Source organism: Mauremys reevesii, linkage group 14 (genome assembly GCF_016161935.1).
Source record: "Mauremys reevesii isolate NIE-2019 linkage group 14, ASM1616193v1, whole genome shotgun sequence".
NCBI classification, from domain to species: Eukaryota; Metazoa; Chordata; order Testudines; family Geoemydidae; genus Mauremys; species Mauremys reevesii.
The window spans coordinates 11,669,280-11,740,663 of record NC_052636.1 but is presented as its reverse complement, the minus strand read 5'-3'; the positions used below and the strand labels follow the sequence as shown (position 1 = coordinate 11,740,663).

Sequence of the window (71,384 nt, the reverse complement as noted above, 5' to 3'; positions counted from 1 at the left end):
CCTGCCCCCGGTCAGCGCCGGCACCCCGCACACAACCTCCCATTAGCCTGCAACCCTCCCGCCCCCCCACTCCCTCCCAGAGCCCGCGTGTCCGCACCCCCTGCACCCAAATCCCCTGCCCCAGGTCAGAGCCTGCACCCCTCACTCAACCTCCCCATAGCCTGCAACCCTTCCGCCCCCCCAACTCCATCCCAGAGCCTGCACCCCAAACAGGGCTAGATTAACCTTTTGTGGGCCCGGTGCTAAACATATTTGTGGGCCCCCATGGGGGAAATGGGGACATGGGGCAGGGGGGCAGAGTCCTCAGAGCGAGGGGCTGGCCGGGGGCAACAGCAGATGGGTCATGGCACGGCAGGGACAGCCCCACTCCACCCAGCCCAGTACAAGGGCCGTTTACAAACCGGGAGCTGCCAGACCCACGCTGTCCAGCCCAGCCCTGCACTGCCATCGTGCTTCTTCCCCTTGGGGGCGGGCTCATGCTGCACCATGCTACCCCCTGCCCAGCACCCCTCCGGCTCCCTACACCCAGTGCCACACCACCCAGAGACCCCCACAAACCCCCTGCCCGGCCCCCCTCCGACTCTCTACGCCCAGTGCCGCACCACCCAGAGACCCCCACCAACCCCCTGCCCAGCGCCCCTCCGACTCCCTATGCCCAGAAAAAGAGAATCTGGCACATCAGAAAAAGGCAGGCTAATAAACAGGGACAAGTTTTTAAAGTGCTTGTACACAAATGCCAGAAGTCTAAATAATAAGATGAGTGAACTAGAGTGCCTTGTGATAATGGAGGATATAGATATAATAGGCATCACGGAAACCTGGTGGACTGAGAGCAATCAATGGACACAATCATTCCGGGGTATAAAATATATCGGAAAGACAGAACAGGTCGTGCAGGGGGAGGAGTGGCACTATATGTGAAAGAAAGTGTAGATTCAAATGAAGTAAAAATCTTAAGCGAATCCACATGTTCCATAGAATCTCTATGGATAGAAATTTCATGCTCTAGTAAAAATATAACATTAGGGATCTATTATCGACCACCTGACCAGGACAGTAATAGTGATGATGAAATGCTAAGGGAAATTAGAGAGGCTATCAAAATTAAGAACCCAATAATAGTGGGGGATTTCAATTATCCCCATATTGACTGGGAACATTTCACTTCAGGACGAAATGCCGAGATAAAATTTCTCGATACTTTAAATGACTGCTTCATGGAGCAGCTGGTACGGGAACCCACAAGGGGAGAGGCAACTCTAGATTTAATCCTGAGTGGAGCGCAGGAGCTGGTCCAAGAGGTAACTATAGCAGGACCGCTTGGAAATAGGGACCATAATACAATAGCATTCAACATCCCTGTGGTGGGAAGAACATCTCAACTGCCCAACACTGTGGCATTTAATTTCAAAAGGGGGAATTATACAAAAATGAGGGGGTTAAAAGGTACAGTGACTAAAGTGAAATCCCTGAAAGTTGCATGGGCCCTTTCTAAAGACACCATAATAGAGGCCCAACTTCAATGTATAACCTAAATTAAGAAACACAGTAAAAGAACTAAAAAAGAGCCACCGTGGCTTAACAACTATGTAAAAGAAGCAGTGAGAGATAAAAACACTTCCTTTAAAAAGTGGAAGTCAAATCCTAGTGAGGCAAATAGAAAGGAGCACAAACACTGCCAACTTAAGTGCAAGAGTGTAATAAGAAAAGCCAAAGAGGAGTTTGAAGAACGGCTAGCCCAAAACTCCAAAGGTAATAACAAAATGTTTTTTTTAAATACATCAGAAGCAGGAAGCCTGCTAAATAACCAGTGGGACCCCTTGACGATCGAAATACAAAAGGAGCGTTTAAAGATGATATAGTCATTGCGGAGAAACTAAATGGATTCTTTGCTTCAGTCTTCATGGCTGAGGATGTTAGGGAGATTCCCAAACCTGAGCTGGCTTTTGTAGGTGACAAATCTGAGGAACTGTCACAGATTGAAGTATCACTACAGGAGGTTTTGGAATTAATTGATAAACTCAACATTAACAAGTCACTGGGACCAGATGGCATTCACCCAAGAGTTCTGAAAGAACTCAAATGTGAAGTTGCGGAACTATTAACTAAGGTTTGTAACCTGTCCTTTCAATCTGCTTCGGTACCCAGTGACTGGAAGTTAGCTAATGTAACGCCAATATTTAAAAAGGGCTCTAGGGGTGACCCCGGCAATTACAGACTGGTAAGTCTAACGTTGGTACCGGGCAAATTAGTCGAAACAATAGTTAAGAATAAAATTGTCAGACACATAGAAAAACAAACTGTTGAGCAATAGTCAACATGGTTTCTGTAAAGGAAAATCGTGTCTTACTAATCTATTAGAGTTCTTTGAAAGGGATCCGGTAGACATAGGGTACTTAGATTTCCAGAAAGCCTTTGACAAGGTCCCTCACCAAAGGCTCTTACGTAAATTAAGCTGTCATGGGATAAAAGGGAAGATCCTTTCATGGATTGAAAACTGGTTAAAGGACAGGGAACAAAGGGTAGGAATTAATGGTAAATTCTCAGAATGGAGAGGGGAAACTAGTGGTGTTCCCCAAGGGTCAGTCCTAGGACCAATCCTATTCAATTTATTCATAAATGATCTGGAGAAAGGGGTTAACAGTGAGGTGGCAAAGTTTGCAGATGATACTAAACTACTCAAGATAGTTAAGACCAAAGCAGATTGTGAAGAACTTCAACAAGATCTCACAAAACTAAGTGATTGGGCAACTAAATGGCAAATGAAATGTAATGTGGATAAATGTAAAGTAATGCACATTGGAAAAAATAACCCCAACTATACATACAATATGATGGGGGCTAATTTAGCTACGAGTCAGGAAAAAGATCTCGGAGTCATCGTGGATAGTTCTCTGAAGATGTCCATGCAGTGTGCAGAGGCGGTCAAAAAAGCAAACAGGATGTTAGGAATCATTAAAAAGGGGATAGAGAATAAGACTGAGAATATATTATGCCCTTAAATCCATGGTACGCCCACATCTCGAATACTGTGTACAGATGTGGTCTCCTCACCTCAAAAAAGATATTCTAACACTAGAAAAGGTTCAGAAAAGGGCAACTAAAATGATTAGGTGTTTGGAGAGGGTCTCATACGAGGAAAGATTAAAGAGGCTGGGACTCTTCAGCTTGGAAAAGAGAAGACTAAGGGGGGATATGATAGAGGTCTATACAATCATGAGTGATGTTGAGAAAGTGGATAAGGAAAAGTTATTTACTTGTTCCCATAATACAAGAACTAGGGGTCACCAAATGAAATTAATAGGCAGCAGGTTTAAAACAAATAAAAGGAAGTTCTTCTTCATGCAGTGCACGGTCAACTTGTGCAACTCCTTACCTGAGGAGGTTGTGAAGGCTAGGACTATAACAATGTTTAAAAGGGAACTGGATAAATTCATGGTGGTTAAGTCCATAAATGGCTATTAGCTAGGATGGGTAAGAATGGTGTCCCTAGCCTCTGTTCGTCAGAGGATGGAGATGGATGGCAGGAGAGAGATCACTTGATCATTGCCTGTTAGGTTCACTTCCTCTGGGGCACCTGGCATTGGCCACTGTCGGTAGGCAGATACTGGTCTAGATGGACCTTTGGTCTGACCTGCACGGCCGTTCTTATGTTCTGTTCATGAACCACTCCAGTGGTCCCTGCAAACTGCTCTGCTGGGGCAGCAAAGAGCCACCAAATGTTCTGAGGGCTGGAGAAAAATGCCTTCTAGGGAGCTATTGAAAGAGCTCAACCTGTTTAGCTGATCAAAAGAAGATTGAAAGGTGACTTCACTGAAGTGTTGAAGCGCCTTCAGGGAGAGAAAAGATTGGGTATTAAAGGGGTCTTTAATCGAGCAGAGAAAGGCATAACAAGACCCAATGGCTGGAAGGTGAAAAGAGACAAATTCATATTACAAATAAGGCACAAATGTTCAACAGCAAGGATGATTCACCACAGGAACAAGCTACCAAGGAAAGTGGTGGATTCTCCATCTCCTGATGTTATTTAATGAAGACTAGATGCCTTTCTGGAATGTGTTAGCTTCAAAAAGTAGCTATTGTGTCATACAGGAGGACTGTGATATGCAGAGGGTCAGATTAGATGCTCTAATGGTCTCTTCTGGCCATAAAGTCGACTCATTTCTGAAAAACTGAGTGCAGCATTGGGAGCAGCGTCTGATGTTTCCCTGTCTAGCCGGCTTGCTGCCTAGAACGAACGCTCCTTGAGTGGGGTGATCCACAGGGAGTAGCTCAAACCTGCAAAGTGCCTGGCCAGGGGCAGGACATTGGCACAGCAAGGGAGGGGTGTGGCAGTGACATCACAAAGGCCTTTTGCAGGACCTCAGCCTATTGGTCCAAGTGGTGGGGAGGTGGTGACCTCACAGAGAGATGCTGACATCAGCCAGGCAGGACGGGGCGAGGGGCCAGGGAAACCTCAGAGACCCCTGTGGCTTTGCTGCAGCAAGTCTCCTTCTCCAGGTCTCTCTTTGAGGACTGAGAGAGTATTCGGGTTCACGGACATGAGCGCCAGGAGGAACCTCTTTCGAGTTTTCTCCTTCCCTTTTAGTGATTTTACTAGAAAACAGCCGTCCCTGTTTAGAAGGTAAGAGCCTCCTCGAGGACTGAAACCTGTTCAGTCTGATCCATCTGGTGACAATTGAATTCTAGGCATGGAAAACATGAGGTTAAGGAGGCAGAATTTTATTCCGCACCTGGGATTTTGTCCCTTAGAATCATTGGGGACATTAGGGTTTGTCCTTTTTGTTTCACCTTTTCCTTCATCCCTCCCTCCTTTCTCTTTGTCTCTTGCTTCTTTTGTCCTTTCTCCTGTTCCCCTCCCAACATCAGGTTTTTTTCTCTTGCTGATAACAGCTCACGTTAACTGATCGCTCTCGTTATAGTGTGTATGGCAGCACCATTTTTTTCATGTTCTCTGTGTGTATATATATCTTCCTACTGTATTTTTAACTGCATGCATCCGATAAGAACATAAGAACAGCCGTACCGGGTCAGACCAAAGGTCCATCTAGCCCAGTATCTGTCTACCGACAGTGGCCAATGCCAGGTGACCCAGAGGGAGTGAACCTAACAGGCAATGATCAAGTGATCTCTCTCCTGCCATCTATCTCCATCCTCTGACGAACAGAGGCAAGGGACACCATTCTTACTCATCCTGGCTAATAGCCATTTATGGACTTAGCCACCATGAATTTATCCAGTTCCCTTTTAAACATTCTTATAGTCCTAGCCTTCACAACCTTCTCAGGCAAGGAGTTCCACAAGCTGACTGTGCGCTGCGTGGAGAAGAACTTCCTTTTAAACAAATAAGTGGGTTTTAGCCCACAAAAGCTTATGCTCAAATAAATTTGTTAGTCTCTAAGGTGCTACAAGGACTCATTCTTTTTGCAGATAAATTAATGATCACACTGGTCCCTTCTGACCTTAAAGGCTCTGAGTCTAAGAGGGAGAGGGAAGTAAAGGAAAAAAACATCAACCAAACATTGTAATACCAGGATGACTCCACCTGATCACTCTATAGTCCCGCCCCTTTCTTCCTCCACTGGGTGTTTAATGACCTGCAGGACATTGATTCTCTCCTTCCATTGATAAACTGATACAATGTGACTGAAATTAAACCAATTCCCACCTCAGAAAATGTCACCTCACAGCATTGGCTGGGAATCGAACGCAAGTCAACTGCTTAGAAGGCAGCTATGCTCACCACTCTACCACCAACGCAGCTGGCAAAAGTACCGCTTATGCTTGCCCAATGAGGCTAGACCAGAATTGAGGCGTTTTCCTACCTGTTAAAATGCACTTGATTCTCATCACTAAACAAACACCTCCATCTTCACCTGGGTTTGAACCATCAGCCTTTCCATTAGCCACCAATGCTATTAATCACAGACACAGGTAACTGCCTACTTCCCACCTACAGGGTACAACTGGCTACTGAGGGAGGCGCACTGCTGGGGTTATGAGTTCAGGCCTGACCCAGAGCATCGGTTTTCATTAGCCATGGAGCTTCCCCGACTTGCTTTGTCTCAGTCACATGGAAAGTGCCATACGAGGGGGATGAGAGTAAATTCTAAACTCTGAAATGTGGAGGTTGGCCCAGAGATTGGGATAAGGGGTTTGAAGAGAAAAAGCTCTAAGAATATAAAACCAGACAGTCTCCAGGGGCAGGTTTGGTACCTAGGTACAGGGAGCCATTGGGGTGGGGGTTCACTTCCTCTGTTCAATGTCCTGAGAGGTATTTGAAGGTGAAGATAACGCCATGGCTAACAGGTGACTGGCACGTCCTGGGTTAAAGAAAGGAAGGGACTTGGGTTAATAGTCTGAAGATTGGCGTTACCGTCACTGTCTGACCCCCCTTCAGTGTGGAGCAGGTGTGTACATTGCTGAGTGGAGCGCACAGACTCCTGGAGAGCAGGGGCAGCTGTTTCCATGGCAGAGAGCCTGGCACTTAGGAGACTTTCTACACTTGCTGTTTTGAAGCAATTCAATAAAATAACGGTGGAGCTACAATGTCCGGTCCAAAATTTCAGCTCCCCGCTGCAAAAACACTATTTTAGGATCGAAACAGGAGGCTTCCAGCGCTAGGACACCTGAACAGAGAGCTGGGGGGGGGGGGGTAACAGCTGCTGACTCTGAGGGTCCTGGGCTAAATCCACTTGCAGGTGGAAGTGTTTTGATTTATTTGATTTATAATGAGCACCAGCTACCAGGGGAGAAGCCCTGCAAGCTGCTGCCACTGGGAAAGGGCAGGGGAGAGGGAGCAAGAGGAGAAAGGTAGACATATTGGAGATGAGGAATTGCGGGGAGAAGAAGGAGAGAACAGAGAGACAATAAATGATTGAAGCAGAACAGGTGTCCCAACTCAGTCTTGATCATCACAGGTGTTCACAGAGACAGGTAGTTCTGGGTTTTCCAGGCTGTGGCAGTGCATAGGATTCTTCCGTCCTAAGTGCAGGACTCTGCACTTCTCCTTGTTGAACCTCCTCAGAATTCTTTGGGCCCAATCCTCCAATTTGTCTAGGTCGCTCTGCACCCAAACCCTGTCCTCCAGCGCTTGGATTCTTTACATGCTTTCACAGAGCAAAGAGCACATGTTCCATGATTTCATAGGGCAGAGTTTTGTGCTATCGGGAGCTTACCCTGTGTGAATTTGACAGGTGGATCAACATAGAGACACAGTGTGACCCTTCTCAGGGTGCTGAGGGCTGTGAGTCTCCTTGTTGCCACCTGCCACAAGGAAGAGGGACTTTTGCATTTGGCAGCTGGATGTTAGTGACCAAATTCACCAGCCTGCTGGAACTCAAGGACCCTCCTCTGAGCTACAGCAGCCATCTTAACCCTTGAGTTCCTTCAATGTGTCCCCCTCTGGGGTCCAGCCCGGATCACCAGATACTCGGTGAAATCCCAGATCCTCTCTTCCCCAAGTATCCCAGGTTACTAGTTTTACTGTGGACCATTGCTACTGTATCTCACACAGCACCTGAGTACAGTTATTGAACAAGCAAAAAATTTATTTCACAACGGATAGAGATTTAAACAAACGTGAGTGATGGAAACCAACTGTTACCACTAAACAAAGGCAGAAAGTAATAGAATAGAAAGGCCAGCACAAAAAACAGAGAGAGGAACAATAAGATAGTAAAAGGACAATGGTTGGAACTCTCCATTTCTCTCAGTCTTTGGACTGATGGGTACTAGAGCTGTAGCAACAGTTGAGGAACCAGGGTAAATTAAATCAAATTAACTTTTCAAGATTAGCCATCATTTCCTGTATGACTAACAAAACACAAAAACAAGATGACTTTCAGTTTTCCAAAATAATTCACATTATCACACAGTCTCTTACTCTTTATCCAATAACTTCACCTATAATTTCATGTTAACTGGTAACAATAACATATTCAAAGATCACAAATTCTTGTCATATATGTTAGTTTTCTTTTAATCCCCATTGCCAACAACTGAACCTTGGCTCAAGTTGTGGTTTCTTCCAACGTGAGTCCCAACACTTCTGTGAGTTCATATATCTCGGGTTCTTCTGCCATGTGTGTTGGTAGAAGGGGTCTTCTATGTCGCAATGTTTGCATCATGGAGAAAAATACCTCTTTTTTCACACTTTTTAATCTTTCAAAGTAGGAGGAGGTAGAGAAGTAAGGTAAATGCATAAAACACAAGAGAAAACTAAGGCCTGGTCTACACTAAAGACATTTATCGGGATAACTATATTGCTTAGGGGTGTGAAAAATCCACACAGATGAGCAACGTAGTTACTGCTCATGTAGATAGTGCTACATGAGCGGGAGAGCTTCTCCTGCCAACATAGCCACCGCCGCTTGCGGGGGCTGGACTAATCAAGTCTGATGAGAGAAATCTCTCTCATTGGCTTAGAGCATCTGTTATAGCAGTGCTATAGCAGCGCAGCTACATTGGTGCAGCTGTGCCAACATCAGCTTAATTGTGTAGCCACAGCGTCAGACACAAAACCATAGAATCAGGACTCAACATGCGTGTATCTGGAAGTCTGAAATTGGAGGCTGACACATTCATTGCCTTATTGGTTACCATCATTTCTACAGCCTGAAAGTCCTTGTTACCCAATCAGGCAGCCAGTTTGGGATCCACAGGGAAGGACTGTCCTATGAAGCACTCTCTCTTTGCATCCAAAAAGTGAAGGATGACTGTTCTCAATCTAACAATGGCATACTTTGGAAGTGTAATCAGTGACACTGAACTAGGAAGTGGAGTTGTACAAACCATTTTCCTTGGGTCACCATAGCTTCCTTTACTGGGGTGGAAACCAAGAACTGGGTGTGGACTCTTTCAACCTCAGCTCTTTCCAAATCCTTGGTTTTGGATAGGGTAAATTTACACTTCTCTGAAGAATACTTTACAAAACCACTTAAAATCTCAGCAATGTTAATGAGGAGTGGCTTCCTGAAACATGCCCAGCTTTTCTTTAATTTGGTGGCACAGGTCCAGGGAAGGGACTGGATACAGGCCTGGGATCAGAATCTTCGTTAGTTACCAGAGCTGGAGATTCTATTCAAACATGGCTATTTTTCTGAAGCTATTACATTTTCAACACTGGTTTCATTTTATACACATCTTTAGCGCCTACAAAGGATAAATTCAACCAAACACTCCACTTCTATTTCCTCAACATCTGTGTTATGAAAGGCTGCATTTCCCATAGCATAGGATTTACTAGGAGAGATCTTCTGTAGGGCCTGGGTTACAAATGCTCTGGGAAACAAACACATGGGCATTTTGCCTAGTTCAAAACCACTTACCATGGAATTCTCTTCCTAGATCATTGGAGACAATATTGCCTTAAACAACTGAAATACACTGATCAGATGCACTTCCTTCAGTTAGTTGGGGTTCTGCTGTTGTTCACCATTTCTGAGTGGAGATTTTAAATCACTGCTATTTCTTTGTTAGCCTGTCCAGTAAATTAGAGAGTTCTCTCCTGTTGATAGAACTGCACTTCAACTTTCTCCATATCATCATGGAGGGATGGGGAAAAAGCAAAGCTGAAATCATAAATGAGGACTTTAGCAAAGGGTCATTGTCTTACATTCTTCAATAAATCTGAGCTACATCCTATCAAACTGAACTAATATCCAATTGGGTGACCAAACAGCCTTCAGGAAAGATAGAAACCCACATCACAGAGAGACAATACATGACAAAGAAAGTGTCAAGTGAAATTCCAGAGCAGGTTACATCTGATTATTCAGAGTCGGGACAAGAGATTTTCCCACCACATTGTCCTCTGATCCATTCAAACCTGCTTCCCTCATCCCTGTCTCAATAGTCAGTTATGTTATTTACAATTTTTTTAGTATCCCAGCATGCCCATAATGAGGGAAAAACAGCCCTCTTGCCAGAAGTGGCTTTACAATAGCTGGAACCTGAAATTTAAACTCTAAATGATCACACTGTATTTGGGATCCATTTGAATTCCCCTCCCAGGACTTTGACACTTTCATCTCCAGTCATAGCGACTCTGATATAGGATTAAAGAAGTCAAAACATCATCTGCAAGCACAGACAACGGAGAATGCTTCATCACATGACACTTTGAGAAGTGGATGGATAGAATGTGACGAAGATAAACTCTACCTGGCTCAGGCAAAAGGTAACAGTTCTGCAGTGAAGGGGAAGGAGGGAATCACTGAGTCACCCCATCTCCTTCCAGTGTCACAGAAGCTGAAATTATACTTTTTTCCTGCCCCTGCTCCTCTTCATTTACATATAATTTGAAAAATTCTCAACATAACTGCTCTTCAGCACAACCCAGAGCAACGTGAGAACAACTGGCAAGGATACAATCTGTATCACTGGTGACTCTAACAATAACTTTGCAGTAGGAGGAATGGTATAAACGTGACGCTCCCTGGTTCCTCATAGGAAGGGCACACTCCAGTTACTTGTGGGACAATAGAAAGGACAAATAGGTCCATCTCAAAAGAGGGCGAACTGCGAAAGGCAAAAATGGGCCACTCATCTGGACAAGCTGAGGGATAACGGTGCTGCAAACAGTTCAAAGAGCTTGAAAAGTTACTATGTGGGAATCAGGAAAAGTATTAAAAAAACAAAGTATTGATAGCCCTAGAGATTTTTACAATGTTGATCTCTCTTGCAGATTCTCTGATGGCTAACATGGGCTGAGTGCCAAGAGAAGGTTTTCCCACACTCATGGCATACATAGGGCCTCTCCCCTGTGTGGATTCTCTGATGGTGAGAAAGGGCTGAACTCTTCGTGAAGCATTTTCCACACTCACAGCATTTATAGGGCCTCTCCCCTGTGTGGAGTCTCTGATGGGTAATAAGGTGTGAGCGGTGATTGAAGGTTTTCCCACACTCTCTGCATTCATAGGGCCTCTCCCCTGTGTGGATTCTCTGATGAAGAGAAAGGGCTGAACTTTGAGTGAACGTTTTCCCACACTCACTGCATACATAGGGCCTTTCCCCTCTGTGGATCCTCTGATGAACAGAAAGGGTTGATCTGTGAGTGAAGGTTTTCCTACACTCTCTGCATTCATAGGGCCTCTCATCTGTGTGGCTTCTCTGATGAACAGAAAGGGCTGAACTTTGAGTGAACGTTTTCCCACACTCACTGCATACATAGGGCCTGTCCCCTGTGTGGATTGTTTGATGACTAATAAGGTGCGAGCTGCGACTGAAGGTTTTACAACACTCACGGCATTCGTAGGGTCTTTCCCCTGTGTGGATTCTCCGATGTCTAGAAAGGCCTGATTTGTAAGTGAAGGTTTTCCCACACTCACGGCATTCAAAGGGCCTCTCCCCTGTGTGGATTCTCTGATGTTGAGAAAAGGCTGATATTTGAGTGAAGGTTTTCCCACACTCTCTGCATTCATAGGGCCTGTCCCCTGTGTGGATTCTCTGATGTCTAGAAAGGCCTGATCTGCGATTGAAGGTTTTCCCACACTCACTGCATTCATAGGGCCTGTCCCCTGTGTGGATTCTCTGATGTCTAGAAAGGCCTGATTTGTAAGTGAAGGTTTTCCCACACTCACGGCATTCGTAGGGCCTCTCCCCTGTGTGGATTCTCTGATGTTGAGAAAGGTTTGAGCTGCTAGTGAAGCATTTTCCACATCCACTGCATTCGTAGGGCCTGTCCCCTGTGTGGATTGTTTGATGCCTAATAAGGTCCGAACTGCGATTGAAGGTTTTCCCACACTCACTGCATTTGTAGGGCCTCTCCCCTGTGTGGATTCTCTGATGTACAGAAAGATCTGAACTCTCAGTGAAGCATTTTCCACACTCACAGCATTTATAGGGCCTATCCCCTGTGTGGATTTTCTGATGGGCAATAAGGTGTGAGCTGCGATTGAAGGTTTTCCCACACTCACTGCATTTGTAGGGTCTCTCCCCTGTGTGGATTCTCAGATGAACAGAAAGGTTTGATCCGTGAATGAAGTTTTTCCCACACTCAGGGCATGTATTTTTTCTCTTTCGCCTAAGGATTTCCTGTTGTGTTGTGGTTTCCATGAGGACCTTCTGAGTTCCCCAAGAGAAAATAAATTTATCCAATTTCTCTCCTGGCTGGTTTCCTTGCTCTGTTTCTGGTCTGTGCTGAATCTCCCAGGAGTTTCCCTGCTCATGACTCCTGGACACATTCCTTTTCGATCTTTGCGATAATGCTCTGTTTTTACCCACTGGCTCGACATCTTCAGGCTGAAAATTCTGCTCCTCTTTCTCACATGCCATTGCATCACCTGCTGTGACAGAGACAGAAACCTCAAACAGGGATGGAAAGGGGAAGACCAAACCAAAACAAGTGCTGAAAACAGGTCAAATAAAAATCAGGAGCTGAACTCCCCCAAACTCTTCCCCCAAATAGGAGAGAGGAGGGGGATGAATTCAGCCTTCACATCCCATCCAAATACGCAGGGGGAAGGGAGGAAGCTACTGCCTAGTGTCTGCTAGGAAATATAGGAAGCCATGAGCTATAGTTACCCTGTGGATACGACTCCTGCTAGGGATAATAATGAACTGAGAGACCTCCCCAAGGGCTTTGTTGAGCATCCCAGATGTTTCCTTCAGGCACTTACAGATTCTGGGTGGTTTAATGTTTCCTCACCTATGCAGGGAGCTCTCAGGATCTCTCTTTCCTCTGAACCCTGGAGGTCTGGGACCCATGGCTCTTCCCCTTGTTCCAGCTGGGAGATCACATCAGGCTGGGTAACAGGAAACCCTGCTCAGATGAAAGAAAACAAAGGAGTTCACTTGATTTCATAAGACTTTGTCATAAAAAACATTCTATTAATTTAACTTCAGTGCTTAGTATGACCTGGTGGGCCAGAGGCAGGTCTCACTGAAAATGCCAAGATCAGGGCAGGCTGAAAAAGGGATCACCCACTCGGGTTATCGAGAAGCTGAAAAAAGAAATCACACGGCCCCCTTTATTGCATCCCAGTTCTCTGACTCCTAATCAGCACTTAGGCCCAGTACAGTGAGAGGTTATTTCAAAACTCTGCTCACATAAACAAAATGATCTTCTGACCCCAAAGGTCAGCCACATCACCAGGCCAGTATAGGTTTGGATCTTACCCAAAATACCACACTGCCAGCCAATCCTTAGCATCTAAACTAAAGGTTTAAACGAAAGAAAAGCAGAAAGAAGTTAAATGGGAAAGCAGTCAGATACATTCCAAAATGGATATATTAGGTTCTTAGCAGTATTGGTGAGTTGCTGGCTTGGAAGTCCGTCTGGAACACATCCATAGCTTGGATGGGTCATTCAGTCCTTTGTTCCAGGGTTCAGTTTGTAGAGAAGTTGCTCCAGAGGCACACAAGGGGATTGAAGACAAAATGGAGATGATGCAGCTGCCCTTTATATTCCTTTTGCTATGTGGCTTGTACTTCCTGTGTCCCAAACACAAGCTTCACAGCATGTGGCATGGAAAAGCCTTGGAGTTCTCATTACACAGGCATACCCTGGCATGTCTTGCTGACGCAATAGGTGTATCCCCTTGGTCCTTTCCATGGGCTCATTGTACAGCTGATGACCCTCAATGGGCCATCAAACAGGCTAGGCAGTGTTGATGCCAATATGTCTGGGGGTGTCACCCAGAAACACTGCACAAGTCTGGAAATACAGATATACCCTACATATCTATAACTCACAATACAAAGGTGATACAGACATAGAAACAAAATGATCATACTTGGAAAATCATAACATTTCCCCTGACACCTTAAATGGCATATCTAGCATGATTCATTGCAATTTGATAAGATTATATTATTTTATTATTAATACCAAAGTGTCTCACAATTCCATACACTGTCACACTTGGTAAACCAGTGAATTCGCAGGACCAGTTCCCCAGGTCCATGAAGATGCCAAACACTGTGCTTATGAGGGATTGAAATACCCACATATCTGCTGGGAACACACACACAGACACTGTGTCAGTCTACACCCTGTGATGGAGCAAGGCCGGATGGCTACAGGAAAGTATTGAGGAGCAGGTATGTTAGCTCCAGGCTAAGCAAATCCCTAGGACCATAGGATCCAAAATGGCAGTTGCTCCAGGCTAATCAAGGCACCTGGGGCCAATTAAGAACTTTCTAGAAGGCACCGGAGAGAGCTAAATTGATTGGAGCACCTGCAGCCAATCAGGACTGGCTAATCAAGGCACCTGGTATAAAAAGGGGAGCTCACTCCAGTCTGGGGAGGAGGAGCCAGAGGAAAGAAGTGTGCATGAGGAGCTGGGAGCAAGAGACACAAGGAACTAAGAACTGAGAGGGGGTACTACTGGAGGATTGAGGAAAACACCATACAATCAAGCAGCATCAGACACCAAGAGGATCCTGTGGTGAGGATAAAGAAGGTGTTTGAAGGAGGCTATGGGGAAGTAGTCCAGGGAGCTGTAGCAGTCAAGCAGCGGTTACAAGTAGCACTATAGAGACTGCTGCAATTCACAGGGCCCTGGGCTGGAACCCGGAGTAGAGGGCGGGCCTGGGTTCCCCCCTAGCCCCGCTACTTCTAATCAGACATAGGAGTAGTTGATCCAGACTATGGGTTTCACCCAAGGGGAAAACCACTGAGGGGAAGAAATCCGCCAATAAGCGCAGGACCTACTAGAGGAGAGGAGGAACTTTGCCACAACCCCTATGTTCACTCTTCTAGAAAATTATCAATTTTGTACACAGTATGGCTTGTGAGATATCATTTGAAAATGCATAATCTACTGAATATTATCCTCCTGTTAAAATGTGTAGTAACACTATCTGTAAAGTTATGAGATTTTACAGTATGAGATTATGGAAAAAGTTACAATTCTGGGGAACACCCACAGAGCAGTTCCTCAGAGACAGCAAGGCAAACAGCTGGTCAAACAGCCATTCTCCTGCAGGGGGAAGGTGTGAAGAAGACATTTACATTCCATCATAGGGACCACTTGAAGTTGTTGCGGAAAACAACCACACGATTGATTTTGAATCAGCTCTGCCTGAGGCTCTTTTCTTGGTTAAAAGTGCGTAGGGGGCGACAGCTATTGGAATATTGTCCCCCTGAGCTAAAAATCACACACACCTTTTAAAGCTTAAAACCACAATCAATGGCACATACGTTGCACGTTAATTTCCTTATTTGGAATATATTGCCAAATATGATGCAGGTCAAAAGCAAACTGAACAATCAGTTTTCCATATTCGGCCTTTCCTGTTGTTGTTATTCCTAGTCTAGTTTGTGGTTTGACTTTTCTAACACTTCCATTGTGGTTATGTTTCAAAAGTTCGGTTACTGCAAATCAGTGTGTTTGGGGACTTTCCACTTCACCTACTAGGGCCCTTATGCACACAAAGCCATTGTTCCCCAATTTGGGGGATTTAAATTAAAATAAATAATTGGAGATATACCAATCTCCTAGAACTGGAAGGGACCTTGAAAGATCATCGAGTCCAGCCCCCTGGCTTCACTTGTTCCCCAATCTGGGGGATTTTCCATTCCACTCTGCTTTTCTATGCCCTTTACACAGAGAAGCAAGATCAGCTAATACTTCAGGCCTACTAGCTTGACCAAAGCTCCAAAGCTTTTTCTGTAGACTTTCCCTCCCAATTCTCATATCTCCGACAGAAAGCCTGGCACCATGACTCAGCTGAGAACTGAAGTTGTTTCTAGTACAAAGGACAGAATTATAAAAAGAGGTGAGGAAAATGCTTCAGACTCTCTCTCTCTCTCTCTCCCCTTTCCCTCTGCTCATGACAACTCCTGAAGAGCTGAACGTGGGAGGAAGGGGTGGGTTAGGCCGAGTCCTGGCTGAAAGGAAAACCAGCATGTCTCAGCACATGGAGAGAAACATTTGCTTTGAATCCATTTTAGCTTGTTAACTTAGACGTTAATTTGTGTTTTATCTTTGCATTTCTTTTGTAAACAATTCTGAGCTTTATGCCTCATTATCTGTATCTTAAAATATTTTTTTTGATTGTTAACTATCTTGTTTTATTCTTTATCTAACCAGTGTGTTTGTAATAAAGTGTGTTGGAAACTCCATCTGGGATAACAAGGTTGGCGCATGTCATTTTCCACTGATGAAATGACAGACTTCATATGAGCTTGCGTTGTTCAGGAGTGTGCTGGACAGGGAAAGATGCACATTTCTGGGAGAAGTCTGGGAGCAGAGAATTTTCTGGGGTTCTCCTGTGCTGCACTGTAACTTATAAGTCACTAACTAGCAGCACTCAATACTGTGTAGCTGGGAGTGAGTTACATGCTGGAGACTGTGCGTTACCTGCCCAGGAGTGGCTGCTCTCACAGTAGAGCAGTGTAAAAGGCACCCCAGCTTGGGAACTGAGGGGACACAGCTGTTCAACAGTCCAGGTTGCACTGTGGTTAATATCACAGACACTCAATTTCAAAGAGTCCCTAAAACACAGAGAAAGTAAATCCATGTCCCAGAAATCAAAGACTCCAGAGAGAGGGCAAGTCTCCCTGGCACTGCTTCTTGCTGACAGAGAGGTTCAGGGACAGTGAGAGAGTCCTGGGGAAGCTGGGAACAGGAAGCATGGGCTGGTGGGGTTCAGTGGAGAAAGGGAACAGGAAGGGCAGGGATATCACTGAATGCAGGATCTCAGCAGTACTAGATGTCAGGATAACACATATTGCAGCCCATTGGAAAACATAATCCCAGCTATACATACAAAATGATGGGATCTAAATTAGCTGTTTCCACTCAAGAGAGAGATCTTGGAGTCACTGTGGATAGTTCTCTGAAAACATCCACTCACTGTGCAGCAGCAGTGAAAAAAGCGAACAGAATGTTGGGAATCATTAAGAAATAGATAATAAGACATAAAATATCATATTGCCTCTACACAAATCCATGGTACGCCTACATCTCAAATACTCTGTGCGGATGTGGTTGCCCCATCTCAAAGAAGTTTACTTGAGCAAACAGGAGCTATTTGACACTGCAATACGGCTCCTGTGCGCTGTTCCCAAAGTGTTCTGCAGCAGGGAGGTCTCTGGTAGTGTGTGTGTGTCACTGGCATATTGGGGTGATGCTGAAACAGGACAGAGTAGAGGTGGCATTGTGGGGCTGGCATGAACCTTATCTCTTCATTTCCTATTCCAAGAGGACGGGAATCCTTACCCAGCGAGGTCACATTCTCATAGTTCTCCTGCATGACATCCCTGTAGAGGGCTCTCTGAGTGGGGTCCAGCAGAGCCCACTCTTCCCTGGTGAAATACACAGCCACCTCCTCGAAGGTCACCGGCCCCTGAAAGAGCAAGAATTCAACACTCAGTACCTGCTGCCCCACTATTCACGGAACAGCAGCACCAGGTAAATGGAGGCACATGTTAACAGAGTCCCACCCCACCTTGCCTAGAACAGCCAGGCGGCATCAGAGGGTAGAAAGAGAGAACCTTTGTGTCTCCCAGCTGACAGACGGAGGCAGGGTCATCACATTTATCACATACCCACTAGCCAGAGCTTGATACAGGAGATGGGGCTGTCTCTGGACCCTGCTGGTGGCTCCCTGGTAGGAATCCCAACACTCTCCAAATAAAATATATGGAAGGAAGGGGAAGTCAATAGTAAAGACTATAAGTTAGGAGGTCAGATTTGTAGAAAATTGGTAAGGGAAGCTATCAGAAATCAATGATCAATCAATGAAAAATAAGAAGGAAGTTTTAAAAGTATATTAAGTACAAAATTAATCCTAACAACGGTAGTGGTCAATTACTAGATAGAAATGGCAGAATTATCAAAAATAATGCAGAAGAGGTAAAAGTGTTCAATAAATATTTCTCTCCTGGATTTGGAAAAACAAATGATGTAACTCATATCATAAGATGTTGACGACGACACTTTCCATTACAACAACAACTCATGAGTATGTTAAACAGCAGGTATTACAGTTAGATGTGTTTAAATCAGCAGGTCCAGATAACAAGAGTTTTGAGAGACCCGGTGGAGAAGCGTGGTGGACTGTTAGTGTTGATTTTCATTAGGACTTGGAACACTGAGGAAATTCCATAAGACTGGAATAAAGCTAATGCTGTGCCAATATTTAAAAAGTGTAGAAGAGATGACCCAGCTAATTACAAGAGTGTTAGTCTAAAATCGATACTGGGCAAGAGAATGGAGCAGCCGATACTGGAGTTCATTAATAACCAATTAAAGGAGGGTAATATAATTAGTACCCATTAACAAAGGTTTAGACACAATAGATTGTCAAACTAACTGGATATCCTTACTGGATGAGATCAAAAGTTTTGTTGCAACTAATAGTATTGATGTAATATACCTAGACTTCTGTAAGGCATGTGACTTGGTTCAGCACAACATTTTGACTAGAAAACTAGAAAGATAAAAAATACACAGGGCATATATTAAATAGATTAAAAACTGGGATTGTAAATGGGGAACTATGGTCGAGTGGATTTCTTTCTAGGGGCTTCCCACAAGGACTGGTTCTTATTAATGACCTGGAAGAGAACATAAAATCATCAGTGATAAAGTTTGCAGTTGCCACAAAGATTGGGGGTGGTGGTAACTAATGAAGTGTCAGTAGATTCCGGCTCCAGCACTGGGGAGTCTGGGAAGTTTTCCCAGCCCTGGCTGGGGGGTTATTTCCTGTTCCACAAAGAGGGGAAGTTCCATTCCCAACTCCTGTGCCTTGAAATTAGGCCCTATCTGACACTACACCCCACATTCAGCATAGTGGTAGGAGTATAAAATGATTAGGCCATAATTATTAGGCATTTTGTGCAAGATGCGTCATGTGCAGTGTCATTGGAAAAGTTGTGATTGGCCGAATATTATCATCCTATTTGTGTGCATGGATCATGTTTGTTATCTGAAGTTATGGATATTGACTCTGTATCTGAAGAACAAAACATGTCAAACCAATCTGAGAGCTTTCTTTAATAGGATAACAAGCCTTGTGGATAAGGGAGAAGTGGTGGATGTGGTATACCTAGACTTTAGTAAAGCATTTGATACGGTCTCGCATGATATTCTTATCAATAAACTAGGCAAATACAACTTAGATGGGGCTACTATAAGGTGGGTGCATAACTGGCTCGATAACCGTACTCAGAGTAGTTATTAATGGTTCCCAATCCTGCTGGAAAGGTATAACAAATGGGGTTCCGCAGGGGTCTGTTTTGGGACCGGCTCTGTTCAATATCTTCATCAACCATTTAGATATTGGCATAGAAAGTACACTTATTAAGTCTGCAGATGATACCAAACTGGGAGGGATTGCAACTGGTTTGGAGGACAGGGTCATAATTCAAAATGATCTGGACAAATTGGAGAAATGGTCTGAGGTAAACAGGATGAAGTTTAATAAAGACAAATACAAAGTGCTCCACTTAGAAAGGAACAATCAGTTTCACACATGCAGAATGGGAAGAGACTGTCTAGGAAGGAGTATGGCAGAAAGGGATCTAGGGGTTATAGTGGACAAGCTAAGTATGAGTCAACAGTGTGATGCTGTTGCAAAAAAAGCAAACATGATTCTGGGATGCATTAACAGGTATGTTGTGAGCAAGACACGAGAAGTCATTCTTCCGCTCTACTCTGTGCTGGTTAGGCCTCAACTGGAGTATTGTGTCCAGTTCTGGGCACCACATTTCAAGAAAGATGTGGAGAAATTGGAGACGGTCCAAAGAAGAGCAACAAGAATGATTAAAGGTCTAGAGAACATGACCTATGAACAAAGGCTGAAAGAATTGGGTTTGTTTAGTTTGGAAAGAGAAGACTGAGAGGGGACATGATAGAATCTTTCAGGTAGCTAAAAGGGTGTCATAAGGAGGAGGGAAAAAACATGTTCATCTTCGCCTCTAAGGATAGAAGCAGCAGCAATGGGCTTAAACTGCAGCAAAGGGAGGTTTAGGTTGGACATTAGGAAAAAGTTCCTAACTGTCAGGGTGGTTAAACACTGGAATAAATTGCCTAGGGACGTTGTGGAATCTCCATCTCTGGAGATATTTAAGAGTAGGTTACATAAATGTCTATCAGGGATGGTCTAGACAGTATTTGGTCCTGCCACGAGGGCAGAGGACTGGACCCGATGACCTCTCGAGGTCCCTGCCAGTCCTAGAATCTATCGATCTAGGAATAAGAACGGCCGTACTGGGTCAGATCAAAGGTCCATACAACCCAGTATTCTGTCTACTGACAGTGACCAATGCCAGGTGCCCCAGAGAGCGTGAACCTAACAGGCAGTGATCAAGTGATCTCTCTCCTGCCATCCATCGCCACCCTCTGACAAACAGAGGCTAGGGACACCCTTACCCATCCTGGCTAATAGCCATTAATGGACTTAACCTCCATGAATTTATCCAGTTCTCTTTTAAATGCTGTTATAGTCCTAGCCTTCAGGATCTCCTCAGGCAAGGAGTTCCACAGGTTGACTGTGCGCTGTGTGAAGAAGAACTTCCTTTTATTTGTTTTAAACCTGCCGCCCATTAATTTCATTTGGTGGCCCCTAGTTCTTATATTACATGAACAAGTAAATAACTTTTCCTTATTCACTTTCTCCACCTGAGGAAGCACCTGAGGAACAAAGACTGAACTGGGGGAAGTGTTGGTCCCAGGGTAAAGGGATTTCAAGCTTGCATATGGAAACTTGGTGGACTGCTTCTATTATCAGTAAGGGTGAGAAATTGCTAGTTCAAATTCTATCCATCTAGTATGTTAGCAAATAACCAAAAACTCAAACTAAGCCTAAGTAATCTGCTTTGATCGCTTTGCTATCACTTACCGCTGGGAAATTGGCTGTTGTCTTCTCTGTCCTTGAGTGGCTTAAGTAAAGCACTCAGGTAGCTTGGTTGGGTGCATGGCGCCTCCTGCTGTCGTGTTGCATGATAACAGGGCCTGGAGAGGCTGGCTGACTCTCCGGCCAACCACTGTGAGAAGGGCCAGCCCAGCTTCAGGGTTAGAGGGCACAGCGGTTCCCAGAAGCCCCCCACAGTGCACCCCGGGGGTGACAATCCATCACACCCTACATTACACAAGTCTCAGAAGCTTTGTCACATCCTGTCCCCTCCCTTCCTCCACCCTAGATAGTTCCTGCCTCCCACCACCTCGAGCAATTCCCACCCTCCTATGCATTTACTGCTCCTCTCCCTCCAAGCAGAAACCACCACCAGCTCCCTGAGAATCCCTTACCTGAGCCAGCTCCACTGCAGCCATTTCCTTCCCCCTGGGAGGAGGGGATGATCTGGAGCGAAACGTGGACGTTATTCTGTAACCTGCCAGGGCGAGAAGGGCAAGGTGAGAGAATTCAGGTGGGGTTTTTGTCCATTCCACAAGCCGATTCCCCCCCAGGATTTTCCCCTGCTAATGGACATTCTAGGTTCTGCCACACTGTGGAGCACAGAGTGACCGTATTCCAGTACAGGCCTAGCCCCCTCCCACCAGGGTGTAACCCTCTGACACATGGTGAAACCCTCCCAGCAGCAGAGTCTCTGTGTTACACTTATGTTTGTGGACGATACCAAGCTGGGAGGGGTTGCAAGTGCTTTGGAGTATAGGATTAAAATTCAAAATGATCTGGACAAACTGGAGAAATGGTCTGAAGTAAATAAGATGAAATTCAGTAAGGACAAATCCCAAGTACTTCACTTAAGAAGGAACAAGCAGTTGCACACATACAAAATGGGAAATGACTCCCTAGGAAGGAGAACTGCGGAAAGGGAACTAGGGGTCACAGTGCATCATAAGCTAAATATGAGTCAACAGTGTTACACTGTTGCAAAAAAAGCAAGACACGAGAAGTAATTCTTCCGCTCCACTCCGCGCTGATTAGGCCTCAACTGGAATAGTGTGTCCAGTTCTGGGGGCCACATTTCAGGAAAGATGTGGACAAATTGGAGAAAGTACAGAGAAGAGCAACAAAAATGACTAAAAGTCTAGAGAACATGACCTATGAGGGAAGATTGAAAACATTTTGTTTGTTTAGTCTGGAGAAAAGAAGACTGAGAGGGGACATGATCACAGTTTGCAAGTACACAAAAGGTTCTTATTAGACGACCTCTCGAGGTCCCTTCCAGTTCTATGATTCTATCAATCAGAGGCCAGAGAAGAGCAGAATCAAAGGAGTCACTCTGGGGATTCTCCCTCCCACTGTCCCCAAGGCAGCTCTCTCAGGTTTACAAAGCCGTTTGATGCTCCAGCCTTTATCCAGTCTCTCCTGGCAGTGCCCCTTTCCTGGGCTGGGCCTAGTTTTAGCCTTTGGGAAGCGTGACCCCGGGGACTCTGAGACTGGGCCTTCTTGCCTCAGCACATCTTGTTCCTTTCTGTGGCTCCCCAGTGAGTCCCAATGAGTAGATACTCCTCATACAGACTGTGAACATAAGAGCTGCCCACTGCATCAGAGCAATGGTCCGTCTAGCTCAGTGGCCAATGCCAGGTGCTTCAGAGGGAACTAACAGAACAGGTAACCATCAAGTGATCCATCCCCTGTCGCCCATTCCCAGCTTCTGGCAAACAGAGGCTAGAGACACCATCCCTGCCCAGCCTGCCTGTGACACTGGCAGATGAGGTGTTAGGTCTTGCAAAAGCTCCCAAGTCTTAACTGAACATGGACAAACGCATTGCTGGAATCAGTCTGACTCACCTGTGTTAGTATTGTTAAAAGAGGTATTAGAATTATAACAATGGGTTTAGACTTTACTAAATGCATGTGATTTGCTGCCAGGGTTAATATCTGACTAGCTGCATTGTGAGCCTCTGTAAATCACCAGACAGGAGAGAGACTTTACCTAGGTGAAGTGCTGACTGGCAACCGAATGCATTACACCCTGCCTGGCAGGAAAGGTCCATCCACACCAGATAGACTATTATGGGATATTAAAGACGACACAAGACTGTTGTTGTGCTCTTCACTTCCCTCTGGCTGAGTTTGCAGCTCAGAGCACATGGCAGGAAGGGGGTAAAAAAACCCCATACAGAAGGAACTGATGATCTGTATGCTGCTTGGACTCTGGGGGGCAAAGTTTCTAGGCATAAGCAAGAGCTTATGAAGCTTCTTATTCTTTAGGACTAACCCAGGCTATGCAGAACTTGCTTATTATAGAAGCTTCTGTTACCTTTTGAAATTTAAGACTGTAACTCATCTGCATCTGCTTTAACCTGCCTTAACTTTGTAAACAACTCTGGTTTTAAATGAAATTTAATACAGGTTATTACAGGACTGGCTACAAGTGTTGTCTTTCTTGTGAGATCTAAGATTCAGTTGACCTAAGGAAGTGACTGGTCCTTTGGGCCTGGCAGTAACCTGAACATTGCTGTGATTCGTGGGGTAAGGCAGTGGTTCTCAACCAGGGGTCTGGGGCCCCCTGGGGGGCCGTGAGCAGCTTTCAGGGGGGCTGCCAAGCAAGTCCCAGCGCATGGGGCTGAAATCCAGGGCCCTGAGCCCCACCACTCAGAGCTGAAGCCAACGCCTAAGCAATGTAGCTTTGTGGGGGCCCCTGTGCCCTGCTTGCTGCCCCCTAACGCCAGCCCTGGATTTTATATGCAGAAAACCAGTTATTGTGGGCCACATGGGCAGTGGAGTTTTTATAGCATGTTGGGGTGAGGGCTCAGAAAGAAAAAGGTTGAGAACCCCTGGAGTAAGGGACCATCTGTCACAAAGGTGAGCTCACCTGCGTGGTGAGATATATGGGATCACCCAAGGGGACTGTCTGTGATTCCATGTTAATGCTGTTACAGAGCCTGAAGCGTTTACACTGGATACTTGGTTGGTGAAATCTCCATACAGACCTCACACCCAATTTGGGGTTTGTTCCCTGCTTCTCACCAGTCTGCCTGAGGCCGGTGCTCGTGCTCTCGAGTCACTGGGGACAGCGTTACAGAGAATAACGGGCACAAAGCCATCAGCAGCAATTGGCAGCAATGCAGAGCAGGCTTCACAGGGACACAGTGTGGGACAAAGGGTCTGTGGTCTCCACCAAACCCCCGTTCTCCTCCAGGGCACGTCAGCACCCCGGCAACCTTCAAGGGGGGGTCCAGGCTGCCACCCCTCCAGTGATGATGGATCTGCAGCACAGCATCACCCACACCCCATGACCCACCTTGTCTCCTGAGACAGAGGTGAGTGATGGAGGGGGCAGAATGGATCCAGGGGGCAGGGAAAGGGATAACAAAACACACCTCCTGGGGTCACCCCTCAGGAAGTGACGGTGACAGGCAGTGAAGGGGGAGGGGAGGGAGTGGGAGCAGCACCCTCAAGGGCAATGCTGCCAGTGGGTCTCCCCACCACCTCAGGCATGGGGCTGATAGGGGGCCATTCCCTGGGCCTGGGCGCCTGTGAAGGGCTATATAAACCCCACGCTGGCATAGAAGGGGTTAAACTGCTGCTTTAGTCTGAACTGGCCTGTCAGGACTGGAGCAGGAGCTCACAGGAGAGACCTACTCTACTCTGGGGGCACCCTGGGAAGGGAACAGTCTGTGGAGCATTTCCAGCCCCAAGGAGAGGGCTGGCAGCAGTCGGGGCTCTGGCCTTCACTGAGGGCGGGTGGGGACCCCGGAGCTCAAAGGGGGAGCAGGTTAAAACGTGGGCTGGGGACCCACTAAACTCTGAAGTGGACTGAGACGCTCCCAGGGCTCTCAGCAGTAAGAGGGCCCAGATCCTGATGGGAGCTGTCCACAGGGCTTTCCCCGTTTCTCTTTCATTCCTTTATTTACCCTTGTTTGCCGACAGTCGGCTCTTTTGCTGTTTCACCTGGTGCCCCGAGAAGGACGTGCCCCGTAGCACCCCTGGGGCAGGGGCCAATGGGACTCTCAGAGCTGCACCCCAGAAGGCCTGAGGCCCAGCGGTTGGGCACCAGTTTGATGGGCTGGATGGCCTCTCCCTGGGGGCTGCCAGCAGCCTGGCACATGGAGTAGACACGGGGTCGCCTGGAGAGCAGGAAGCGGGGCAGCGTCCCAGACAGCACAGCGAGAAGGCAAACGGAGAGGGGACATGGGGCACTGCAGTGAACTCAGCACCCGTCCTGAAGGCCATTGGCATAAAGTCGTCCTCTCCCTGGCCTAGGGGGGTCAGACAGTGACACAGAGATCCCTTGGCAAAGGGTCACTTGGTCTTTGCCAGCAGCTCTCACCTGAGACCTGACAAACCCACCACACCAAACACATCGCTTGGAGGAGGGTCCTGTGAGGTGTCTACAGAAAGCTCATCACTGGTCAAGACTCAGTGACTGAGAGATCAGCGTATGGGTCATATGTACGGAACAAAGCGCTGACACTGAACATCTACTTTATAAACTCAACTGTCCAGCCCTGCTCCCTCCCAAACTATCAGTGGAAAACCATCGGGACACCACCAAACAACTGAAACTGGAGTGTGGGGGAGCTGAAGGTGGGGGAGTGTGATGGGGAGTGTGGGGGAAACTGGAGTGTGGGGGAGCTGAAGGTAACAAATTTAATCTTCCCAAATCCAAACTAGGAATAGTTTCAAGGCACATGTTACACGTGTACGGGGTGCAGGGGCAGGCCAGAGTGTATAGGGGAGGAGGCGCAGAGCTAGGGCACTGCTGGACCAGGAGCAGAAGGCCCAGCTGGGGCACAGACCATGTCAGAGATTTCTCTCGCTGGCTCTGTTACCACTGCCCAGGGCAAACACTTGAAAGAAGGGGAGGCGGAGCTGCAAATGGTGTCAGGAGGAGGAGAGAGACACTTGAAAGCATGACCATTACTCCCATTCCACCATAACAAAAAGTACAGGAGAGGGGAGCAAAACTTCAGAATCACGCAGCACCTAGGTGGAGAGAGCACTGGACCCAGACTATTCCTGGCTCTGCCACAGGCCTGCTGGGTGACCTTGGGTAAGTCATTGCACTTCCCTGTGCCTCTGATTGCAAACTTGTGTGAGACCCAGAACTGCCTATAGCCCTGCTAACTCCTCCTGCCAACATCGCTCTGTGCAAAAAGCTAGGAAATTCACCTATTAAAACTTTATGAAAGCAGGATTTAAGGTTGCCCGAAGCTGTCTGGTGCCCCTCCAGAAGAGAGATCAGCAAAACTCAAACTTGTAATAATCAGGTAATGCAGAGAAAGTACACACCAATGCAATCCTAATTCTGCAATTCACAAAGGCAGCAAAGCTCTGGGAAAGGCAACTTTCAGAAGCAAACAGAAGAGGATAGCGCTTACCTCTGCTAAGGCAGAATGTGGTTTTAGGTGAGCTGCGCTGTACAGGAGCTACCGACACCTGTTCTACACTCAGATACTGGGCCTGCTCCCCAGAAGCAGCCGCACACTTGGTCAACTGAACACCCCTTCACCCCTTTTTACAACTCTTTCATCCTTACTCACAGAAGTTCCAGTTAACAGTCTCCATTAACTCACCCATCGTGAAGCACACAGACTGCTCTCACCATCTCACTGCTGACCATTCCCATGGCAAACAGTCCCGTTTCCTCCTGACAACGTGCACCGCTCAGTGCAGAAACGAGACAGACTGGAAGCTCAAGGTACACATGCACCTCTCTCCTTTCATCGCACAATGGGGGACTCAGACCCAGATCTTCTCATATCACAATCGCACCTCCACCAAATTGCTTTAACTAACACCACTACCAATCAGTGCGGTCCTTGCCCCAAAGAGCTCACAATCCAAGTAGACAATGGGGAGGAGGAAAGCACAGAGGGGCTGTGACTTCCCCCAGGTCACCAAGCAGGTCAGGGACAGAGCCAGGAACAGACCCCGGTAACTCCAGAGCCACATCACCCGCAGCTTGAAAAGGTCCCCAGACCCCACTGTATTAGGCTGCAGGAAGAGGTGGTTTGTCCATGGATGCACAGGCTGTCTCGGCAGGCAGCTCAGCTGCAGTCCCTGCACACAGCTGGGGGTGGGTGTCCTGGGTCAGGAGAAGTCAGTGTCCCCATCCCCCCCACAAGCCTTCAAACTGGGACATGGTGCACCAGTGCCAATCAGAGCGCACTAGTGTAAATTCTGTCTGTACTAAGAGTTTACACCAGCGCCTAAAACACCAGGGTGGCAGAGACCTTCAGTGCCCAAAACAGCCCTAGAACTGGGCTCTATTTCTAGCTCGGTCACGGACAGCCTGGGTGACCTTGGACACGTCAATGTTTCTCCTCCCAACTTCAGTCTCTTTACCCAGCTGCCCACTCACCGGGGTCTCCTCTCTCTCCAGAGCTGCTCACCACTACAGTCTGTGTGGGTGTCCCCAGAGCTAAGGCAGGTCAGCTCGGGAACAGTCTTACAAGGGGGCTGGGGAGTCTCTGTCCCTGGAAGTTTTTAGGAACAGGCAGGACAGAGATAATCTACAGAGACCGGATCCTGCCTCAGCAGGGGGAGCTGGACAGAGACATGGCAGCTGAAGGCACTAGGCTGCCCTACAATAGATACGTATGAAAACAAATCACACAGAATAAAACCCACCACAACATAACGTCAGGCAATTCAGGGAAAACCAACCCCCCCACACACACACACACGGGGGGGGGGCAGGTGTCGATCAGGGATAAGAGCTGAGCGGTTCCCACCAGGGTCTTACGGGGGTGGAAAGCGGTGCCGTCCGGCGGGACCCGGGCACAGGGGTCGATCCGGGCGGTGGCTCGCGCGGTCCCGTTACTGAGGCGGGGCCCCGCGCTCGGCCCGGTGGCAGCAGCGAAGGCGGGAGAACGGGGCGGGGGGGGGGGGGGTTGGGATGTTTTATATCCGGGTCTGAGAGCTGGGGGGAAAACGGGTCACAGACTCCGCACCCGGCAGCGGGGAGACAAACCCCAGCGCGGGGAGGGGCGGGTGAGGGCCCCGGGGATTTACGGACGCTCCAGCGCACGCGGGCAGTGACGGTTCCCCCTCACACGGGCCGCGGGGAGCCCGGGGAGGGCGGCAGTGGGGAGGGGCAGGGGCGAGACACGGACACACACTCACCTTCCTTCCCCGCTACGGGGCCGCACCGGGACCCCGCCCCGCCCCAGCTCCCGGCCCGGCCCAGGGCGGGGGGGGGTCTCGGGCCCAGGTGTCTGTTCCCCGCGCCCCGCTCGGCTCTTACCGGTTCTGCCGCGCGCCCGGAGCCTCCCCCCGCAGCGGCCAGAAGTGACGCACCCGGCGGGGGACGGGGGGCGGGGGGAGTCACGTGACGGGGCCGGTGTAAGGACAGAAACAGCCCCCGCTCCGGACTCGCAACTTGGGCTGCACGGAGCATGCGCAGCCGCGCGGCGCCTGCGCAGTAACCGCCGCTGTGGCCGCTGCCCGCTCTCTGCCCTCACCGCTCCCGGCGCTTCGCGGCCCGCTCCGCGGGGGGGTGAAAAGCCCCGGGGGGCAAATCGCAGCGGGGGGGGAGGGGCTGCCCGGGGCTGAGCGGGGCAGAACTGCCCTGGCCGGGGGGGGGGGTCGAGCTGCTGCAGGGGCTGGGGAGCCGCTGCCAGACGCGGTGCGGGACAAACCCCGTTTGGGGAACAGGGGCCCTCGGGCCGAGCCCCCGCTGCGCGTGCAGATCTGGGGGCCGGGCGGGGGCACCAGCTGTCTCGGTTCTGCCGCGTGTCCGCCCGGGGGCGGGTTCCCGGGCTCAGGCACCGCCCCCGCCTGTCCGAGCTCCGACCCCGCAGCGCCGCTCGGTCTGTGCCAGCGCTGCGGGCGGCCCCTGCTCCGGCCGGGAGCCCGAGTGCGGGACACACCGGCCAGACCCCCCCGCCCCCCCCGGCTCTGCCTCCCGCCCTGGGACGGTGGGAAAGTGTCTGTGTCCGTGGGAAACCCCCGCAGCCCCTTCCCCTGGTGCAGCGCCGAGCTGCCAACTCCCCAGCCCGCGTGTCCCCCTGCACCCCCATCCCTGCCCCAGCTCAGAGCCTGCCCCCTCACTCACCCTCCCACAGCCTGCAACCCTCCCGCCCCCAACTCCCCCAGAGCCCGCGTGTCCCCTGCACCCCATCCCTGCCCCAGCTCAGAGCCTGCCCCCTCACTCACCTCCCCATAGCCTGCAACCCTCCTGCCCCCAACTCCCCAGAGCCCGCGTGTCCGCCCGCTGCACCCCATCCCTGCCCCAGCTCAGAGCCTGCCCCCTCACTCACCCTCCCCACAGCCTGCAACCCTCCGCCCCCCAACTCCCCAGCCCGCATGTCCGCACCCCCTGCACCCCAATCCCTGCCCCAGCTCAGAGCCTGCCCCCTCACTCAACCTCCCCATAGCCTGCACCCCGCCCCAACTCCCCAGCCCGCGTGTCCCCTGCACCCCATCCCCTGCCCCAGCTCAGAGCCTGCCCCCTCACTCAACCTCCCCATAGCCTGCACCCCTGCCCCAACTCTCCCCAGCCCGCGTGTCCGCACCCCACTGCACCCCAATCCCTGCCCCAGCTCAGAGCCTGCACCCTCACTCAACCTCCCCATAGCCTGCAACCCTCCCACCCCAGCTCCCCAGAGCCCGCGTGTCCGCACCCCTGCACCCCAATCCCTGCCCCAGCTCAGAGCCTGCCCCCTCACTCAACCTCCCCATAGCCTGCACCCTCCCGCCCCCAACTCCTCCCGAGCCCGCGTGTCCGCACCCCTGCACCCCATCCCTGCCCCAGCTCAGAGCCTGCCCCCTCACTCAACCTCCCCATAGCCTGCAACCCTCCCGCCCCCAACTCCTCCCGAGCCCACGTGTCCGCACCCCTGCACCCCAATCCCTGCCCCAGCTCAGAGCCTGCCCCCTCACTCAACCTCCCCATAGCCTGCAACCCTCCCGCCCCAACCCCCAGAGCCCGCGTGTCCACACCCCGCACCCCCATCCCCTGCCCCAGCTCCCGACGCCCCGCCCCGCACCACCCAGCGACCCCCACAAACCCCTGCCCGGCCCCCTCCGACCCCTACGCCCAGTGCTGCACCACCCAGAGACCCCACAAACCCCTTGCCCGGCACCCTCCGACCCCTACGCCCAGCGCCGCACCACCCAGAGACCCCACAAACCCCCTGCCCGGCACCCCTCCAACTCCCTACGCCCAGCGCCGCACTGCCCGGAGACCCCACAAACCCCTGCCCGGCACCTCTGACCCCTACGCCCAGCGCTGCACCACCCAGAGACCCCCACAAACCCCCTGCCCGGCACCCCTCCGACTCCCTACGCCCAGTGCCGCACTGCCCGGACACTCCCGCCAACCCGCTGCCCGGATCCCCTCCAACTGCCTATGCCCAGCGCCGCACCACCCAGAGACCCCACCAACTCCCTGCCACAACTGCACAGTGCCCCACACAGATCTCCCCACTGCACAGCCCCCCAACACACAGATCTCCCCACCCCCACTGCTCAGCACCCCCCAGACCCACTAGAGACCTACTCTCCCACACCTCCAGCCACAGTAGCCGGCCCTGATGGGAGGTGACTGTGTCTGCCAGGCTGAGCTGGCAGCGCAGCCAGAGCTGGTCCTGGGGCAGGATAACTCGGGCCCCTTGGGAGTGGTGGAAGCAGCTAGGCTGGAGCAGGAGCAGAGCCTACCCGGGCCAGGCTCCCTCAGGACCCAGCTGAGCCTCCCTCTGCCTCCCCTGTGAGTGGCTGAGACTGGCCCAGCCTCTGCACCAGTCCCAGGTGGCTCTTCCCCCGGGGAGGCAGGTGGGGCCCCACAGGTCCCAGGCAGTGGAGACAGCTCAGAGCTGGAGCAGTGCTGGGGAGCGGGGCAGATCCCTGAGACGTGACTCCTGAGATCCCACCCAGCCCACTCACACCCATTGGCCCCGTGGCCAGCAGCCCTGCTGAGCCACATGGTGGCCCCCAGCTGCTGGGTGATGAGCCCTCTACAGCAGTGGCATAGCCAGGTTCTAACATCAGGGGAGCAAACACGTAAAAAGAGGCACCACCCAACATATCCAATTACTAATTACATATGTTTAAATTTGTTATACATATTTATTTATTTTCTACTTAAAATAAAAACCCAAGAATGATCCAGCCACAGAAGGATTTGCACAGCCGGCATTTTGCAGGAGAACTTTAGATTATACTTAGATATACTTTTGATTCTAGAAACTAAACAACAGAATACAGTAGCTTATAATTGTCACAGGTTTAAAAAAATACTGGCCATTTTTTCCAGTTACTAATTTCATTTTAAAATCAATCAGTGAAAAGCACTTTATTTATAATAGATCATAATCACCAAAAAGGCATAACAAATACAAGTTTTATGAGAATTGGTGAGCAAAGATCTCATAGCTCTTCAGGGTTGGACACAGCAGTAATTTCCCTTAAAGTAGCTTTATTCATGGGTTTTTAAAAAAACAGAAGACATCTCTACGACACAGGTTGGCAGTCTAACATTTTTGAAACACTGAGTACTGAAAGTTAGACTATTTAACCAATTTAAGCTGTACACACACACACACACACACACACCCCTCTCTCCCTCTTCCTGCTTTCCTATCACCAGTTCTGTTACTACAGGAATGAAATCTAGACATCCTTTAAAAAGGACAGTTACCTGTTCCGTAACTGGTGTTCTTTGAGATGTGTTGCTCCGGTCTATTCCACAGTAGGTGTGCGTGCTTGCCACATGCACTGGTGCCGGAAATTTTTGGAGCACCGCTGCAACCCCTGGAGAGGCGCCTCTATAGCGCTATAAGGGGAGCTGCGCACTCCCCCCACCCTCAGTTCCTTCTTGCCAGACAACTCCGACAGAGGGGAAGAAGGCTGGGATGTGGACTAGACAGGAGCAACACATCTCGAAGGACACCAGTTACGGAACAGGTAACTGTCCTTTCTTCTTCGAGTGACTGCTCCTGTGTATTCCACAGTAGGTGACTCCAAGCTATATCTGATGGAGGTGGGTAGGAGTTTAAGGGTTATCAGGACGGAGTACCACCCTACCAAACCCGGCGTCATCCTGTGCTTGGGAGACGATCGCATAGTGCAAGGTAAAAATGTGGACAGATGACCATGTGGCAGCCCTACATGTCCTGGATAGGGATGTGGGTGACATAGGCAGCCGACGAGGCTTGCGCTCTCGTAGAATGCACCTTCACTATAGGCGGTGGGGTAACCCCTGCCAAGTCGTAACACGTGCGTATGCACAAGGTGATCCAGCAGGAAATGCGCAGGATGGAAACTGGGTGCCCCCTAATCCGCTTGGCCGACACAACGAATAGTTGCAAGGACTTCCTGAACTGCCTGGTTCGGTACAGGTAGAAGGCCAGCACATTAGCCAGGAGGAAGCAGATCGTGAGTGTTTTCAACCACAAACCCCATCCCTCCAGATTTGCAACCATCCCTGGACCAGTGACAGGTGCATAACCATACCTTGACCAGTGACAGGTGCATAGGCAGCCAAGTCATTGGAAATAAGCAAGGAGGAAGCCAGTGGAAAAAATGAATGGGGCCACTCTGGTTATCACCTTGGGGTCAGGGGAGTGCTCTGTACCCCTAAACCTTTCCTCCCTTTTCACATATTCACACACAAAAAAGTGAAAGAGCGCGCCTCAATCATCCAATAGGTCAATTTGGCACATTAGCCAGGAGGAAGCAGATCGTGAGTGTTTTTGACCACAAACCCCATCCCTCCCAATTTGCAACCATTCCTGGACCAGTGACAGGTGCACAACCATCCCCGGACCAATGAAAATGGCCACTCTGGTTATCACCTTGGGGTTAGGGGTGTGCTCTGTACCCCCAAACCTTACCTCCATTTTCACGTATTCATACACAGAAAAGTGAAAGAGCATGCCTCAATCTTCCAAAAGATCAGGATTTGGCAACCTTTCAGAAGTGCTGTGCCGAGTCTCTCTGATTTAAGGTTTCGCATGCCAGTAATACATTTTAATATTTTTAGGTCTCTTTCTATAAGTCTATAATATATAACTAAACTATTGTTGTATATAAAATAAATAAGGTTTTTAAAATGCTTAAGAAGCTTCATTTAAAATTAAATTAAAATGCAGAACCCCCCAGACCCCTGCAATAGGTCAATGTGGCACATTAGGCAGGAGGAAGCAGAATGTGAGTGTTTTCGACCACAAACCCTGTCCCTCCTGATTCTCAACCCCATGGACCAGGCGGCAGCAAGTCCTGAGCAGGGGCCCAGATGGTCACGTTGTGCGGCAGAAACTGCACCTAGTTTCAAAACGGGAGGGTTGCACAAGGTGTCGTCACACCGCCCCCAGGGAAAAGCTCAGCGGAGGAGGCACCACAAGCTGCCGGCAGCGGGTCATTCCCGGGGGGCTGAGCACCCGCCTGCAGCCGCCGCAGCCTCCCTGCCCCCCGGAGCCCCCACGGGAGGGGGGGAGCAGCCTCCCCAGCCGGGGCTCAGGGCATTGGGGTGCCGGGGCTCCCCCCCTGCGCACGCCTGGGCCCGGGACACTCACACACACACTCTGCCCCGGGGCTCCCCTGGTGCCCAGAGACCGATCAACCCCCCGCCTGCCCCCCCGCCCTTCCCCGCCTGCAGCTCCGGCCTCTCCCCTCCCGCCCCGCCAGCCGCACCCAGGGGAGCGCCGGGCCCCAGGCTCTGTCCCCACCTGGAGCCCAGCGGGGCCGGGGGCAGCTCCTGCTGCAGCTGAGAACAGCAGCTCCGCTCCGGCCCGGGCGGCTCCAGCGCTGCTGGCAGCATGTGGCCACCAGGGAGCAGCTGCTGGGCCCGGGCTCCTGCGTCACAATGTGCCAGAGCCCCGCCCCAGGAGCTGCCCGCCCCGGGCTGTGCCAGAGCCCCGCCCCAGGAGCTGCCCGCCCCGGGCTGTGCCAGAGCCCTGCCCCAGGAGCTGCCCCGCCCCGGGCTGTGCCAGAGCCCCGCCCCAGGAGCTGCCCCGCCCCGGGCTGTGCCAGAGCCCCGCCCCAGGAGCTGCCCCGCCCCGGGCTGTGCCAGAGCCCCGCTCCCAGGAGCTGCCCGCCCCGGGCTGTGCCAGAGCCCCGCCCCAGGAGCTGCCCCGCCCGGGCTGTGCCAGAGCCCCGCTCCCAGGAGCTGCCCGCCCCTGCCTGTGCCAGAGCCCCGCCCCAGGAGCTGCCCCGCCCCCGGCCTCTGCCAGAGCCCCGCCCCAGGAGCTGCCCCGCCCCGGGCTGTGCCAGAGCCCCGCCCCAGGAGCGGCCCCGCCCCCGGCCTCTGCCAGAGCCCCACCCCCAGGAGCTGTCCGCCCCGGGCTGTGCCAGAGCCCCGCCCCAGGAGCTGCCCCGCCCCGGCCTCTGCCAGAGCCCCGCCCCAGGAGCTGCCCCGCCCCGGGCTGTGCCAGAGCCCCGCCCCAGGAGCTGCCCCGCCCCGGCCTCTGCCAGAGCCCCACCCCAGGAGCTGTCCCGCCCCGGGCTGTGCCAGAGCCCCGCCCCAGGAGCTGCCCGCCCCGGCCTCTGCCAGAGCCCCGCCCCAGGAGCTGCCCCGCCCCTGCCTGTGCCAGAGCCCCGCCCCAGGAGCTGCCCCGCCCCGGCCTCTGCCAGAGCCCCGCCCCAGGAGCTGCCCCGCCCCGGGCTGTGCCAGAGCCCCGCCCCAGGAGCTGCCCCGCCCCGGCCTCTGCCAGAGCCCCACCCCAGGAGCTGTCCCGCCCCGGGCTGTGCCAGAGCCCCGCCCCAGGAGCTGCCCCGCCCCGGCCTCTGCCAGAGCCCGCCCCCAGGAGCTGCCCCGCCCCGGGCTGTGCCAGAGCCCCGCCCCAGGAGCTGCCCCGCCCCGGCCTCTGCCAGAGCCCCACCCCAGGAGCTGTCCCGCCCCGGGCTGTGCCAGAGCCCCGCCCCAGGAGCTGCCCCGCCCCGGCCTCTGCCAGAGCCCGCCCCAGGAGCTGCCCCGCCCCGGGCTGTGCCAGAGCCCCGCCCCAGGAGCTGCCCCGCCCCAGGCTGTGCCAGAGCCCCGCCCCAGGAGCTGCCCCGCCCCAGGCTGTGCCAGAGCCCCGCCCCAGGAGCTGCCCCGCCCCGGGCTGTGCCAGAGCCCCGCCCCAGGAGCTGCCCCACCCCGGGCTGTGCCAGAGCCCCGCCCCAGGAGCTGCCCCGCCCCGCTCTGTGCCATCGCTCCGCCCCCAGGAGCTGCCCCTCCCCCAGGCGGTGCCAGAGCCCCGCCCCCAGGAGCTGCCCCGCCCCCGGGCTGTGCCAGAGCACCGCCCCCAGGAGCTGCCCCGCCCCGGGCTGTGCCAGAGCCCGCCGCCAGGAGCTGCCCTGCCCCCGGGCTGTGCCAGAGCCCCGCCCCCAGGAGCTGCCCCATGTTGGGTTTCTGGGATTTGTTCTCCTGCCTCCTACTTCCCAGCACCCACCACTCCCAGCTGCTCCCTTCCTGTGTGTCCGCAAACACCCCCTGGGCAGGCTGCAGCGCTCGCTGGGGCTGGCTCCAGTGGCTGAAGTTGCCTCCATCTCTGCTCACCTGGGGGGGGGAGGAGGGACGAAGAGAGGAGATGGGCCCAGGGTGTGAAAGCAGAATTAGGGGGCGGGGAGAGAAAGACTGTTTGGAAAGGTGGGTTTTTGCAGGGGCAGGGGGAGATCCCAGAGCCGACGCTTCCATTAGGCGACCCTAGGCGGTCGCATGGGTGCCAGGATTCGGGGGCTGGCATTTTGTCCGCTCCCCACGGGGCACCCGGGAGCTTCTGGTTCCGCTCCCGTTGCGCTGCCAAAGATGGACCCTCCGCCAACATGCCATGTAAAACAGCAGCAGGCAATTGAGCAGCTCAATGACTGCCGCTGTTGCCTGCGGCATTTCGGCGGAAAGTCCTTCTTCGGCGGCGCGATGGGAGTGGAACCGGAAGCTCCTGTGCGCTCCATGGGTAGCGCACAAAATGCCGCCCCCCAAATTTTGCCTAGGGCGCCAGAAACCCTGTTGCTGCTCCTGGGTGATCCAGATGGAGTCAGAAGCAGTTGGGCAGCAGAGGCTCAGGGAAATTGAGTGGAACCCCCTGGGTGTCCAGTGTTGGCCAGGGATCGTACAGCACCTAGCGCAATATGGGGTCCCGATCTCAGTCATAGTCTGTGCAGCACCTGGGAGTCCTGACGTCTGTTTCCTGATCACAGGCACTGGGAATGGAGAGAGGAAACCTCAGCACCTGAAGGGTTAATGCAGCCCTGTGTGCAGCCCCTGCTAGGGTGACCAGACAGCAAATGTGAACAATCGGGACAGGGAGGGGGTAATAGGAGCCTATAAGAAAAAGGCCCAAATATCGGGACATCTGGTCACGCTAGTCCCTGCTGTGCTCATGAGGGGTTGGCTTAGAGAGTTGTAGTAATAACAGCAGCAAAGAGTCCTGTGGCACCTTATAGACTAACAGATGTATTGGAGCAGGAGCTTTCGTGGGTGAATCCCCACTTCATCAGATGCACCAATAGTCCCATATGGGCTAGTGGGCAGGATTCCTGGTTTTTCATCCAGGTGACCTGGGTTCAACTTCCACTATGGGAACCGTGCAGAGCTTTTGCCCAGAGTGGAGACAGGAAATGAAAGGAACAGGGAGGGATCCTGCCAGCAGGGGAGTTGGACAGTGTGGGGAGGGGATCCCAGAAGTGGGGGTGGGGGGCAGAGGTCTGAGGGGAGACCAGGGAAGGATCCCAGCAGTGTGGGAAGTTGAGAGCACAGGCCTGGCAAGGGGGGTGGGAAGAGTGAATGTGTCCCTCTAAACCCACCAACTGCAGACTAGGCAGGACTGACAGAATTACGTATTTGTTGGTAAATGTCAATTTCTGTGTAAACACACAACCCAATGGCAAAATATTTCCATCGATAATCATCAAAATTGGCAGATGGGCAAAGTAAGAAACATGCTGCTTGAGAACTTACCCTGTTGTAGGAGCAGCAGTGAGCTGTGTGCTCCGTATAACCTGTATGCCCAAAAGGTCTGTTACACTCCCCCCCGCCCATCCCCTGCTTGTCTCCTCTCCCTCTCTGAATGCCTGTGAAGTGGCTTTCCCCCTCCCTCCCTCCTGCAATGCTTGTGGGATGAAGGGGCTGGTTGAACAGCTGGAAGAGCAGAAGAGCTCCTAGATAGACAAGGTGTCTGGGACTCTCATTAGGCAGCACTCACACACCCAGAGCAGGGACACTGCATGGACACTGCCCAAGGTGGAGTGTGACCTGCCAGATGCAGCCAAGTCATCTCCAGTCGCAGGCCATGAGGAGCAGGTGCTTAAAAGGGGAAGGGGCCCTGTGCTCAGGAGTCACTCACAAGCTTGTACCTCCAGTGAATGCCCTTCGCCCCGACCGCCTGGCCAGTGGTTCGCTGTGTTACATTCCATCGCGCCTCGGGAAGACTTACCTTCATCGCACCGTCCATCGTGGCGCTGGGGGACACTTACCTTAAAGGATCCTGACATCTCCAGTGCCAGGCCTGTCCTGGGAGTGTGAGAATGACACCCTCCCCTCCCCTCCCCCCCGCTTCTTTTGAGCTTAGCTGTCAGTATAATAAACATGCTGCTTTCTGCCAAACTCTGGGGGGTCATTAGTCCTCCCTAAGCTTACTACCTGGCCCAATTTCGGGTAACAGAAGCAACATTGTTTAATCTGTCATTGTACCAAATGGGGAGATGGTTGTCTATAAAGAAGGGTGAAGACTAAATACATCTAAATAATTTCTCGATACTTTAAATGACTGCTTCATGGAGCAGCTGGTACGGGAACCCACAAGGGGAGAGGCGACTCTAGATTTAATCCTGAGTGGAGCGCAGGAGCTGGTCCAAGAGGTAACTATAGCAGGACCGCTTGGAAATAGTGACCATAATACAATAGCATTCAACATCCCTGTGGTGGGAAGAACATCTCAACTGCCCAACACTGTGGCCTTTAATTTCAAAAGGGGGAACTATACAAAAATGAGGGGGTTAGTTAGACAAAAGTTAAAAGGTACAGTGACTAAAGTGAAATCCCTGCAAGTTGCATGGGCCCTTTTTAAAGACACCATAATAGAGGCCCAACTTCAATGTATACCCCAAATTAAGAAAAACAGTAAAAGAACTAAAAAAGAGCCACTGTGGCTTAACAACCATGTAAAAGAAGCAGTGAGAGATAAAGACTTCCTTTAAAAAGTGGAAGTCAAATCCCAGTGAGGCAAATAGAAAGGAGCACAAACACTGCCAACTTAAGTGCAAGAGTGTAATAAGAAAAGCCAAAGAGGAGTTTGAAGAACGGCTAGCCAAAAACTCCAAAGGTAATAACAAAATGTTTTTTAAGTACATCAGAAGCAGGAAGCCTGCTAAACAACCAGTGGGGCCCTTGACGATGAAAATACAAAGGAGCGCTTAAAGATGAGAAAGTCATTGCGGAGAAACTAAATGGATTCTTTGCTTCAGTCTTCACGGCTGAGGATGTTAGGGAGATTCCCAAACCTGAGCTGGCTTTTGTAGGTGACAAATCTGAGGAACTGTCACAGATTGAAGTGTCACTAGAGGAGGTTTTGGAATTAATTGATAAACTCAACATTAACAAGTCACCAGGACCAGATGGCATTCACCCAAGAGTTCTGAAAGAACTCAAATGTGAAGTTGGAACTATTAACCAAGGTTTGTAACCTGTCCTTTAAATCGGCTTCGGTACCCAATGACTGGAAGTTAGCTAATGTAACGCCAATATTTAAAAAGGGCTCTAGGGGTGATCCTGGCAATTACAGACGGGAAGTCTAACGTCGGTACCGGGCAAATTAGTTGAAACAATAGTAAAGAATAAAATTGTCAGACACATAGAAAAACATAAACTCTTGAGCAATAGTCAACATGGTTTCTGTAAAGGGAAATCGTGTCTTACTAATCTATTAGAGTTCTTTGAAGAGGTCAACAAACATGTGGACAAGGGGATCCGTAGACATAGTGTACTTAGATTTCCAGAAAGCCTTTGACAAGGTCCTCACCAAAGGCTCTTACGTAAATTAAGCTGTCATGGGATAAAGGAAGGTCCTTTCATGGATTGAGAACTGGTTAAAGGACAGGGAACAAAGGGTAGGAATTAATGGTAAATTCTCAGAATGGAGAGGGGTAACTAGTGGTGTTCCCCAAGGGTCAGTCCTAGGACCAATCCTATTCAATTTATTCATAAATGATCTGGAAAAAGGGGTAAACAGTGAGGTGGCAAAGTTTGCAGATGACACTAAACTACTCAAGATAGTTAAGACCCAAGCAGATTGTGAAGAACTTCAAAAAGATCTCACAAAACTAAGTGATTGAGCAACAAAATGGCAAATGAAATTTAATGTGGATAAATGTAAAGTAATGCACATTGGAAAAAATAACCCCAACTATACATACAACATGATGGGGGCTAATTTAGCTACAACGAGTCAGGAAAAAGATCTTGGAGTTATCGTGGATAGTTCTCTGAAGATGTCCATGCAGTGTGCAGAGGCGGTCAAAAAAACAAACAGGATGTTAGGAATAATTAAAAAGGAGATAGAGAATAAGACTGAGAATATATTATTGCCCTTATATAAATCCATGGTACGCCCACATCTCGAATACTGTGTACAGATGTGGTCTCCTCACCTCAAAAAAGATATTCTAGCACTAGAAAAGGTTCAGAAAAGAGCAACTAAAATGATTAGGGGTTTAGAGAGGGTCCCATATGAGGAAAGATTAAAGAGGCTAGGACTCTTCAGTTTGGAAAAGAGAAGACTAAGGGGGGACATGATAGAGGTATATAAAATCATGAGTGATGTTGAGAAAGTGGATAAGGAAAAGTTATTTACTTATTCCCATAATACAAGAACTAGGGGCCACCAAATGAAATTAATAGGCAGCAGGTTTAAAACAAATAAAAGGAAGTTCTTCTTCACGCAGCGCACAGTCAACTTGTGGAACTCCTTACCTGAGGAGGTTGTGAAGGCTAGGACTATAACAATGTTTAAAAGGGGACTGGATAAATTCGTGGTGGCTAAGTCCATAAATGGCTATTAGCCAGGATGGGTAAGAATGGTGTCCCTAGCCTCTGTTCGTCAGAGGATGGAGATGGATAGCAGGAGAGAGATCACTTGATCATTGCCTGTTAGGTTCACTCCCTCAGGGGCACCTGGCGTTGGCCACTGTTGGTAGACAGATACTGGGCTAGATGGACCTTTGGTCTGACCCGGTACGGCCTTTCTTATGTTCTTTTCCAACAAGGATGGGATTTGAACCCATGCGTGCAAAGCACAATGGATTAGCAGTCCATCACCTTAACCACTCAGCTACCCCATCTGAGCTACCAAAAAGTGGACAGGAAGAGAAATCTAATGCCGGCAGAGATAGGGACACACGCGTTTTTAAATACTAAGCGTAAGCAGGGGCTGAATGAGCTCCCCCCTCACATCTAGTGAGGAGCTGGGGGAAGACTTCAGGAACAGGCCGTGTTTGCACAGACACCCCTACTCTGCCTAGCTATGCAGCATGGTGGGGCCGCTTCCCCAAAATGACCAGTTTGGGATGGTGGTGGGTTGCAAATCACTTTAGGATTGAGTGGAATGAAATGTTATTCTCCTTCCTGTACGAGTGAAGGGCAGCAGAACATACCTAGGCCGTCCTGATGGAGGGGTGGGTGGGTGAGGAATCGCTTTCATTGGACTGCAGAGAAGTGATTGAGGACGTCACCCTAACCCAGTGGTCCCCAAACATTTCACACTGCGCCCTCGTACCCATGGCTGTGGCCCCTCGGAAGCCGCGGTCGAGAACCGGGGCTGGGAGTGGGGCTGTTGCTTGCTGGGGAGAGGGCTGCGGACAGGGGTCAGGGGGTCGAGGCTGGGCTGGGAGCCAGGGGCCCAGGCTGAGGGTGGGGTTGGGGAAGAGCTGGGACAGAGTGGGGCTGAGTGGGGCTCCCTCCCTGCCCTCCATGGGGGCTGGCTCAGGCCCTGAGGTGCCCCCATCAATCTTCCTCTGTGTCCCCCTAGGAGTCATGCCCCACATTTTGGGGACCACTGACCCCTACTCGCTCAGCAGGGGCTAGTGATGCCAAAGCCCAGGGAAAGGGAGAACAAGTGCGGGGGCCCCAGCACCGGAACCCTTCCCCCCCCCCACTTCTGTGTGTGGCTCCGCCCCCTTCCACACCTTCCACCCACGGCCCCACCCACTGTCACCTCTGTTCCACCCCTTCCCCCACTGGCCCCCCATCACTCCTTTACCCCGGCCCCGCTGCGGCCCCGAGACCAGAGACGCTCTGAGCCCTGCTGCAGCCCCCGGGCCGTAGCAGGGAGTGGGAGCTCCTCCAGCCCTGGGGCTGACATGGGGGAGACTTTTCCAGGGGGGCCCAATTTGGCCAGGGCCCCTAGTCATGGGCCCCACTGCCCCCTTGGCAAGGCAAGGTTTGGGGAGGCTGAGCCCCCCCGAGCCTCCATTACGAGCGCCCAGGCTACCTCTGCTCAGTGGGTGGCCAGTCTCCCTGTGTCTCTGCTGTTCGTGCTGGGGAGCCCGGCCGGCCTTAGGGGTGGGGCCCCCGGCAGCCGCCCAGGGCTCCAGGGGGTCAAAGGGCACCGTGTGGCCGTGCAAAGGTGCTCACTGCTCTCCCCTGCCCCAGTGCTCCTCCGTGGCCCCACAGAGGGTGCGGGGAGCGAGGAGCAGCACGATGTGCTCCCTGCGTCCTGGTCACTTTCCCCACCTGGGCTGGGCTGTGAGGGGAGCATCAGAAGCTGCTGCTCTCTGCCCTCCCCTGATGCAGCCCGGCTGAGGAAAGTGACCTGGATGCAGGGAGCTCGGATGACGTCCCTTCTCGCCCCCCTGCCCCTGCTAGGCAAGGCTGGTGTGTGGTGTCTCCATGGCTGCACTTTCAGTGATGCAGGTTTCTCTCTCCCGTTGTTCCATGGGCATCCTACTAGATTGCCAGCTGCTTTTCAACTTCAGTGTGGAGACTGTGTGTGTATGTGGGGGAGAGACAGTGTGTGTGTCTTGGGGAAGAGTGAGTGTGTTGGGCTAGGTAGGAGCAGATCATTATTATCCCTACTTGAAAGAGGGAGAAGCTAAGGCTGAGAAAGGAGAATTGACTTGTCTTAGGTCACACAGCCAGTCAGTGGCAGAGTTGGGAATAGGACCCAAGAGCCCTGATTTTCAAACTAACCATCGGATCTTGAATTTCAGACATTGAATGACCTGAATAAAGTGCTCTGTGATGAGCTCCAGACCAACAACAGTGACAGTAATTATTCAGCAAGTATTTGAGGAGAACTGCAATGTTAGAGAGAATCATGAACTGCTCAGAGACCACTAATGCAGAGAAGCAGCAAAATCCATCAAACACAGAACTGGTTCTGACTTATTTCCTTGGTCTTAAAAGAGAACAACAAGGATCTGAGTCTCCACCCTGTCAATAACCCCCTGCTCAGCCAATCAGGGTAGAGACTGAGGACGGGAGGCTGAGGGTTCTCACCAGAGAGCCCAAAGGATGGCCCAGGTCACGGGTGGGGATCACTGCCCGAGCACTATTTCAGCCCCACATTTTTGGGTGGACCTCCCACAGTGGGAGCTGCCGAGCACTCCCCCGCAACACACACACACACCCCTCTGCTGCTGTTGGGAGGGGAACAGGAGAAAGGACAAAAGAAGCAAAAGACAAAGAGAAAGGAGGGAGGGAGGGAGGAAAAGATGAAACAAAAAGGACAAACCCTAATGTCCCCAGTGATTCTAAGGGACAAAATCCCAGGTGTGGAATAAAATTCTGCCTCCTTAAGCTCGTGTTTTCCATGCCTAGAATTCAACTCTCACCAGATGGATCAGACTGAACAGGTTTCAAACCTCCAGGAGGCTCTTACCTTCTAAACAGGGACGGCTGTTTTCTAGTAAAATCACTAAAAGGGAAGGAGAAAACTTGAAAGAGGTTCCTCCTGGCGCTCACGTCCATGAACCCGAATACTCTCTCACACCTCAAAGAGAGACCTGGAGAAGGAGACTTGCTGCAGCAAAGCCACAGGGGTCTCTGAGGTTTCCCTGGCCCCTCGCCCCTGTCCTGCCTGGCTGATGTCAGCATCTCTCTGTGAGGTCACCACCTCCCCACCACCTTGGACCAATAGGCTGAGGTCCTGCAAAAGGCCTTTGTGATGTCACTGCCACACCCCTCCCTTGCTGTGCTAATGTCCTGCCCCGGCCAGGCACTTTGGAGGTTTGAGCTACTCCCTGTGGATCACCCCACTCAAGGAGCGTTCGTTCTAGGCAGCAAGCCGGCTAGACAGGAAAACATCAGACGCTGCTCCCAATGCTACACTCGGTTTTTCAGAAATTAGTCGACTTTATGGCCAGAAGAGACCATTAGAGCATCTAATCTGACCCCCTGCATATCACAGGTCTCCTGTATGACACAAGAGCTACTTTTGGGGCAAACACATTGCAGAAAGGCACCTAGTCTTCATGAAATGACATCAGGAGATGGAGAATCCATCACTTTCCTTGGTAGCTTGTTTGTTGAATATTTGTGCCTTAGTTGTAATATGAATTTGTCTCTTTGCACCTTCCAGCCATTAGGTCTTGTTATGCCTTTCTCTGCTCGATTAAAGAGCCTTTTAATACCCAATCTTTTCTCTCCATTAAGGCACTTCAGCACTTCAATGAAGTCACCTTTCAATCTTCTTTTGATCAGCTAAACAGGTTGAGCTCTTTCAGTAGCTCACTAGAAGGCATTTTTCTCCAGCCCTCAGAACATTTGGTGGCTCTTTGCTGTCCCAGCTCCATTTTCATTGATGCCGTGTCACCTCCTGTGACATTATTGACATAATCTGTAACTGTATAGATCACCGTTGCGACCACTGTTCTATATTCGCAGCCAATACTGTAGAAAGGCTGTTGTGCAAGGGGTCTATGGAGAGGTTCTGATTGGCTCATTATAATGATGCTATCTCTAACTGTGTATCATTTTTGTAGTTGACGTTATGAATATTGGCTCTATGCTGCCCGTATTTCAAACTTGTGCTCTGCTTCCAGGGAACAGCCCAGCCAGACAAGTTGGTGTCAGTTCTGCCTAGCCTGCTTGATGGCCCATTACGGACCATCAGCTCTACAATCGACCCACTGAGAAAAGGCAGATACACCTTGTGACTCAGCAAGGTCTGCAGGGACCTGCCTATGGACAGAACTCTTAAGGTTTTTCTATGCCATGTGTTTAGGGAGATGTATTTTCCATGCCCTGGTTCCTCACTGACCCGGGGAGAACAACGGAACACGAGAACAGAAACCTTCCCCCAACAGATTTGAAAGTATTTTCTTCCCTTATTGGTCCTTTTGGTCATGTGCCAACCAGGGTATCTGAGCTTTTTAACCCTTTACAGGGTATTTTATGCTACCCGTAGCGATACATTTATGACACCCTGTAAATAGCAATCTGCAGAATCTGATTCTGAGAAAGGGCAGGGTGAAGGGAAGTGGCTTCAGCAGATTTACTGAGCATGCTCAGTTCATGTGAGCATGCTCAATGCACCATAAGTAGCAAATTCCTACACACAGCAGTTACTCACACTACACCTGAGGCAGCATGAGGCAGGGGCTCCATCGCTGTCCAGACCCCACCCAAGAGCAGATCCCCAGGGGCTGCGAGACCCTCAGCTTCTGGGACCTGTGTGTGGAGTCTCTCTTCTGCCCACCCAGGGCTGCCCCTGGGGTCCCTCTGGCCCTTGCCCCTGGCCTGGGGCTGCAGCAGAGCCTGGGACTGGGTCCAGCTGGAGAAAGTCCCCACCTCGGATGGGCACAGAAAGTGCTTCAGTGAAAGTCTGTCCCTGGACCAGCCCCTCTAGCGCCGCAGCAGCAGCCCAGAGCTCAGCCCGGCTCCCAGCGCACACTGGAGGCAGCAGCACCAGCAGTGTCTGGTACCTTCCAAAGCCCGGCCACCAGGAGCTGCCCCACGGCTCTTTTCCTTGTTTTTCCTGCTTCCTTCCTACCAGCCCCCGACCGCTCCAGCCCCTTCCTGGCACCTTCAAGCCCAACCCAGGCTGCAGCTGCCGCACTCACCGGGCCAGGGACTGTCTGAGGTGGGAACTAGCCCCATCTCTGCTCCTCCTCCTGCCCCTGTGTGTCCCAGAGCCGCTGCAGGGACTGACCCGCACCCAGGCTCTCGCTCCTGTTAGCGCTCGCAGGGGCCAATCCAGCTACGGGAGAGTGAGCGCCCCTGGGAGCAGGGAAGTGACCACGTCTCCCTGCCAGAGGGTAGGGGAGGGGGAGGAAGAAAGGGAAAGAGGAGAGACTGAAAGGGGATAAGGAGAAATAAGTGAGGAAAGCAGCACCCAGCTCTTTTCTGCTGCATCACCCCTGATTAGATTGCTCCTGAGCTCTGGGTAAATAGCCCCCAGTGTCCAGGGTCTCCCAGATCCCCCTGCTCCCAAGGCAATGCACATAGGGATCTCCTTCCTGCCAGGCGTGATTATAAGTAGGTGTAGGTGTCACCCTTATGCCATGATTGGAGAAAGACAGCAAAGCTTGGGAACACGCGTCTGTATTTCCAGTCCAGTGTGACAACCCCGGCTCCAGGAAGGGTTTGTTCTCTGCTCCTGCTGGATGGACACCGAATGGGGCAGCAACAGGTGTGTGTCAGTTTTTGTTGCTCCACGTTCCTTAACTTAGAACAGTGTGAAATGAAGAAAATGGAGACTGAATTAAAGGGAAATATACAAAGAAAAGTTCCAGCCCCTGTTGCTTATTGAAAGAAATGACTCAATTTCCCAGTTACAGGTTTTATTAACATGAACAAATAAATCCAAGAGCGCACGTCACTAAGGCTAAATGACTATAGACACCACTCAGCTAAGGGTTAAACAAGACAGTGATAAAGTTCAGGTCAAATCAGGAAATCAATGAGTTAACAAGGATACTGCGCTGGAATCAAGTCATCAACTTAGTCCAACCATCAGATTAATACAGCAGAAAAACCAACCCCTATAAATCCTGAAAGAGCAACCCAAGAAGGCAGGTGCACATTTAGTGATGCCGAAACCCCAATCAGAGATTTTGACCCAGGCCTTGCAACCCAGATTTACCCAGCTGAATATTTCAATACCAAAACCAAATCATTGCTGACATTTAACCCACAACCTCAACGCTAATTAGTTTTCTCCTTAGATTTCACTATTATGTAGCTAATACTTCTCTTCACCCTCTCGCCCCAAAATACATACAGACCTTAAGAGACACATTAGTAAAAGAATTCAAACAGCTCTCGCTGAACAATACGTATCTGACCGCTCAATTCCTTGCAATGCTTGCACGGGTGAGGCGCATGCATTCTGTCATTTCATAGGGCAGGGTTTTAAGGCTATTAAGATTTGGAGAACTATTCTTCCTAGCATCTTCCCATTGTAGATTTCAGAGGTGTTCACGCCCTCACCGAGCCGCACTGTTACACCCCAATGAAATAGAAAGACTGGGAGTTCTCCAACTTCATAAAAAGAAACAGACAAAAAATAGAAAAGGGAACAAACCGTTTCTAAGATAATAAGGGGTTGGATCTCTGCACCTCTCGGGCTTTGGATTTGCCCGGAGTAGGAACTGTAGCTGCAGTTTAGGAACCAGGTACTGGCATAGATTTCCTTTCTCTCAGGTGCAGGGCGTGACCTATGTCTCATTCTCTCTGTCTCCCATCGGGTGATGGGATCATGAGTGAGAATGAGGAGGGGAAACCCCAGCAGGAAGATGCTGAGGAATTACAACCACCTGTGCTCTATTTTCACAGACTCTGGACTCAGCATTCAAGTATCCTGCAGTCTGAACTTCACATCTGATACATTCCCTCATTGGCTACCATTGTTTGGCTAGCAAGGAAGTGCTTCTTGTCAACAAGGCAGCCAGATTGGGACCCGTAGGCATGGAATGGCTCTGAAGGAATCAGCTGTTTCTCTCTGTGCTTCGTCTAACTTTGGAGCCAGATGGTAAAAGACAGTTGTGCCCAGTTTAATCATGGCGTCCTTTAGGAATGTGATCAATGCCACTTAACTAGGAGCAGGATTCTAAAACACCACAGCTTCCATCTCTGGGGTGAAAATCAACCACTAGTACCTGCAATTTCTACCCGAGTTCTTGTCAAATCTTTGACCTTACTTGGAGTAATTTTACACTTCTCTGGCGTAGAATTCTTCACTAACCTCACAACAGATCAGTAGCGACAGTGAGGTACAACTCCCCCAACTGTGCCCTTTTATTTCTTTAATCTGGTGGCACAGATTTAAAATAGGGACTAAATTCAGGTGCAACTTAGAATCCCTGTAAGACAACAAATGTCAGGTCTCTATTAAAAATAGGTATCTTTCTGCAGCTATATCACATTCAACACGGATTTCATTTTCTACACATTTGCAGCATCTCCCAGGGGTGAGCTGAAGAGAAATGTCACTTCCATGTTTCCCATCTCTACCTAGATAGAGATTGTATTTCCCAAATAATAGGCAACATGCAGCCAATGAGGAAGGAGATCTCTTCAGGAGCCACTTCCTGCAGGGCCTGGGCCACAATGGCTTTGGGAGCCCAATGCATGGGCACTTCGTTTAGTTACAAGTTATTTACGAGGGAATCCTCTTCCCAGCCCTTCAGAAAAAATACTGACCTAACCAACTGCACAACAGGGGGATTGGGATGGTGATGGGGAATCCCTCTGACTTACCCTATCTCCTTCTATTGTTACAGAGGGTAAAATGACATTTTCCCCTATCCCTGCCCTGTTCCTGCTCTTTGTTATAGTTCAATATAGTTTAAGTGTGGAAAATGGTAGTAAAAATATCTGCTCTCCAGCACAACCTGAACCAACATCAGAGCAACAGGGAATGAAACAATTTGTTCCCAAAGGGGGAACTCGATGACTAACAATTGCTGTGAAATGGGGGAACAGTATAACCGTGACGCTCAGGGTTTGTTTAGACTAGGGAAAGTGATGGAGTTTAGGTCAGGACAAAGGGGAAGCTAATGCCAACCCCTGCACCTGGGCTGCATCTGCACAACAACTCTAATTGTCTTTCTACACCAAGATCACTAACTTGAGCAGCCAACGCCATGTACAGCCCTAGTGGCTGTCAGGCACAGGTGGTTTTTGCCTCAGTGTAGCTTGTTGGGAATCAAACCTCTGTCCCACCTGGAGCTGATGGAGCTTGGCTGTTCTCAGTGGTAGCAGATGACAGAACAAGGAGCAATGGTCTCACGTTGCAGTGGGAGCCATCTAGGTTGGATATTAGGAAACTAATTTTGCTAACGTGGTGGTGAAGCACTGGAATGGGTTACCTAGGGACGTGGTGGAATCTCCATCCTGAGAGATTTTTAAGGCCTGGTTGACAAAGCCTGGCTGGGTTGATTTAGTTGGGGTTGGTCCTGATTTCAGCAGGAGAATGGACTAGATACCTCCTGAGGTCCCTTCCAACCCTGATATTCTATGGTTCTATGACATACACTCCTACGACTCAATAGAAAAAATCATAGGACTGACCCCAAAGAAGGGTGAGCTGGAAAAGGCAGAAGCAGGCAACTCATCTGGGGGAGCTGAGCTACTACGGTGAAGGTGGTGCAAAGATCACTATGTGGGAATTAGCAAATGTGATTTAAAAAAAAAAATCTTTGCTCAGCCCTAGTCAAGGCATTTATTACAGTTCTCTCTTACGTGGATTTTCTGATGCCTGATAAGGTGTGAGCTCCAACTGAAGCTTTTCCCACACTCAGAGCACGTGTAGGGCTTCTCTCCTGTGTGGATTCTACAATGTGTGATAAGGTGGGAGCGCTGACTGAAGCTTTTCCCACACTCAGAGCATCCATAAGGTTTCTCACCTGTGTGGATTCTCCTGTGTGTGATAAGGTGTGAGCTCCAATTGAAGCGTTTCCCGCACTCGGAGCATGTATAGGGCATCTCCCCTGTGTGGATTCTCTGATGTGATATGAGGGCTGAACTATCAGTGAAGCGTTTCCCGCACTCAAAGCACGTGTAGGGCGTCTCTCCTGTGTGGATTCTAAGATGTGTGATAAGGTGTGAGCGCCGACTAAAGCTTTTCCCACACTCAGAGCACGTATAGGGTCTCTCTCCTGTGTGAATTCGCTGATGTGAGATGAGGGTTGAACTATCAATGAAGTGTTTCCCACACTCAGAACATCCATAAGGTTTCTCACCTGTGTGGATTCTCCGATGTGTGATAAGGGTAGAGCTCTGACTGAAGCTTTTCCCGCACTCGGAGCACATGTAGGGTCTCTCTCCTCTGTGTATTCTCTGATGAGTGACAAGGTCTGAGCTCCCATTGAAGCTTTTCCCACACTCGTGGCATGTGTAGCGTGTCTCTTCCAAGTTGATTCTCTCGTGTGGAATAAGGTCTGAGAGACTACTTAAGTTTTCTTCTGACCTCTGCTGAGTCTCACAGCCTGTTTCTTTTTCTGGGAGTGCACAACTCCCGGAAACATTCCCTTTGGATCTTCCTGACAACGTTCCATGTGGTTCTAGTTGCTCAGCATCTTCCTGCTGGGGTTTCTGCTCCTCATTCTCACTCACCAGCCCATCACCTGATGGGAGACAGAGAGAATCCAGACATAGGTCACTCCCTGCACCGGAGAGAAAGGAAATGTCAGAGAGAGGAATGGTAAAAGGGATGAACAAACCAAAATATGTGTGGGAAAGATCAAACCGACCAGGAGCTGGTTTTCCCAAACCCTTCCCCAGAGGGGAGAGGAAGGGATCAGCTTTAGTCCGCATCTCACCAGAACACTCTGGGGAAAGCTACATTGGGCAGGGACCTGCTGCCACTTGTCAGAGTATAGGTGGGAAGCCATGAGTCACATCTGCCTAATGATTCCACATCTGCAGGGAACAATCCTGAACTTGGAGAGCTCACAGGGTCTTTGTAGGGCATCCCAAATGTTTCCTGAATTCACAGCCAGTTTTTGAGTTGGTTTAACCAAGTCCTCACCTCTGCAGGCAGCTCTCGGGAGCACTTCTTTCTCAGAGCCCTGGAGATCTGGGACCCACGGCTCTTCCCCTCGTTCCAGCTGCGAGATCACATCAGGTTTGGAATCTGGAAGCCCTACTCCAGGCAAAGAAAACAAGGGAGGTCAGTGGAATTTGTGGGATACTTGTCACAAAGAATATTCCATGGTTTTACCCCCAGCTCATTTTTAAGCAGTAACATCACAAGGCCAGCTTCCTTGGCTCAAAGTGGCAGGAGAGTTGTTAATCATATGCATTACCTTCATGCCTAAGAACAAACTAACAGTGGGTCCCCATTGTGCTAGGCAAAGTACAAACAGAGAATAGTAGATGGCCCATGCCCTGAAGAATTTACAATCTAAATAGACCAGACAGACACAGAATGGGGGAAGGGGTAGAACCCACTGTTAGAATAGAGATATTCAGGCCTGCCTGTAAAGCCTATAGCTTAAGAACTTAGGGGTATTTTTTATCACTTAGCTACTTACAGGAGTGTGAAAAGAGAGAATCAAAATCACTGTCTGTATTTGTAAGGGCCTTCTCTTACATGGCATTGTCTGCGCTTCAGACTATTGGTCTTTTGCTGCTTGCTGTCTGCGGGACAAGAACCAGGGAAGCGGGAGGCCTCTGACATAACCTGGTAACTAAGAGGTGAGCTTTTAAGGAAGATTTTAATACACGTTGGAAATGATCAGGGATTCCCATGAGCACTGATGAGGGGACCATGCAAAATATGCATTTAGATCCTTGTCTTGTTTTATATCCTTTCCCCATTAGGCACACTGGCACTGTCATGGATCCATGGGATCTGTGCAATGCCTGGGCTTTTAAACAGTGCTTGGGAAGCCTCTGGCTTCAACACTCCTACTTCAACCTGTGAGCTCTGCCAGCAGGTCCAGCTGAACGACACTCCTGTTCAGAGACTGTTCCTCAGTCAATGCACAGAGCAAGTTTTTGCTGGGGCACTGGGCAGACTGTTAAAACATAGCAGGGTTCATTAGTGAACCGAAACACAGCACTGGAAAGTCCTTAGATTAGCACAGGGAAGTGAAGAAGACAATATAGTCCATACTGGCCAATGCCCTTGAGCCAGGCTGCTGTAGAAAACGCTTTGGTTTCCTTTAACTGCACCTGTCCGTTTGTCTTTGCTCCAGTAGAGCTCCCTGCGTCTATGAGCCCAGTTATTCCTGCTCCCAAAAATGTAACGAGTCCATGTGTGCTTCACTCAGCCAAGCGGCGATCCTCCCATGGACAGGTGACAATCATTCCCTTGTCTCTGTTGGGTATTCCACTGATGTAGGTTGTTCCCAGCCTGTCCTTAATGCCCCATTCATATTACTCCATGACAGCTACGTGACAAAACACCTCACGTCTCCTGCTTTTTATAATCATAGCAATACCAATCACAGAGGGAAACTGAGGTGTGTATTGGCATCATACAAGTATCACCAAAATTCCCACCTCTCTCACACACACACCGCTCACAGCCCCTGGAGAGAAAGCAACGCACAGGAACTGGACATTAGTCCAGTGAACACAGTGGAGGACAAGCTGCAATCCTCAAACCCTGGTGAAAAAGGAGAGGCATGCGAGTCCCTATCCAAGCACGTGCCCGGGATGGCAAGCCGCGGGGGCCACCCTGGATGTCCCTGTGAGGCTTGCCTGCGGAAGGTCCGCCGGTCCCGTGGATTCGGTGGCAATTCAGCGACGGGTACGTTATGTAGATTGATCCTTGTCTATGATTTCAATTATAACTGTCTCCATTCAATCAAGTTTCTGTGTTTCACCAAATTTCATCTTCTCAATTAACTGTGAGTAGCCATGTACAAGGGCGAGCTGTGCCCCAATACGTAATCTTATAGGTGTAAAAATTGTACAGGCTACACCACCAGCCTGTGACATCATCAACAAAGTGCCCATTTGTGCCTGGGTAGGGGCCCTGCTGTGGGAGGGAGGATGCAGCAAGGACTCAGGGTCGGTGGTCGGGGTCGCTGTGCACAGAAATGGGGAGGTTATATGGGGAGGGGGGTAATGAGTGGGAGAGGGAGGTCAAGAGTTCAAATAATATTTGGGGAAAAAATGTATACAAGTGAAACTGAACAGAAAGAAAACTGGAGTGTAGGCTCCAGAACAAGGCTTGGGTAGGGATTCGGGGTTAAAGGTCTGGGATCCCCCACAGCTCTGGATCCCCAAACCTCTCCTCCCTCCCACTGGCCCACCCAGCCCACTTCCCAGGTGCCCTTCCCCCACACTCCCCTCCCCTTCTTCCCATTACTCTCAGCCGGCACCACCTCCCGGCATCTTGGGAGCTTCTTCTGTTCCCTCCTTGTCTCTCACAACCTCATCCCTCCTTTCTCCATCTTAACTATAACACTGCACACACCTTCCCCATGTCCAGGCATCACAGAATTAGCTACTCCCCCCACCCCTTCTCCTCGTCTCACATGGCTCTGTTCTCCTTTCACCTTTGGGCTCCTGACTGACAACATTATATTCTCTTCTATCAAAAGATGAGCTCATCTGACTGTCACACAAGCCAGGCATCGGTCACACACCTATTTACTCAATTTAGAATTCTACAGGAGGCGTATTTTCCTCTTAAAATGAGGAAAAGGCATGAAAGCTACAGTGATTAATGTAGCCAATAAGGACGCACTAAATGCAATTTTAAAATGACTGATGACAAATGTCTAAAAATTATTCTAGTGGGTGGGAGATAAGGCAAAAAGGGGGGGGGCAAGGAAACTTGTCAAAACTTGAATGATGAATAAAGGTATAAAGTTATTACTGCTCAGGTTCTTTAGAGACCCCACAGCTTCTAATAAGCCAGGGGACAGGACTCCTTACCCAGCGAGGTCACCGTCTCATAGTTCTCCTGCATGACATCCCTGTAGAGGGCTCTCTGAGCGGGCTCCAGCAGAGCCCCCTCTCCCCTGGTGAAATACACATCCACCTCCTCGAAGGTCACCGGCCCCTGAAAGAACAAGAGTCCAACACTCAGTACCTGCTGCCCCACTCACAGACCCACTTTCAATCAAATGGAAGCTCTGGTGGATGATAGTCGACAGAGTCCCACCCCACCCCGCTCAGAGCAGCCAGGAAACGCCAGGGGGAGGGACGAAGCGAGAGCCCCTTGTCTCTCCCAGCAGATCCATCCCCCCCTACTAGCCACAGACGGACACAGGAGATAGAGGCCCTGGCAGGGTGCAGGGAGAGCTCGCTGGCAGGGAGCCCAGCGCTGTTCTCATTGTGAAGAGCTGGACGGGGCCAGACTTAGTGGGGGGCAGATGACATGACAGTGCAGGGGGGCCTTGCTGTGGGGGTTCTTCCAACAGGGGTGTCCTGTCTCTCCTCCCCCCACTTCTCTTCAGCTGTCTGCCCCTGCAGCTGTTCCTGCAGCCCTGCCCCCTCCCCCCACTTGGAGCTGCCCTGGACAAGCTGCTCCCAGGAGCTTCCTGTGCTGTGTGGGGGAGGAGGGGTGGCCCCCACCCTCCTGCCTCTGTGCCCAGTCTCTGCTGAGCTGAGCTGGGGGGACAAGATTCTGTGCTGCTGCCTCTGGGTCAGGAGTGGGGGCTGCTGGCCCCTGCTGCCGTGTGAACGAGCCTTCGGACTAGTGAGTGCCGCTGGGCTGGACGTGACAGCGGGTGTGTCTCACCCTCCCCCCCCCCACACACACACTCACCCCACCACAGACACGTCAGTTACTGTTATTACTTCCTTTTACTTCCTGTCAAAATGCGCAAAGTACATGTAGTCTCTGTAATTTTATTCTTTCACATTCGGTCAGGATGACAGTGCTGGTAGTTTAGCTTTAACTGGTCTGTGCATTTCATCATTTTATTTCTGTCTTATGCTTAAATTCAGTTCTTTGAGTAACGAGTTCTAAAATGCCTCACCTGTCCTGGCTGGCGTAATTATCATTATTACTGTTGTGGCCGTATTGTGCTTTGTCATTCATTATTTAAATGGTACTAGCAAATAACAGACTGTACATGTTGCATGTATTTACCTGAGCAGGGCTCGTTTGAAAAAATTAGCTAAACTCAAAACTTCAGACACTGTGCAGATGAAGATCACTTATCTTCAGATTGTATTTTTAGTCTGTGACGAAGGAGGGAGTGGGGAGGATTGAGCTGGGGATGTTGGAGAGTTTTACTGGGACTGTCTGCATTGGGGATGGGATATCAGGGTGTGACTTCACTTGAGGGGCGATAGCTGAGCATGTAACCTGAGCCCAGGAGGGGGATGGGGCCAGGTGACACCTTCTGCCCGAGGAAAGTGGACAAAGGCTGGAGGAGGAGCCGGGAGGTGTGGCTGGAGGAGACGGCTGGAGGAGGGGTTTCAGTTTGGAGCTGGCTGGGGAAAGGGAGGGAGGCCAGAACCGTATATAAAAGTAAGTAAATACGTTGTCAGTGGAGTGAAAAACAATTGACTAAAATAGAGGAGATAATGGCAGTAACACAGAGTGTTAAGTAAAATCTGCTTCCTTTCTCTATATTTATTTATCTCTACGAAAGAGAGGGTGCAAAGTATCAAACTTGTGTTTCTGATACCTGCGTCAAAGCTCCAGAACGGATACCTCAAGGCTTGGGATAGGGAATATCTTGCTGTATTATCTCCTGATTGTTCTAAATTTAATTTTACATTTAATATGTGGCTGTAATTGGAGTCAGTAAATATTTATCTTTCTTTATATAACAATTAGATAGAGTGCTCGTCAGTGAATTTCTAAGTTATTTTCTGCAAAAACCCTACAGTTTTCAGGTGCCTCAGTAGCCCCTGGAATCACAGTTAAAGTTGCCCCCGCCCCAAAATCTGAAATGGCCCCTGGTGAGCCAGGAGCGGCCACAGGGCTGCAGGGTATCTGGGGCTCCAGCAAGATGCAGCCCCCGTGTGAGAGCGCAAAGCCCGGCTTGAGCTGCAGGCAGAGCGCCGGGCACCACAGGCCACAGCAGCAGTGTAGGAGTAAGGGTGGGAACGGCAGCCAGTGATTTTAGTTCACCGTTCATTTACTGTGTGGTATTATAAATAACTAACACGTTATGTCACATGGAATCACTGTGTGCTAAATAGAGAATTGATTGATCGGTCTGTAGCGAGAATAATCATGTATTAGGTATCTAAGTAAATAGGGTTGAACCACAAGGCCTGTAGGCTGAGACCTGCAAGATTTTAACTTCGCTATTTTAGGCCTTGGAGCTAGGAAATGCTGACAGAAGTAAATAGCCGAGGAATAACCCGATGCCCTAAGATGATGGGAAAAGAGGTACCAAGTGGTAACAGGGTGAACAATTAGCCAGAAGATTAATTTTAAATAAAAAAAAATCTGGAAAGGCATCTCTGTTTCCAAATGGGCCTTAACCACAGGACACAGGTTGTGTGTCAATGCTAATGAGGTATAATCAGAATCACGTTATAAAAGGGGGTGCCCAGAGCAGGAAAATTGAGTTCCCTGTGGGAAACTCCAGCAGGAACCATCCCTCTACTGATGATCAATCCATGAGAGACACATCAGACCCTAATACTATTGTTGTGAGTAGAACTAGAGTTGTAACTTTTGCACAGGTCTTTATAGAATTTCTGTGCACTTGGGTCGTCATAACCTTAACTGTAACTTTAATAAAACTTGTAAAACCGACTAGACCTTGTGCTTGTGAATGTCTGTGTGGTCACTACCCTTGGTCTCTGTGTGTTCCTAGAGACTGTACGTTTGAAGCAAGCAGAGGCGACTTTCACTCTGTTATGCTTGAAACTGTCGCCACCAGAGCCGACCCAGCGGGGGTGAAATGCCACATTACAAACTGCACTTTACATAAAATAAAAGGCTGCACAATACACCACACACCAGGCCACCCTCACTTCTGCGCTGCTGCTGGCGGTGGCATGGCCTTCAGAGCTGGGCGCTCGGCCAGCAGCCGCTGCTGTGAGGCCGCCCTGCCAGTGCTGAATTTGAGCCGGGCTGAGCTCTGGCGCCTCTTTCAATACAAACTAAGCCCTAGAGGAGGCATCGGGTCTGGACATGATGGTGGGGAGCCCTGGGGGCCAGGGGATGGGGGCACCAAAATACAAGTTCACCCAAGGCCCCATTTTCTCTAAGGCCAGCCCTGGAGCTGGGTGTGGGGAGGGGCACATCCCTAAGGCCGTGGTTCTCAGCTAGGGGGCCCTGGGCCTCTGGGGGGCTGCGAGCAGGTTTCAGGGGGGCCTCCAAGCAGGGCCCGTGTCAGACTCGCTTGGACCCAGGGCAGAAAGCCCAAACCTCCCGGCCTGGGGCTGAAGCCTGGGGCCATGAGCCCTGCCACCAGGGGCTGAAGCCAAAGCTTGAGCAATTAGCTTTGCGGGGCTGTCACATGGGGCCCCAGGCCACGGCCCTGGGTGCCGCCCCCTCACGCCAGCCCTGGCTCTTACATGCCGAGAACCAGGCACCTGCAGGGCAGTGGAGTTTTTATAGCACGTTGGGGCCTTAGAAAGAAAAAGGTTAAGAACCCCCCTAAGCCTCCCTGGTGGGTGCCCCTCACATCTCACAGCAGCTGCTGGTTAATCAGGTCGGGCTCCAGCCCTGGGAGTCTGGTCTGTTTTCCTAGCCCCACTGAGGGGGGTTGTTTCCTGTCCCACAAATTAGAGCATTTCCACCTTCCACCCTCATGGGTCTGTTCCTAGAATGGAAGCCGCATATTGAACAAGTCCCAACAGGTTTGCTACACCCTGGCCTCCTCCCCTTCTCCCCCCTGGGAATGTTTTGGCTACTCCAACGTCCAAACCAGACTGCCCAAACCTCCCACCTCCGGTGTATTTGCTGTCCCTCCCCTCCAGCAGGAACCCACCAGCAAACCTCCCATAATCCCTTCCTGAGCTGGCTCCACTGCAGCCATTTCCTTCCCTGTCCCATGGGAGGATGGGATGAGCTGGAGCGAAACACGGACGGCATCCTGCAGCCTGGCAGGGCGAGAAGGGCAGTTGTGGAGGTTTCAGAACAGGCTTTAGTTCATGTCACATCACGATTCCCCAGGCTCTTTCCTGCAGAGACACAACCTAGGCTCTGCCATGCTGGGAACATGCTCCAGCTTTATTGCCGGGAGATCTGGCCCCTCCTGCCAGGCTAAGCCCACAGGGAGATTTTTCAGCCTCCCAGTAATAAAGTCTCTGAACAAAATGCTGGAAAGGAGCAGAACCAAAGGGGCTGGGCAGGCTCCATAGGGACACTAGCTCCTCCCTTCCCCTCCTGTGCGGCCATGTCCTGTCTCTGGCAGAGACCGGCCCCCGTCTCCCAGAGGCAGCCGTGTCTGCGGGCTCCCCAGCCAGCACCCACTAACCACCACCCATGCTGGGGGAGTGACACAGGACAGCAAATTCCACCTACCCAAGGACAAATTGCTGCAGGTAAACGGGCTGGGTTCACATCCCAAAGCTGAGCAGAATTTAAGAATTACGGAGAGAATAGGGAAAATAAGAGACTAGAGTCTCAATAATTTTAGGGAAAACGAGGGAATCTCCTTGGATTTTCTAGCCACATGTGGGGAGGGGAGAGAGAAGGGGAAGAACCAGAGAGAATTGTTATCAGATTTTGAGACGGAAAGAAATGGCACAAACAGGAAAAGGATGTGAGTGGCTCACCCCCGTGACCATAGGCGTGCACAGCACATTTCATTAGGGTGTGCACCCAGGGAGCCCCGCCCTAGCCCCACCCCATCCACTGCCTCCCACTTCCTGCCCCCTGGCTGCCCCCCTCAGAACCCCCAACCCCCCCTGCTCCTTGTCCCCTGACTTACCCCTCCTGAGACACCCCCTGCACTGTAACTGCCTCCCTAGGACCCTACCCCTACCTTTCCCCTAACCATTATCCACACTCCTGTCCCCAGACAGACCCCGGACTCCACACCCCATCCAACAGCTCCCCGCCCCTGACAGGACCCCAGAACTCCCAACCCATCCAACTCCCTCTGCTCCCTGCCTGCTCCAATCCCGCTCCACCTCCCGAACCCTCAACCCATCCAACCCTCCTGCTCCTTGTCCCCTGACCACCCACTCCAGAGACCCCACCCCCCCCCCAATAACCCCCCCAACTATCCAACCCTCCTCCCCACCTCCTGGCAGCTCTGTCTAGTGGCTGCTCCCACCCACACACTCAAAGTTGCAGAGGAGGTTCCCTCTCCTCCGGGGGGAAGGTTGCCTAGTGGTTAAAGCACAGGACTCAGGCTCAGGTGTTCTGGGTTTGAGTCTCTGCTCTGCCACAGACTCCCTGCTTAGCCTTGGGAAAGTCACTTGACCTCCTTGTGCCCTAGATCCCGCCTGCCCAATGGGGCCAACACTGACCCTGCCTCCTGGGCTAAATCCATCCATGGCTGGGTGATGGGGGTGGGGGAAATGGAGATACCAACATGGGGAGATTGGGGCTGAATTTCTCCACAGCCGGAGAGTGGGAGCCAGCTCCACAGGGGGGATGGGGCGAGAGGGGCTCAGGCCAGCTCCACACAGAGGGGAGTCAGGGCTTCAGCCCTGCAACTTCTGCCACTAAGGTGGCTGGAGCTACCGAGCCGGGGACTTCAGCCCCACATCTTCTGCCAGGGTCCGGGGTTCTCCTGCCTGCCCCAGGGGGGCTCCTCTCCCCCTCCTCCCCGCAGTGCAGCTCCTGCTGGGGCCCGGGGCTTCTTCCCCACCCCACCTACCAACCCAGCGGGGCTTCTCCTCCCCCCCCCCAGCTCCCCCCCCGCCGGTACCTGGAGCTTCTCCTCCCCCCAACCTGCCCCCGCCCCAGCACAGCTGGGCTCCCCAGGGCACCCGCCGCTGCTGTGGCCGGAGCCGAGCCTGGCGGGCAGGGAGCAGCGATTCACGCGGGGGCCCTGGCAGAGCCCCCAGCCCGAGCGGGGCGGGGCAGCCCCAGGGGAGCGGGGGCTCTGCTGTTGCTGGCCCCGCCCCACCGACCCCTGGGGCTGTTTTGGGGCTCACCCAGCCCCCAGGAGCGGGGGAGCAGCGGAGCGGAGCCTGCCCAGCAAACAGCTGATCGCAGCTGCGCCCAGGCCGCCCCCGGGGAAAAGCTCCGCGGAGGAGGCGCCACAAGCTGCCGGCAGCGGGACATTCCCGGGGGGGCCGAGCACCCGCCTGCAGCCGCCGCAGCCTCCCCCGCCCCGGAGCCCCCACGGGAGGGGGGGAGCAGCCTCCCCAGCCGGGGCTCAGGGCATTGGGGTGCCGGGGCTCTCCCCCTGCGCACGCCTGGGCCCGGGACACTCACACACACACTCTGCCCCGGGGCTCCTGGTGCCCAGAGACCGATCAACCCCGCCTGCCCCCGCCCTTCCCCGCCTGCAGCTCCAGCCTCTCCCCTCCCGCCCCGCCAGCCGCACCCAGGGGAGCCCCAGGCCCCAGGCTCTGTCCCCACCTGGAGCCCAGCGGGGCCGGGGGCAGCTCCTGCTGCAGCTGAGAACAGCGGCTCCGCTCCGGCCCGGGCGGCTCCAGCGCTGCCGGCAGCACGTGGCCACCAGGGAGCAGCTGCTGAGCCCGGGCTCCTGCGTCCAGGGGCGGCTCTAGACCCCAGCGCGCCAAGCAGGCGCTTGGGGCGGCCGTTTCCCGGGGGGGCGGCATTTGGCTCCGGTGGAGCTCCCGCCGGCATGCCTGCGGCAGGTCCACCGGAGCCCGGGACAAGCAGGCATGCCGGCAGGAGCTCAACCGGAGCCGCGGGAAGAGGGGACCCGCCGCGGGACCGGGGAAGGGCGGCGTAGCGCTCCGCGCTGCTTGGGGCAGCCCGATTTCTAGAGCCGCCCCTGCCTGCGTCACAATGTGCCAGAGCCCCGCCCCAGGAGCTGCCCTGCCCCGGGCTGTGCCAGAGCCCCGCCCCAGGAGCTGCCCCACCCCGGCCTGTGCCAGAGCTCCGCCCCAGGAGCTGCCCCGCCCCGGCCTGTGCCAGAGCCCTGCCCCAGGAGCTGCCCTGCCCCGGGCTGTGCCAGAGCCCCGCCCCAGGAGCTGCCCTGCCCCGGGCTGTGCCAGAGCCCCGCCCCAGGAGCTGCCCCCGGGCAGTGCCAGAGCCCCGCCCCAGGAGCTGCCCCACCCTGGGCTGTGCCAGAGCCCCGCCCCAGGAGCTGCCCCACCCCTGGCTGTGCCAGAGCCCTGCCCCAGGAGCTGCCCCACCCCGGGCTGAGCCAGAGCCCCGCCCCAGGAGCTGCCCCGGCCCCGCTGTGCCAGAGCCCCGCCCCCAGGAGCTACCCCCTTGGGCTGTGCCAGAGCCCCGCCCCCCGGAGCTTCCCCGCCCCCAGGCTGTGCCCGAGCCCCGCCCCCAGGCGCGGCCCCCCCCCGCGGGCTTTGTTCTCCTGCCTCCTACTTCCCAGCACCCACCGCTCCCAGCTGCTCCCTTCCTGTGTCTGCAAACACCCCCCCCCGCACCCGGGGCGGGCTGCAGCGCTCGCTGGGGCTGTCTCCAGTGGCTGAAATTGCCTCCATCTCTAATCACCTGGGGCGGGGGTAGAGGGAACGAAGGGAGGAGATGGGCCCAGGGTGTGAAAGCAGAATTAGGGGGCAGGGAAAGAAGGACTGTTTGGAAAGGTGCAAAGGAAACCCTGTCACCGCTCCTGGGTGATCCAGATGGAGTCAGAAGAAGTTGGGCAGCAGAGGCTCAGATAAATTGAGGGGAACCCCCTGGGTGTCCCAGTGTTGGCCAGGGATTGTACAGCACCTAGCGCAATATGGGGTCCCGATCTCAATCATGGTCTGTGCAGCACCTGGGAGCCCTAATGTCTGTTTCCTGATCACAGGCACTGGGGATGGAGTGAGGGAAACCTCAGCACCTGAAGGGTTAATGCAGCCCTGTGTGCAGCCCCTGCTAGGGTGACCAGACAGCAAATGTGAACAATCGGGACAGGGAGTGGGGGTAATAGGAGCCTATATAAGAAAAAGGCCCAAATATCGGGACATCTGGTCACGCTAGTCCCTGCTGCGCTCACGAGGGGTTGGCTTAGAGAGTTGTAGTAATAACAGCAGCAAAGAGTCCTGTGGCACCTTATAGACTAACAGACGTATTGGAGCAGGAGCTGTGGTGAATCCCCACTGTCAGATGCACCAATAGTCCCATATGGGCTAGTGGTCAGGATTCCTGGTTTTCATCCATGGGGCCTGGGTTCAACTTCTGGTGTGGGAACAGTGCAGAGCTTTTGCCCAGGGTGGAGACAGGAAATGAAAGGAACAGGAAGGGATCCTGCCAGCAGGGGAGTTAGACAGTGTGGGGAGGGGATCCCAGAAGTGGGGTGGGGGGCAGAGGTCTGAGGGGAGACCAGGGAAGGATCCCAGCAGTGTGGGAAGTTGAGAGCACAGGCCTGGCCTGGGGACCTGGAAGAGTGAATGTGTCCCTCTAAACCCATCAACTGCAGACTAGGCAGGACTGGAAGAATTACATATTTGTTGGTAAATGTCAATTTCTGTGTAAACGCACAACCCAATGGCAAAATATTTCCATCGATAATCATCAAAATTGGCAGATGGGCAAAGTAAGAAACATGCTGCTTGAGAACTTACCCTGTTGTAGGAGCAGCAGTGATCTGTGTGCTGCATATAACCTGTATGCCCAAAAGGTCGGTTACACTCCCCCCCCCGCCCCATCTCCTCTCCCTCTCTGAATGCCTGTGAAGTGGCTTTCCTCCTCCTCCTCCTCCCTCCTGCAATGCTTGTGGGATGCAGGGGGTGGTTGAACAGCTGGAAGATCAGAAGAGCTCCTAGATAGACAAGGTGTCTGGGGCTCTCATTAGGCAGCATTGTGAAAGCACAGCTGAGCACAGGGCCCCTTCCCCTTTTAAGGACCTGAACCTCATGGCCTGCGACTAGAGATGACTTGGCTGCATCTGGTGGGTCACACTCCACCTCAGCCAGTGTCCATGCAGGGTCCCTGCTCTGGGTGTGTGAGCGCTGCCTAATGAGAGTCCCAGACACCTTGTCTACCTGGAAGCTCTTCTGATCTTCAACCAGCCCATTCATCCCCCAAGCATTGCAGGAGAGAGCGGGAGGAGGAGGGGGAAAGCCACTTCACAGGCATTCAGAGAGGGAAAGGAAGTATAACAGACATTTTGAGCATAGAAATCACTGCTGTTCCTACAACAGCAGGGACAGGCCACTAGGAGCTGAGAAAAGGAAGCCATGCTGTTTCTGCCTGGCTTTGAACCAGGGACCTTTTGCGTGTTAGGCAAACGTGATAACCACTACACTACAGAAACTCTGTGCCCTTCCCTTCATAAGAACATAAGAATGGCCATAGTGGGTCAGACCAAAGGTCCATCCAACCCCATATCCTATCTGCCAACAATGGCCAATGCCAGGTGCCCAAGAGGGAGTGAACCTAACCGGAAATGATCAAGTGATCTCTCTCCTGCCATCCATCTGCACTCTCTGACAAACAGAGGCTAGGGACACCATTCCTTACCCATCCTGGCTAATATCTATTAATGGACTTAACCTCCATTAATTTATCTGCAAAAAGAACAAAGAGAACATGTGGCACCTTAGAGACTAACAAATGTATTTGAGCATAAGCTTTTGTGGGCTAAAACTCACTTCATCGGATGCATGCAGTTAAAAATTCAGTAGGAAGATATATATATACACAGAGAACGTGAAAAAAATGGGTGTTGCCATACACACTATAACGAGAGTGAACAGTTAACGTGAGCTGTTATCAGCAGGAGAAAAACCTGATTTTGGGAGGAACAGGAGAAAGGACAAAGGAAGGAAGACACGAAGAGAAAGAGGATCAGACAGTGGATGGAGCAAGAGGTGAAACAAAAAGGACAAACCCTTATGTCCCCAGTGATTCTAAGAGACAAAATCACAGGTGCAGAATAAAATTCTGCCTCCTTAAGCTCGTGTTTTCCATGCCTAGAATTCAACTGTCACCAGATGGATCAGACTGAACAGGTTTCAAACCTCCAGGAGGCTCTTACCTTCTAAACAGGGATGGCTGTTTTCTAGTAAAATCACTCAAAGGGAAGGAGAAAACTCGAAAGAGGTTCCTCCTGGCGCTCACGTCCATGAACCCGAATACTCTCTCAGTCCTCAAAGAGAGACCTGGAGAAGGAGACTTGCTGAAGCAAAGCCACAGGGGTCTCTGAGGTTTCCCTGGCCCCTCGTCCCTGTCCTGCCTGGCTGATGTCAGCATCTCTCTGTGAGGTCACCACCTCCCCACCACCTTGGACCAATAGGCTGAGGTCCTGCAAAAGGCCTTTGTGATGTCACTGCTGCACCCCTCCCTTGCTGGGCTAATGTCCTGCCCCTGGCCAGGCACTTTGGAGGTTTGAGCTACTCCCTGTGGATCACCCCACTCAAGGAGCGTTCGTTCTAGGCAGCAAGCCGGCTAGACAGGGAAACATCAGATGCTGCTCCCAATGCTACACTCAGTTTTTCAGAAATTAGTCGACTTTATGGCCAGAAGAGACCATTAGAGCATCTAATCTGACCCCCTGCATATCACAGGCCTCCTGTATGGCACAATAGCTACTTTGGGGGCAAATACATTCCAGAAAGGCATTTAGTCTAGATGAAATGTCATCAAGAGATGGAGAATCCACCATTTTCCTTGGTAGCTTGTTCCTGTGGTGAATCATCCTCGCTGTTGAATATTTGTGCCTTTGTTGTAATATGAATTTGTCTCTTTTCATCTTCCAGCCATTGGGTCTTGTTATACCTTTCTGCTTGATTCAAGAGCCCTTTAATTCCCAAATCTTTTCTCCCTGAAGCACTTCAACACTTCAATGAAGTCACCTTTCAATCTTCTTTTGATCAGCTAATCAGGTTGAGCTCTTTCAATAGCTCACTAGAAGGCAGTTTTCTCCCGCCCTCAGAACCTTTGGTGGCTCTTTGCTGTTCCAGCTCCAATTTCACAACATCTTTTTCAAACGAGGACACCAAAACTGGAGGCAGTATTCCAGTATCAGTCTCACTGATGCCGTGTCACCTCCTGTGACGTTATTGACATAATCTGTATCTGTATAGATCACCGTTGCGACAACTGTTCTATATGTGTAGCCAGTATTGTAGAAAGGTTGTCGTGTAAGGGGTCTATGGAGAGGTTCTGATTGGTTGATTATAATGATGCTATCTCTAGATGTGTTTCATTTTTGTAGTTGAAGTTATGAATATTGGCTTTCTGCCGGCTCACCCGCCCCCACGCCACTGCCCACCCACACGCCTCCAAAACCCCCCACCCACACCAGCTAATGTTTCATAAAGGAGGCCTGTGCAGGGGGTCAGATTAGATGCTCTAATGGTTTCTTCTGGCCGTAAAGTCGACTAATTTCTGAAAAACTGAGTGTAGCATTGGGAACAGCGTCTGCTGTTTCCCTGTCTAGCCGGCTTGCTGCCTAGAACAAACGCTCCTTGAGTGGGGTGATCCACAGGGAGTAGCTCAAACCTCCAAAGTGCCTGGCCAGGGGCAGGACATTAGGCCAGCAAGGGAGGGGTGTGTCAGTGACATCACAAAGGTTTTTTGCAGGACCACAAACTATTGGTGGGGAGGTGGTGACCTCACAGAGAGATGCTGACATCAGCCAGGCAGGACAGGGGCGAGGGGCCAGGGAAACCTCAGAGACCCCTGTGGCTTTGCTGCAGCAAGTCTCCTTCTCCAGGTCTCTCTTTGAGGACTGAGAGAGTATTCGGGTTCACGGACGTGAGCGCCAGGAGGAACCTCTTTGAGTTTTCTTTCCCTTTTAGTGATTTTACTAGAAAACAGCCGTCCCTGTTTAGAAGGTAAGAGCCTCCTCGAGATGTGAAACCTGTTCAGTCTGATCCATCTGGTGACAGTTGAATTCTAGGCATGGAAAACATGAGCTTAAGGAGGCAGAATTTTATTCTGAATTTTATTTGATCCCCCCAGTGACCTGGGCCATCCTTTGGGCTCTCTGGTGAGACCCCTCAGCCTCCCGTCCTCAGTCTCTACCCTGATTGGCTCAGCAGGGGGTTATTGACAGAGAGGAGACTCAGGTCCTTGTTGTTCTCTTTCAAGACCAAGGAAATAAGTCAGAACCAGTTCTATGTTTGACGAATTTTGCTGCTTCTCTGCATTAATGGTCTCTGAGCAGTTCATGATTCTCTCTAACATGATTCTCCTCAAATTCTTGCTGAATAATTACTGTCACTGTTGTTGGTCTGGAGCTCATCTGAGAGCATTTTATTCAGGTCATTCAGTGTCTGAAATTCAAGATCCGATGGTTAGTTTGAAAATCAGGGCTCTTGGGTCCTATTCCCAACTCTGCCACTGACTGGTTGTGTGACCTCAGACAAGTCAATTCTCCTTTCTCAGCCTTAGCTTCTCCCTCTTTCAAGTAGGGATAATAATGATCTGCTCCTACCTACCTCACGGTGGGTGGAGGCAGGGCCGGCTCTAGGTTTTTTGCCGTCCCAAGCAAAAGAAATTTTGGCTGCACCCACCCAAGCCCTGGGCTCCCACTGCACCTCCCTGGCACCCCAGCCCTGGGCTCTGCCTCCACCCACACCCCTGCCATCCCAGCCTTGGGCTCTCCACCCCAACCTGCACCCCTGCCAACCCAGCCCTGGGCTCTCCCACATACCCCATGCTGCCCCAGCTCTTGGCTCCGCCCTTTCCCCCACTGCTCCCCCACCGACACCCCCCACCACTACCCCAGCCCAGGGCTCTGCCCCCGCCACCGGCACCCCCGGCCACCCCACGAGGTGTGGGGGGGGCAATTCCCGATCTTTCCACCGTATTCGAAATTCCTACTAAGGCACCACTTCGGGGGAATGTGCTCAGTGGGGGGAGCGGCAGCCCCCCCTGCTCCCTCCTAGCTACGCTCCTGCTTGTGGGGGCCCCTGCAAGACCCAGGGCCTGGGGCAAATTGCCCCACTTGCCCCCACCTCTGGACGGCCCTGTTAGCAGCTCCTCTGGGAGCACAGGGGAGGAATGACTCCCCCTTCTCTAGCTTCTCCCCGTGGGGCTCTGGGGAGCAGGGAGGGTTGTGTGATAAATTCCATCCAACTCCCTTTGATCCAAGCCGAGGGCGTCTCAGCCTCCACGATCCTTGGCAGGGCCAAACAAGGGATGTTTTCCACTGCCTAGGAGACCCAGCCAGGGACTCAAGGCCGCCCCAGACTTTCCCTTTCTCCCTTCTGGGAAATCAAGTTCAAAAGTTTTACAAGGAGCTAAAGAAGCCTCAACCTTGCAACTGAATTAATGTCAATTTCTCACTGCCTGTCACAAACAAATGTCATTTCAATCCCACATGAATCTACTTCAGTCATTCCTCAGCCCCATTCCTTCACCCTCCTGCCTTAGCTTAGGCATTGCGCCACCCTGTGGGCATTTCATGTCCCTCCTCCATTTCACACAGAGACACAATTTCCTTTGCATGGATCCATGAACAGCAAAACCTCCCTGTGTCTCTTGTCTGAGCCAGGCATTCGATTCCATTGAAACCTTCTCTCCTGCAATGGTAACGGTCAAACAGAGGACGTGGCCACCTTCAGCCCTGGCAGTGAGATATTCACTCTCCTCTTTCTTCATGATGATGTTGTTATTCCATAAAACATGAACCATGGAATAAAAAGCTGAGTTGGAAAAGAGAAGACTAAGGTTGGAAAAGAGAAGAATAAGGGGTTATGATAGAGGTATATAAAATCATGAGTGATGTTGAGAAAGTGGAAAAGGGAAAGTTATTTACTTATTCCCATAATACAAGAACTAGGGGTCACCAAATGAAATTAATAGGCAGCAGGTTTAAAACAAATAAAAGGAAGTTCTTCTTCACGCAGCGCACAGTCAACTTGTGGAACTCCTTACCTGAGGAGGTTGTGAAGGCTAGGACTATAACAATGTTTAAAAGGGACTGGGTAAATTCATGGTGGCTAAGTCCATAAATGGCTATTAGCCAGGATGGGTAAGAATGGTGTCCCTAGCCTCTGTTTGTCAGAGGATGGAGATGGATGGCAGGAGAGAGATCACTTGATCGTTGCCCGTTAGGTTCACTCCTCTGGGGCACTTGGCATTGGCCACTGTCGGTAGACAGATACTGGGCCTGATGGACCTTTGGTCTGACCCAGCACGACCTTTCTTATGTTCTTATGTTCTTATGAGTTTACTCCAGGGTGAGGAAAGAAAGGAGCCACCAACTCCCCAAAAAATCTCAGTGCCCCAGAGAAAAGCTTCCCCTGTTATTAGAACTAATGATGTCCTGGAGATATGTTGGGAAAAGGGACTGTCTGAATTGCCAAGGCAGGAAACGAACAATCTATAGCAACATCATTAACTACAGACACACTCTAGCCATGCTCCAGCCAGTGGGGAAATGAGCAGGAATTCATAACGTCAACTATAAAATGATACACATCTAGAAATAGCATAATTATAATGAGCCAATCAGAACCTCTCCATAGACCCCTTACGCTACAATCTTTCTACAGTATTGGCTACAAATAGAACAGCGGTCGCAACGGTGATCTATACGGTTACAGATTATGTCAATAATGTCACAGGAGGTGACACGGCATCAGTGAGACTGATACTGGAATAGCCTCCAGTTTTGGTGTCCTCCTTTGAAAAAGATGTGAAATTGGAGCTGGGGCAGCAAAGAGCCACCAAATGTTCTGAGGGATGGAGAAAACTGCCTTCTAGTGAGCTATTGAAAGAGCTCAACCTGTTTAGCTGATCAAAAGAAGATTGAAAGGTGACTTCATTAAAGTGTTGAAGTGCCTTAATGGAGAGAAAAGATTGGGTATTAAAGGGCTCTTGAATCGAGCAGAGAAAGGCCTATCAACACCCAATGGCTGGAAGGTGAAAAGAGACAAATTCATATTACAACTAAGGCACAAATATTCAACAGCGAGGATGATTCACCACAGGAACCAAGGAAAAGCTACCAAGGAAAGCGGTGGATTCTCCATCTCCTGATGTCATTTCATGAAGACTAGATGCCTTTCTGGAATGTGTTTGCCCCAAAAGTAGCTCTTGTGTCATACAGGAAGCCTGTGATATGCAGGGGGTCAGATTAGATGCTCTAATGGTCTCTTCTGGCCATAAAGTTGACTAATTTCTGAAAAACTGAGTGTTTTGGGAGCAGCGTCTGATGTTTCCCTGCCTAGCCGGCTTGCTGCCTATAACGAACGCTCCTTGAGTGGGGTGATCCACAGGGAGTAGCTCAAACCTGCAAAGTGCCTGGCCAGGGCAGGACATTGGCACAGCAAGGGAGGTGTGGCAGTGACATCACAAAGGCCTTTTGCAGGACCTCAGCCTATTGGTCCAAGGTGGTGGGGAGGTGGTGACCTCACAGAGAGATGCTGACATCAGCCAGGCAGGACAGGGGCGAGGGGCCAGGGAAACCTCAGAGACCCCTGTGGCTTTGCTTCAGCAAGTCTCCTTCTCCAGGTCTCTCTTTGAGGACTGGGAGAGTATTCGGTTCACGGACGTGAGCGCCAGGAGGAACCTCTTCCGAGTTTTCTCCTTCCCTTTTAGTGATTTTACTAGAAAACAGCCGTCCCTGTTTAGACAGTAAGAGCCTCCTCGAGGTCTGAAACCTGTTCAGTCTGATCCATCTGGTGACAGGTCACTTCCTTCTCTATACCTCAGGCTCCTCCCCATCTGTCCAATGGGAACAGGGACAGTTCTCGAACTCTGGGCAGTCCTGAGCCTGAGTGAGATAAGGGCGATAAAGCCATCTGTGAAGGAGAAAGGAGAGTTTCACGGTGTTTAGCACCAAGGAATTCTAAAGTTTGCTAAAATGTCTAGTCTGGTGGAAACAAGAAATGGTTAGCCAAACTTTTAACCACTGCCTTTCTTAAAGCCGATTCAGGGATGTTTAGGTACCTGGGGTTCTTTGTCAGCAGGAGAGAAAAGGTTCCTGCCTCCATTTTTGTGGCCTTAACAAACCAGGTGTTGTGCCCCAGTTCTCGTCTGAGATCCCTGAAAAAGAACATCTTCCCATCCATGAACAAGACAGGACCTATCTTTCAAAGGGTAACAAAGAGACCGCTGGGACTTACAGACTAGCCAGCCTCACTTCCATAGCTGGAGAGATACTGCAATACATTCTTAAACACTCAGTTTGTCAGCAGCACCTACAGGATAATTTGGTTCTTAGGACGAGTGAGCATGGATTTGTCAAGAACAAATCATCCCAAACCCAGCCTCTTTCCTTCTTTGGCAGGGTTCTGGGCCTAGTGGAGGTGGGTAAACAGTATGAATGATGATTTGGAAAATGGAGTGGAGAGTATCGTTCTAAAATTTGCAACTGACACCAAGCACTTTGCAGCACAGGACTGGAATTCAAAACGCCTTTAACAAATTGGAGACTTGGTCTTCTTGAGCCAAACCCCATGGCTGGGCCCCTCTCTCTAGACTGGGCTGAAGTGAAACCCCAGAGCCAAACACTCCTCCTCCTGGGCAGCGCGCTCTGACCTTGAATGGTCAGATGCTGCTTAGCGCTGTCAGAGCAGCTTTGGCTGGGGGATTCTCCCAGCACTTTCCAATAGCGGGAAGGTACGAAATCCTCATTTGCCTGCTGGGGACAGAGCCCTAGAGGGGGGAGCAACTTGCCCAGAGTCCCCCAGGAAAAGGAAAACAACCAGCAGTGGAACCAATAGGAAACCCAGCAATGGAACCCAGGAGTCCTGGGGGTGGGCTAGGGTGACCAGATGTCCCAATTTTATAGGGACAGTCCCAATTTTGGGGTCTTTTTCTTATCTAGGATCCTATTACCCCCCACTACCTGTCCCGATTTTTCACACTTGCTGTCTGGTCACCCTCAGGTGTGCGCATGTGTGGGTCCCAGCTGCTCCCTGCCCCCCTCATTGAAGCAGGTGTGCAGGGTTACTGCCCTGGGAACTGCAGGGCACCAGTGGACATGGGGCTGGCTGCAGGCAGGACAGAGGCTGATTGGAGGTAGGGTCTGGCTGCAGGCTGGGCAAGGGGTGCGGGGCTGGCTGGAGACAGGGGTGTGGGGCAGGCTGGCTGCAGGCAGGGACGCAGCGGGGTGCATCAGGGGTCGGCAGCGCTGGAGACAGAGGAGGGACTGGCTGGCTTCAGGCAGTGGGGTGCGGCAGAGTTGGCTGGAGACAGGGCAGGTGTGCACGGCTGGGGGTGTGTGGGTGCTGGCTGGCTTTGGGTGGGGCCACAGGGGTTGCAGCAGGAGTTAGCTGGAGACAGGGCAGGGGTGTGGCAGGGGCTGGCTGCAGGCAGGGCAGGAGGACGAGCTGGTGGGGGCAGGGCAGAGGGTGCAGGGCTGGCTGCAGACAGGTGCTGGCTCCAGACAGGGCAGGGGGGTGCAGCAGGGGTTGGCTGGAGCCGGGGCATGAGGGGCTAGCTGCAGACAGGGGCTGGCTGCTGGCAGGGCAGGGGGTGCGGAACTGGCTGGAGGCAGGGCAGGGGATGCAGCAGGGGTTGGCTGGAGCCGGGGTGTGCGGGCTGGCTGGAGACAGGGTCTGGCTGCAGGGATGGCAGGGGTGCGGGGCTGGCTGGAGGCAGGGCAGGGGTGCAGCAGGGGTTGGCTGGAGCCGGGGTGTGCGGGCTGGCTGGTGACTGGGTCTGGCTGCAGGGAGGGCAGGGGGTGGAGGGCTCACTGAAAATGTACGGAGAGGTATTTTAAGGTGAAGATAACACCATGGTTACCAGTTGACAGGCACATCCTGGGTTAAAGAAAGGAAGGGACCTGGAGTTAATAGTCTGAAGTATTTGTGTTACCAACCCTGTCACTGTCTGACCCCTTCAGTGCGGAGCAGGTGTGTGCATTGCTGGGTGGAACGCACAGACTCCTGCAGTGCAGGGGCAGCTGTTTCCTTGGCAGAGAGCCTGGCACTTAGGAGACTTTCTTGACTTGCTGTTTTGAAGCAATTCAGTAAAATAACGGTGGAGCTACAATGTCCGGTCCAAAATTTCAGCCCCCTGGTGCAAAAACGCTATTTTAGGATCTAAACAGGAGGCTTCCAGCGCTAGGACACCTGACCAGAGAGCTCAGTGGGGCGTAACAGCTGCTGACTCTGAGGGTCCTGGGCTAAATCCACTTGCAGGTGGAGGCGTTGATTTATTTGATCGATAATGAGGAAGGTGAAGATTTAATCGCAGACATTTTTAGTAAATGTCATGGACAGATCACGGGCAAAACCAAAAGCTCATTGCCCATGACCCGCCATGACTTATACCATAAATACCCCTCATTGAATCGTGGGAGGAGGCCCAGGGGATCCGTGGCACCAGCTGTGGGCGCAGGGAGTCCAGGGGCCCGTGGCACCATGTACGGGGAGAAACCACGGGGACCCACTGCCACTCCAGATGCTGCCAGGTGAGGGGAGCCCCAGAGGCCAGCCCTGCTCCGGCCACCTCAGGACAGGTGCCAGGAGCCACTGAGCTGTGGCTGCTGCTGCCATCCTTGGAACCACTGCCTGCTGCCCCAGGCCAGCTGCTGGGGCAGCCACGGAGTCAGCCGCAGTGGCCACTGCAGAAGCCACAGAATCTATGACTTGTGCAGCCTCCGTGACACAGAGGATCCCTAATAAAGAGACAAACCCTCCCTGCTGTGACTGCAGTTCCTGGAAGGAAAGAGAAGAACAGAAAGTGAAGAGAAAAGGAAAGAGAGAGAGTCTCTGTCACCTCTCTCCCCTGCTCCCTCCCCCTTGTATTCTGTAACCCCATTTCACTGGGTTTCCAGTGCTGGTGCCATGGGGGTGGCACTAGAGTTCTGGGGATTTGGGGGGCTCTTCACTTCTC

The 71,384-nt window shown here is 51.5% G+C and overlaps 1 protein-coding gene and 2 non-coding genes across 3 annotated transcripts; all 3 read right to left on the bottom strand.

Annotated features, from left to right (window-relative positions):
- Positions 1-10,725: 10,725 nt before the first annotated feature.
- Positions 10,726-49,045, bottom strand: LOC120381601 (zinc finger protein 850-like; the record flags this gene model as incomplete). Its single annotated transcript, XM_039499753.1, has 3 exons — positions 10,726-11,939; positions 23,833-23,836; positions 48,407-49,045. Coding segments are annotated over 3 exons (1,857 nt in total), but the record flags the coding sequence as incomplete, so codon positions are not given.
- TRNAS-GCU lies at positions 39,984-40,065 on the bottom strand. Its single transcript has one exon. It is a non-coding gene; the product is annotated as a tRNA-Ser (tRNA).
- Positions 49,046-61,826: 12,781 nt separating the features above from the next.
- TRNAV-AAC lies at positions 61,827-61,899 on the bottom strand. Its single transcript has one exon. It is a non-coding gene; the product is annotated as a tRNA-Val (tRNA).
- Between the last annotated feature and the right edge of the window lie 9,485 nt (positions 61,900-71,384).